The 72,089-nt window shown below is 33.4% G+C and overlaps 1 protein-coding gene and 3 long non-coding RNA genes across 4 annotated transcripts; 3 read left to right on the top strand and 1 right to left on the bottom strand.

Annotated features, from left to right (window-relative positions):
* The first annotated feature begins 38,993 nt into the window (after positions 1–38,993).
* On the top strand, positions 38,994–60,237 carry LOC120187454. Its single transcript, XR_005522290.1, has 3 exons — positions 38,994–39,004; positions 50,900–50,902; positions 60,079–60,237. It is a non-coding gene; the product is annotated as an uncharacterized LOC120187454 (long non-coding RNA).
* A 55-nt stretch (positions 60,238–60,292) lies between these two features.
* Positions 60,293–60,960, top strand: LOC120187452. Its single transcript, XR_005522288.1, has 3 exons — positions 60,293–60,366; positions 60,536–60,708; positions 60,876–60,960. It is a non-coding gene; the product is annotated as an uncharacterized LOC120187452 (long non-coding RNA).
* Positions 60,961–61,054: 94 nt separating this feature from the next.
* LOC120187453 lies at positions 61,055–61,366 on the top strand. The gene is made up of 2 exons (XR_005522289.1): positions 61,055–61,113; positions 61,290–61,366. It is a non-coding gene; the product is annotated as an uncharacterized LOC120187453 (long non-coding RNA).
* A 753-nt stretch (positions 61,367–62,119) lies between these two features.
* Positions 62,120–62,988, bottom strand: LOC120187673. The gene is made up of 3 exons (XM_039191335.1): positions 62,916–62,988; positions 62,418–62,861; positions 62,120–62,305 (listed from the first exon to the last, which is right to left on the bottom strand). The coding sequence occupies exons 1-3, from the start codon at positions 62,986–62,988 to the stop codon at positions 62,289–62,291; spliced, it is 534 nt and encodes a 177-aa protein (XP_039047266.1). The 3' UTR covers positions 62,120–62,288.
* Positions 62,989–72,089: the final 9,101 nt, after the last annotated feature.

Genomic DNA, 72,089 nt, shown 5'->3' with positions numbered 1-72,089 from the left:
TCACAAATTTTAACTTAGGACATGTTTGAAGTGTCCTGAGTGGTGATGATGATGGTGCAGCTCCCTAGCTGAATTGAAGTCATCTTGCAGCTCAAATCTGCAGCTCAATCCATATATGAGCTCACGGATCTCCGAAAAACTTTTCACAAATGGTTCAATATGCTCTCCTAAATGTCACCATGTAAGTTTCCTTACTACTGCATGCTTCATTTAGCTCCAATATAGCTCCCAAGTTATGGTCGAATGTGCCTACACACATAACATAAGGAAATAAACTAAGTGTATAAACATATATAATGTGTATAATATAAGGATGTGGACTATAGGTTATTTAATATTCAATATGTAACATATTAAACAACCTATTATTTAATGCTTCTTTCTCATTAAAATATTTAAAAGCTTGAATACACTTATGAGAAAGTACTTCCCTGAATTAATTATCCCTTGCACAAGTGATAGGTCCTTTAGGCATGACTTCAGGATCCATTTGTGTAGTTGTAATAACATCATTTAATGAATGAATATCAATCAATGATGCAAACCATAGAATGAATGCACATGTTATGATAATTCAAGTATAACATGCAAATTTATACTCATAATAATATATAGTACATAAATAAGTAAATATAAGATAAAGTAAGGTAGAACTCCCTTAGATTGAACTTGATGCATCTTCAATAATATCAGTATGTCGTGAAGAAAGTTGGTGCTAGACAGAATTACATTAATTTACCTTGTTTTCTTTGCACATATAGGTACATGGATATAGGACACACATTAGCGCAGCTTGTAGGAGTATTTGATGTTCACATGCAACTCACAGTCAGCTCACAAAGGTTATGTCAGCTCATAGAGACTTATGGAAAGCTCAATTTTGCTGGAGGAGCTAGTATGTAACTAAACCTAGCTGGATGAACCAATTGAAGTTATGTTTCTATAAGTGATGCCAAGTGCAACTCAACATAGGTAAAAGAGATGTTAGGAACATTATGAAGTCACGACTAGTAAGCTTGTAACACATCAGTTCTTACATGCCACTAAAAGATAGAATTAAGCTAAGACGTGTCTAGTTGTTTCCTACATTCAACCAATGCACGAGACCACACCACACATATTCCATGTGCAAGCCTTGTGACCAGCCAAGCCGTGTGCCTAGCATGTGCTTCCTTTGGGCGCGAAATGAACAACCACTTCTCTATTTAACCAAGATATGAGCACCTGCTGTGTGTGTGCCTCCTTTAGGCGACAAATATGAATGGTTACATAACCCTTCGGCCAAGCATCCCATACTTTTCAAATCGGTGCCAAGATGAAAGGACTTGAAGACTATTCGACCAAGCATTATACCTTGTCCATTTCAATCAAATCATTAGCTCTTTCTAGAATTTAAGTTATGTCATTTTAAAGATACACAAGGGCTGGCCGAAACACTTTTTATCCATTCATCCATGCCCCTTTAAAGCCTAAAAATAGGCTTCCATATTTCAATTGTAAGATACAAGTTTCATATAATTTATCAAGTGAGGTTTCTCTCCTTTTCTCAAGTCCTTGGTGACTGTTATCGACTTATCAAGTATATATATACTTGTGGCATCAACCCCTTCCATTGATACTTGTGGTTCCTATATCTATTATAGATAGAGGGTCTATGTCCTTTTCTACCATCCCTTAGAGAGGTTTGTAAGGCTGGGTCTTTGCTAATTATAGCATTGGTTCTTCATTGGTCTTTCTAAGATATTATCTTTACCATCCTTTCTTCCATAAGCCTACACCATAGCCAAATACTTTAACTATCTTCTGCAACTCTAAATCATTATGAAATCATACCATTTTACCCTTACATCAACTACCAAGCCACTTTGTTTGAGCCATTCACTTATTACAGGTTGTGTTTCTTCTTTCCTATTTCCACAAATAATTAAGGTACGAGTACCTTACATCAAATGATATTCAGAGCTTTAGTGGAAGAAAAAACGTGCAACAACAACAATAACAACAGGTCAAAATACAAAAAGAAGTTCAAGTGAAGAAAGTTCAAAAATCAGCAAAGAAATTGCAAGCACTCAAGAAGAAAACAAAAGAAAACAAAAAAAAAAATTGCAAATAAAAAGAAGTTGAAAGCACAAACAACAAGTTATCATTACCAAGCAAGTCAAGTAAGCATTTATAATTGATTGTGGTGATAGAAAGGTTGTATAGTGACTTTGCTATATGTAACCCTTTTTTATTTTTTTTTCTTATTTCTAAATCACCTTATTATGTTATATTTGCTTTTCCATACCTACTAACCATTTGTAGCCGACACACAACAAGTAAGAATTACTTGATATAGTTTTGAATAAAGTATACTTAGAACTCGAGACGAAGAGAATGAGAGGAAAAGGCTTGAGCGTGGGAGACTAGAAGAGGACAAGTAAAAGCCTTGAAGGCCTAGAGCTTAAACATGAGCTGATTGAGTGTAATTCAAGTTTTCTTGGAGTGAACTAGTGAGGCTTTATGAGAGAAATATTTGGTAAGGTCTTTTACACATTTATTTTTATTTATTTTCTCTAATCATGTCTCGGAGTCCAGGACAATCATCTGTAAGAGAAGCCCCAAAACTACAAACTCAAGCAATTATGCATGAGATGGAAAGATTGTTAAAATTGGAATTGGAGCCCTTACATGACATAATTGATCAAGTTGAAGCATCCTTGGGAAACAGAAAGACAACACGCCGTAGACTTGAAGAAGAACTTGAAGAGAAATAATAGGATGAGGTAGATCAAGTCTCTCAAGGATCCAAAAGAGAATATCATAGGAATAAAGGGGGAAGGTATAAAAATGATAAGTTCAACAATAACAAGGTAACAATTCATCCATTTCAAGGACGAACTGATCCAGAACACTAATATGAGAAGAGAAATACAATAGAGATATAGAAAGGCACAACTCGCAGACCGTATTTCAAATTAAACCATTGTAAATTGAACATGGTCTATAACCATGCATGTCAAACACCGAGCAAAATAAACATATCATATATATATATATATACGTTCTTATGCCTTTGTTAAACAAAATTTAGTATGAGCCTTTAATTTGTACGGTTGATGAGGGGTCAAGGGGATTTTGAGATTTTAAATCCCGAAGATTTTTTGCATCGGAACAACCGTTGTTCCACTTCCAAATGTGATCTGCTATCGCACTCCCACGGATTTCGTAAATCGTTGCAGTTATCGATTCGAACAATTATATCATGTATATTTGCAAAAAAACGATAAAACTAAAACATGAATCACATACATATCACATCAACCAGGAATTTAACCTGAATTCAGATCATACAAGTGGCTCTGATACCACTGTTGGGACCGTCAACGCACCCCATGGCGCAGCGGAAACAAAACTCGACGGTCTCACCAATGATCCAAGTACATAAAATCAAAATCAGGAGGAATGGATGTGAATACATACATTGAGTTCCATGAAAAACAGCAAGGACAACAACGAGAAATGGTGATCACGAACTATTCGAATCGAAAGCTTCTACAAAAACACATCTCGGCCTTTACTTAGTTCACCCGATTGAGAGCAAAGTTTTCTTTTTCCCAAAGTATGTTTTGAGAAAATGGCTGAAGTGAAAAATGTCTGCTAGACCTTGCCTCTTTTTAAATATATCAATTACCCTAACATCTTAGGGTTTTTAAAGTTATTTTGAATTAATAAATAAAATATTATTTAATTAATTCAAATTAAATATACATTAAAGACTTATAATCTAAATTACAATCTTTAATGTTTATTTAAAAACTTATTTAATTATTCTGAATTATATATATCAATTAAAAGAGTTGTAATCTAAATTACATTCTTTTAATGCTTACTTACTATATTCAGGATAATTAAAATCATATATATATCAAATATAAATATCTTAACTATAGATATATTTTAGTAACATACAATAAATTGTACATCTTTGCTCATTTCAATCCTAGGGTGTGACCTTGTAGGTTCTTGTAACGTTAGTAGTAATTATTATAACAATTCTAATATTACATACAATGAGTGACATCTAGCAATATATCATTGTTACCTAAGTTACATGAAATTATGATTCGACATATCATCTTCGTGATTAACTCTTTTATGTATTACATCATTTTTGTCCTTTATGTCTATAATAGGCACAAATCTTAGAATAGTCACACTTGTATAGCCCATCTATTTTTTCTTGATATCTAGAGTAAACTATAATTAACGAATAATTTGTGATATCACATATCAACTTATTTAAGCATGGCCATGCATTTCTAGTCTCACTCAATCAAGTGGCCTGTGATATATTTCCTATCATGTACGAAGGACAAATCCTATCTTAACCATATATACCCCACTATATATATCGAGATATATTCAATAACAGTCTTTATAGTGCAAGCATTTATGGAGCATGTTTAACACTATCAAAACATACAACAATATATGTTGGGATGATATTGATCTCAAGTCTAAGGATCATACATATAGTCATCACCATGAGCAATGTTATGCTCGTTACATAATAATCCAAGACATATTCTCATGATGGGTGTTCTCTAACAATATAATCATGTATCAATTCAGACATCTCTATGTCAATGACAACTCCTTGTCATCAATCAATAACATGTTAGTCTTAATCGTATTATTTTTGTCCATGCCCATAATAATACTTGACTATGGATCTTTTAATAATGTTATTATATGGACTTTATTATCTTTTTGTTTATGTTAAACACAAACATATAACTGAAAATAATATTGGCAATGCCTTTATTCAATAAAATCGGTAAATAAATGTATTACTAAAATTATCATATGATTGGTCTTTGGGCATACTCTAACAATCTCCCACTAGCACTAAGTCCAATCACTCACATATCTAATATCGAGTGACTCAGTGTGACGATCATGCCTCTGTTGTGTAAGAGGCTTCGTCAAGGGATCAGTAATGTTTTATTCCGTGCGTACTCTGCATATTTCCATATCTCCTCGATTTATGATCTCTTGAATGAGATGAAAGCGCCTAAGAATATGTTTGGATTGTTGATGATATATGGGTTCCTTTGCTTGTGCAATGGCTCCATTGTTGTCACAATAGAGCTTTACAGCATCTGATATGCTGCGAACAACCCCTAATTCCAATATGAACTTCTTGATCCAAACAACCTCTTTTGCTACTTTACTGGTCGCAATGTATTCAACCTCTGTTGTAGAATCAGCTACTGCGTCTTGCTTTAAACTTTTCCAGCTCACATCACCTCCATTAAGATAAAACACAAAACCCGATTACGATCGTGAGTCATCCTTGTCAGCTTGGAAGCTGACATCAGTATAACCTTTTATACTAAGCTCTCCCTCCCCTCCATAGATAAGAACTTAACCTTTGTTCTTCTTAAATACTTAAGAATATTTTTAACCGTAACCCAGTGATTTTCACCAGGGTTTGCTTGATACCAACTCGTCATGCTTAAAGTATACGATACATCTGGTCGAGTACATATCATGGCATACATGATAGAACCAATAGTTGAAGCATATGGAATCTTATTGATCCATTATCTTTCTTGTGGAGTTGAAGGACACATTTCCTTCGAAAGAGAAAAGCCATGTCTCATAAGAAAAAAATCCTTTCTTGATTTATTCAATACTGAACCTTTTCAACACTTTGTCTATATATGTACTTTGATTCAGACCTAGAAGTCGTCTTGATCTATCTCTATAGATTTTAACTCCTACGATATACGCTGCCTCACCCAAATCTTTCATAGAAAAACAACTACTAAACTACTTCTTAACAGACTGTAAAGTAGGTATATCATTTCCTATGATGAGTATGTTAACTACATACAAGATTAGGAAAGAAATAATGCTCCCACTAGCCTTGTTATAAACACAAGGTTCATCTTCATTTCTGATTAAACCAAACTCTTTGATTGCATCATTGAAATGAAGATTCCAGCTTCGAGAAGCTTGCTATAGTCCATAAATAGACCTCTGTAGCTTACAAACCTTTCCAACATTTCCTGGAATGACAAAACCTTTTGGTTTTGTCATATACACATCGTCTTCAAGTTTTCCATTAAGGAAAGAGATTTTGACGTCCATTTGCCAAATTTCATAATCATGGAATGTACCTATTGCAAGCAAGATCTGGATGGACTTAAACATAACTACAGGGGAGAATATTTCATCATAGTTTACACCATGAACTTATCGAAAACCTTTAGCAACTAATCGCCCCTTGTATGTTTGTACATTACCATCCATGTAAATTTTTTTCTTGAAAACCCATTTACACCGTAAAGGTTTGACCCCTTCAGGTGGTTTAACCAAAGTCCACACTTGGTTTACTGACATAAAATCCATCTCAGATCTCATGGCTTCAAGTTGTTTCTCATAGTCTGGGCTAAACATTGCCTCTTGATAAGTCCTAGGCTCATATTGATCCAGAACAAGAACATCTCCATGTGCAGTAACGAGAACTCTAAATCTCTTAGGTGAATGGCAATTTCTTGTGGATCTGCGCAGTGGTTATGTTTCTAAATCTGTTAATTGTTCTTTAACAACTTGTGAAACATGCTCAACTTTAGGTTCATTGATATGTTGTTCTTAAACTTCTCTAAGTTCAATATTTATACCCTTCCCTTTCTTTGAGAGAATTCTATTTCAAGAAAAACTCTTGTTCAAGCAACAAGCACTTTGTTCTCATTAGGGTTGAAGAAATAATATCCATTAGTTTCTTTAGGATATCCAAAAAATATACACTTATGAGATTTAGGTTCGAGCTTTATAGATATCTGATGTTTTACATAAGCTTTACAACCCTAAATCCTCATAAAATACATACTAGGACGTTTCCCAGTTCATATCTCATATGGTGTCTATTAAACCAATTTAGATGGAACACGATTTAGTGGTGTGAAAGCGGGTGTTTCAAGTGCATGTCCCTAAAAAGAAGTCAGAATATCACTATGACTCATCATCGATCGAACCATGTCTAACAGTGTTTGATTCATTCTTTCAGAAACTCCATTCCACTGTGGTATACCAGGTGGTGTAAGTGTTGAGACAATCCCACATTCTTTCAGGAGTTCATCAAACTCTACCCCTAAGTATTCTCCACCTTGATCTGATTGAAGTTCCTTAATACTCTTGCCTAGTTGATTTTGTACTTCATTTTTAAATTCCTTGAACCTTTCAATGGCTTCAAATTTATGGCGCGTAGGATAAATATACCCATACAGACTGAAGTAAAAAGTGAAAGTAATGAAGTAATGGAATCTACCTCTGGCTTATGTATTCATCGGTCCACATACATCACTATGTATTAATCCCAATAAATCACTTGCTCGCTCATCTTTACTATTAAAATGAGCTTTAGTCATTTTTCCCAACAAGCAAGATTCACATACATCATATTGTTCGAAAACAAATGAATCTAAGAATCCATCTTTATGGAGTTTTGATATGCGTTTCTCACTTATATGGCCTAAAAAATAATGCCAAAGATAAGTTTGATTCGAGTCATTTGTTTTTGATCTCTTAGTATTTATGTTATAAATGGTGTTTTCTTGATCCAAAATATAGAGACCATTAACCAATTATGTCGAACCATAAAAAACACTATCGAGATAAAAAGAAAAGAATTATTCTTAATAATAATCTCAAAACCAATCTTGTCCAAACAAGAAACAGAAATAATGTTCTTAGTCAAACTAGGCACAAAATAGCAATCCTCTAAATTTAAATCAAGTCCACTAGGCAAAGATAAAACAAATGTCCCTATAGCTAATGCAACAACTCTTGGCCCATTTCCCACTCGTAGGTCTATATCTCCTTTAGCCATATTCCTTCTCTTTTGCAGTCCCTGTACAAAAGTACAAATATGAGAACCACAACCGATATCTAATACCCAAGAAGTAGATGTTAACAAATTTACATCAATAACATAAATACATGAAACAAATGTTTCTTTTGTTTTTGCCTTCTTTACCTCTTCAAGGTAAATAGAGCAGTTTCTCTTCCAGTGTCTGGTCTTATCGTAATGAAAACATTTTTCTTCCTTGCTAACTCCCCCTTTGGGTTTGAATGCAATTTTGCCTTTTGGTTTGACCTTACCATTATCCTTATACTTTTCCATTACCTTTTTCTTTCCCTTTCCTTTGTCCTTGTGGACCATCAGAATAGGCTTAGGTCCAACCTTTTTTCATGTTACTTTCAGCAGTTCGTAACATGCCAAGTAATTGTGGAAAAGTCTTGTTAATTTCATTCATATTGAAATTAAGGAAAAATTGGCTAAAGCTATATGGCAACGATTGTAGGATAACATCCGTAGCCAATTCATCTTTGAGAGGAAATCACAACTCTTCCAACATTTAGATGTAGCCCATCATCTTGATGACATGAGCTCCTACAAGAGTTCCCTTTGCCATTTTGCATTGAAATAGATCTTTAGAGGTCTCATATCTCTCTTTACGTGCTTGCTCTTCATATATTTCTTTGAGATTTTGAATCATCTCATATGCAACCATGTCCTGATGTTGCTTCTGAAGCTTAAAAGTCATGGTGGCAAGCATTAGACATCCAATATCTAACATATCATCCATATGTTTCTTGAATTTAGCTTTGTTATCCCTTGAAGTATTAGTTGTTGGTTCATCAAGAACATGTACCTCAATCACATATTCCTTCCTTTCCTGTTTGAGAACAATTCTTAAATTACGAAACCAATCAAGGAAGTTTATGCCATTAAGTTTATCATTTTCAAGGAGTGATCGCGGTGATAAAGTGTTGTTTGCCATTAAATCTACAACAATGGAAATATTAAAGTAAGTAAATTTACTGAATTAAAATTTATAAATAGGACTTTATTTACAAATTACTCCTATTATTTTATTCAAAATTAAAAACCCTCTATGTTTTAATTTCGTAAAAATTCAACAAAAATTTTTCTAGTGAGTGAGGATCCATAATACATCAATTTCCTAAATTAGCTTTGTCTTTTCTTTTAGGATAGTTATTATTTAGGTAAATAACACTTTACTAGTTACATCTCATGTAACTCCTCATTTTGGTGAACAAATTTTGTTCAAGACATATCATGACTTATCCAAATATTTAACCTCTAGGTTTCTAATCCTATTAGAATAACCTAGCTAAGTTATTACCAATATCTCAATCGGTGAATATCACTTGCTTATTCTTCCCGTTTAACAAAGATAGATTTATGTTCCAATGCTTTGGAAAAGCCCACATAATATGAATCAAAGCCTTAACGAGGGTAAATATTGGACGGTTAAGTTAACTTAGATTATAAAGAGGGATTTACGTAATTATCTCATCATTGTTCATTTTAATATTAAGCCCTTATTGATCTCATCAATATTAATTCTTATTTTATCATTTTATGCATTGCATACATAGCAAATATAGCAATAAATAAGATGGAATGGTTATAGCCCAAAATAATGACTAAGATGGCCCATCCCAAGCCAATGGGAGAACCAAAAACCCTAAAGCCTAAGACTTCTCTCTAGGTATCTTCTCGCCATTCTTATCCTCCTTATGAATATTCATAGGTTTTCAATTTTAAAAGAAACTCGATTTACATACGAGGGACTAAGATGAGAAGAGAAATACAATAGAGATATAGAAAGGCACGGCTCGCATACCGTATTTCAAATTAAACCATTGTAAATTGAACAAGGGCTATAACCATGCATGTCAAACACCGTGCAAAACAAACATATCATATATATATACACGTTATTATGCCTTTTTTAAAAAAATATTAATATAGGCCTTGAATTTGTACTGCTGATAAGGGGTCAAGGGGCTTTTGGGATTTTCAATCCCGAAGATTTTCTACATCGGAACAACCATTGTTCCACTTCCAAACACGATCTGCTATCACACTCCAACGGATCATCATGTCAACGATTGATATATGAATTTCATAAAATACTTGTAGCAACAAATCGATTGAGAAACATATTAACAAATTAACATATTAATCATTGCGGTTATCGATTCGAATAATGATATCATGCATATTTGCCAAAACTGATAAAACTAGAACATGCATCTCATACATATCGCATCAACCAAGAATGTAACCCAAATTCGAATCATACAAGTTACTCTGATACCACTGTTGGGACCGTCGGTACATCCCACGGCACAGCGGATAAAAACTCAAAGGTCGCACCAACGATCCAAGTACGTAAAATCAAAATTGGGATAAAGGGATGCAAATACTTATAGAGGATTCCTTGAAAACCAGCAAGGACAACAACGAGAACTGGTGATCACAAATTGTTCGAATCAAAAGCCTCTACAAAAACACGTCTCAGCCTCTACTTAGTTCACCCGATTGTGAGCAAAGTTTTCTTTTTCCCAAAATCTGTTTTGAGCAAACATCTGAAGTGAAAAATGACTACTAGACCTAGCCTCCTTTTAAATATATCAATTACCCTAACATCTTAGGGTTTTTAAAGTTATTTTGAATTAATAAATAAAATATTTTTTAATTAATTCAAATTAAATATACATTAAAGATTTATAATCTAAATTACAATCTTTAATGTTTATTTAAAAACTTATTTAGTTATTCCAAATTATATATATCAATTAAAAGAGTTGTAATCTAAATTACATTCTTTTAATGCTTACTTACAATATTCGGGATAATTAAAATCATGTGTATATAAAATATACATATCTTAACTATAGATATATTTTAGTAACTTACAAAAAATTGTACATATTTGCTCATTTTAATCTTACGGTCTGACCCTGTAGGTTCTTGTAACTTTATTAGTAATTATTAGAACAATTCTAATATTGCATACAATGAGTGACATCTAGCAATATATCATTTTTACCTAAGTTACAAGAAATTATGATTCGATATATCATCTTCGTGATTAACTCTTTTATGTACTTTGGCCATGCCTCTCCATTTCCTATAAATAGAAAAGCATATTTCATTTGCAAGAAGAGATTTTTTATTAATATAAGTGAGATTATCCTCTTTCTTAAGTCTTGGTGACTTTTATCAACTTATCAAGTATTTTTATACTTGTGGTGTTAATCCCCTTCCCCTTGATACTTATGGTTCCTAGTTCTTATAACTAGTAGGTCAAAGTCCTTTATACCACCCATTAAAGAAGCAATATAAAGTATGCGTCTTTGCTCTCTATAGCATTGGTTCTTCTTTGACTCTACTTTAAGATACTACCTCACAACCATCCCTTTGTTTCATCAACCATAAACCATAGCCATATCAACCATCTTCCACTTCCATCACTCATTATTTATACTACCCATACGTTTACCACCCTTAACCATCTGTTTTGACACATTCACTTATGCATGTTGTTTTTCTTCCTTCCTAGATCCACAATCAATCGACAATGTTCAAGTTCCTTACATCAGGGCTCTCGATAGGACACTTATGTATATATTTTCCATAAATCCATCATCACCATCATCATTTTTTATTTATCTTGTCTTAATCTTATTTCTTACCTTGTTTCCAGACCTAAAAGAAACCGTAAGAACCCTACTTGTAATCGCCACCTTCCCCTATTCAATCCCTATTGTTCTTCACCGAGTCTAGACCTTTCTATTTTTGATTCTTCAACAAGAGCAACGTTCATTAACCCGCCACAGCTTTCTTATCGTAATTTTTCCTTAAATCAAATGTCCTTCAAAGGGTATAAGATGTATAATGAACAAATTCATCTAATTGTGAGTAAATACCTCTTGAAAGTATTATTTTGGAAGAGTTTTATAGAAAATACCTTTCTTTGGAACATTGTTTGCCTACAGGTACCTTTTTATAGAAACCTTCTTCAAGAATTACCTATCCCAAAGGTAATGCTTCATCTTTTGAATCCTAAAAAATGAAAAACACGATGGTTGAATTGAAAATTTACATACCTCTTGTAACACTCATTGATGTTGTTTCGAAACATCATCATACTTTGATAATGGCTGTGTTGTTTTCTCTAAAGATTGTGTAGTATCCTCCAAGGTTGGTGTTTCTTCAAAACAATGCATCTCTACAATTGGAAAGAAGTTATGACTTGTGAATATATTAATCTTGATTGATTCATCACTAATAGCCATTTGTTTCTTCCTTGATGATTTAACACTTTTCCTCATGTGAAGTTAGTCGTTATGGATTTGATGTGCTATCAACAGTTTTAATGTGATCTTCATCCTATTATGTTTGAATGAATATTGATTATTGTAGCAGTCATGGACATTTCTCCATTCATTTGGCCAAGGTCTCTCAAGTACTTCATCTTTATAATTTTCTATTGAGAAATGAACAAGTACTTGTTTGTGACATTTAATTCCTCGCCTTCATTAAGCCATTGTAACTTGTAGGAATTTGGATGTTTTAAAGTCATCAGTTCCAACTTATCCACAATGATCGTTCTTGCAACATTTGTAAATCTTCCACCATCAATAATCTTTAAACAAAGTTTATCATTTACTTTGCACCAGGTATAGAAGATGTTTTCTTGATGTTGCTCTTCTTTAGACATTTACATATTTAGTGTCCTCTTGATTACTAGAAGTTCTCCATGGTTAGCTCCTATTTCTTCATAATTGTCTTCAATGTCTTCTACAATTTCATCATCAACATTTTTATCTTTTTGATAATAAGTTATCTCGCCACTGTCCAAGAGTAGCATGGTATTCATGTTAGGGTATTGGTTGGAAACATGTCCACTGTCTAATTATTTGAAGCATTTGATGTCTATGACCGTTTAAAACTTGAAGCTTGTTTGTTCTTATCACCCATGTTGGTTGGTATGGTATTGAGCTTGATTTAATCAATTTCTTTGCTAATAAAGGCATTGGCTTCCTAGAAGGGTTGTTTTTATTCCACCTTGATGTTAAAGGATTTAGAAGTTTATTTTCTATTCTTCTACTCAATTGGCTCTTAATTTTGATTGCAACTAGTACCATTTCATCAATTTCAACATAATATTACAATTCAACTATGTTGGCAATGTCTAAATTCAAACCTGAAAGGAATCTTTCCATTGTATCCTCCCGATCTTCATCAATGATAGGACAGATCATTACAATCTACATTTACTTATGGTAATCTTCAACGCTCTGGTTACCATGTTTAATATTTTGGAACTTGTGAAATAAATCACGTTGGTAATGAATAGGTACAAACCTTTTGCGAAGTATTGCTTTCATCTCAACCCAATTGTTGATTGGGCATTAACCATTCCTTTTTCTTGAATTCAACAATTGATCCCACCAAATTAGTGCATAATCAACAAATTCTATGGCAGCCATCGTTACTGTTTTATGCTCTGTGTAGTTGTGGCATCAAAAAATATGTTTTATTTTGGCATCCCAATCTAAATATGCTTATGGATCCATTTTACCTTGAAATAGAGGTATAGTAACACGGATTTTGTTGAGGTTATCATTATATAAGTGATAAATTCCTTGGCTCATTTGAGAAATTTGTGACACTTTGTCTTCTTCATCATATTATTCTGGATCTTCATCATGCTTATACCGATTGTGCTCCTTGGAATGGTATTTCCTCATTACTCTTCAATTCTATTTATTATTTCATGAATTATCACAAGTTCGAGCCTAAAGAGTCTGAGCATTTGTCTCATGGTCTCTTGGGCATGAATATTCGTAACATCCCATTGACATTCATAATTAGAGTATCTAGACATGGTTAGTGAAAATAAATATTGAAATGAGATTATAGGAACTTACCAAATGATTCACCCATAAAGCCTTACAAATCCGCTGCAAAGAAATTGGAATGTCACACAATCATTTGTGTTTAGACTTTAGGACGTGAAATGGCTTATGTGTGTCATTTGCTATTCTCACTACTCTCCATGCCTTTTTCAACTCAATCCTCTTTATGCAACATATTTAAAAGACTTCCTAAAGAAATTTCAAGTATATTAACTTAGTATGTGTTACTGCAATGTATGGTTGGGTATAAAAAGCAAAATATAATGTAATGCATAGTTTAGAAATAGAAAGCAAAAAGAAAGAAAGAGTTACCTATTGGTCAAGTGCTTACAACTACACCAAATCACCTCAATCAAGTCTTCAATCAACCTTGACTTTAATGATAGTGATGAAGAAGAAAGTTTTGTAATCTTTCAATTTAATGTACCTTTGTTTTAGCTTTTCTTTGAACGTCCTTTTTGTTTTTCTTTTGATTTTTGAGTTAGCACTTCATTTTTATTATCTTTGTGCAAAGACTTCACTTGTTGATGTTGTTGTTTCTTTCACCTTTTTCTCTGATTACCATATGATGTAGGTTGAGGCATGCTTCAATGGACTCTAAAATAATGACAACTTGATTGTAGGATCTAGGAACTAAACAATCACCTACAGCAAATGAATAACTTCAAATAGAATGGTTAAGGTAAGTAAATATAAGGTTTTAAGGTATGCTTGGATTAATATAGTGAATGCGAAAGATGGTTAAGTATTTAGGCCAAGGAAATGGCTATAAAAGAATTAATAAGTTTATGAATTGTATCTTTAATAGAACAAGGAAGAACCAATGTTATGAAAGAGCAGAGAACCAACCATACAAATTTATTCAATGGGTGGCAGAAAAAGACTTAGACCTACTATCTATAGAAGATGTAGGAACCATAAGTACCTAGAAAAAGTAGAAGGGTTTGAGGCCATAAGTGTTACCACTTGATAAGTCGATAAAGTCTTTAGAAAGACTAAGTAAAAAGAGAATAATTATCTCAAATATATTTGATGAACAAGTCTTGTTTTTGCAATGAAATAGGAAAGCCTATTTATAATGGATGAAAGGATACTAGAACGAAAGGTACAAATGTATTCGACTATGTTTAGTTCCTTTCTATAATGTTCTAATTTAATTACAATATACATGAATGAATGAAAGTAATGGTTCGACCAAGGATAAAGGGAGATGTTTGGTTGGATAGTGCTTGCAACCTTTCATCTTGGCACCAATCCTTGGGTGGTTACATTGCTTGGCCTAATATGTAGAGATCCTTTTGCTTTAGCGCCTAAATGGATACACATGCAAACCACATGGCTAGTATTGCATATGGCATGGATATAGGGTCTCTATATAGCATAAGGTATAGTCTCAGCCATGTGATGATGTATTGTAGTCCTTGGGCAGCCTAAATGTGAGCTAGCTTGAAGGTAAGCTAGGTGAGTGTCTTGTTAGCTAACTAGGTGATCTATAGCTTGATGAAATCAAGCTAACTAGCTATGGTCTTCTAAGCTCCTCAGCTACTCTCCTAACTACATCCAGCTACATTTAGTCCACTCTAGCAACTTTAGTCCATATGGCTTCCTCAGTTGAGTTTAGCTCCATGGTAGCTCCTCCAGCTAAAGTGAGCTTCCATTTGATCTCCAAGAGCTTCCATAGATTTGTGACCTTATTGTGAGCCGCCATGCTTTGTCAAATCCTCCACCAAACTACTATAGGATGTACCTCCCTTGATGTACCTATATAAGTAAACAAACTAAGGTATAATGAAGGAAATAAGCTGGAATGAATAAAAAAGCATGATGTCGTGAGTGCATATGCACTTGTGAACTATGAATGCATGGAATGAGCTAAGTATATGATGATTGAATATTAACGAGCTAATATATAAGCCTTAGGAGATGAATTAATATGCAATGAGCTAAGGAAATTAAGATTAATATACTGCCATATTATAAATGCAAAGGATTTAAGTCAAATAAATGCAAAAGTAATGTAAAAGAATAATAAACTAAGTAAACATGTGATATATTGATGTGATCCAATTCAGCATCATGTTTACAATGGCTATTCCAACCTTTCAAGGGAAGAAACTTTCTAACTTTATATATAAAGATGTTTATTTCATATGTTATAATATAGTTATTTTCATATATATATATATATATATATACATATATATTATATCTATAGTTATTATGATAATAACTTATTCATTAATATGTGAGATATAAGTTATTATTATATACTATAGTACACATTTCTATTTTATACACATCATATAAGTTTATATACATAGATTATTTCTTTATGTTATGTGTAGGTACATTCGGCCATAACTTGGGAGCTATATTGAAGCTAAATGGAGCATGCAACAGCAAGGAAACTTACATGGGGACGTTTAGGAGAGCATAAGGAACCATTTGTGAAAAGTTTTCCAGAGACCCATGAGCTCATAGCTGGATTGAGCTGAAGTTTTGAGCTACAAAATGAACTCATTTCAGCTGGGGAGCCATACTATCATCACAGCCACTTAAGACACTTCAAATATGTCATAAGTGAAAATTTGTGAAATCGTACCTTTTCGCGAATGGTTGACACCTCAAGAGGTACCTTTTCATAAGGAGCTTCCATAATGTTCATCATGCTACAATTCACATATGGCCAACTCACCTCCAGCTCATTCACACCACAACTAGCTTAAACATGAAAGGTTATCTTTCCAAACATTGTGACCTTTCATGAATGATACTGCCCATGAAGATGCCCTTTAACTTAGGAGCACGTTGGTAAAGAGAACACACCCATTGGAGGCCTAAATCATCAAGGGGCATGAGATAGAGCTCCATGCCTATTCAGCCACAACACATGTCTTTCACATGAGAGATTTGGCACCAAACATGAGGAGGCACATCATCATTCGGCCAGGGAGAGGAAATTGGCACCAAGATGAACAAGCATGCACATTCGGCCAAAGGAGATGTCTCCCCACCCTCTGTCGAACCATCAAGCTCCTTCATGAAGGGTTAGTCAAACCAACACCAAGCCAATGGGTTTCTCTTTTCATTTTGAATCATTATGTACTTTCATAGAGACATGTACTTAGCCGAAACTTTATATAACCATTCAGCCAAGCACTCTCATTTCCTATAAATAGAGAGGCTTCCCATCATTTGTAACCATCTCATCTCATATATTAAACAAACTCTTGTGAGTTAATTTCTCTTCAAAGTTCTTTTTGAACTTTATCGATTAAATAAGTATAATTCATATACTTGTGGCGACATTTCTTCCATTTTTATTCCTAAATTCCTAGATTGATATCTAGTTGGTTGAAGACACTTCTACCACCCCTCAATAAAGTTTGTGAAGATCGGGATTATGCTTCCTAGCATTGTTTCCTATTTGGCGTGCTTGAGATACAACATCACCACCATCATCATCATCCATCAAGACCATCAACATCTTTATAATTTCGTAGCCATCTCTATTCCTTTTCTTTCATTTGATTTCTTATCTTATTATTACATCATTAATCATATTTCTTTATTATCTTTGTTATAGCCCAAACTTATAATTGAAGGACATCATTACTTGTCAATCCTAGATCGGGACACAATAAGGCTATCTACTCACTTCCATCAAAACGTGTAGATTCATATTACATCATATATCATTATGCAGCTAAGTAATATAGTTTTCATATGAATGGATATGAATGCTTAAGGAATAGATTACGTATAACATGTCTACATATATGATATATGTATCAAAGTATTCATGTAAATAAATAATGAAATAAAATGAAAGAAGAATAAGGACTCCTTTTGAAGCAAGGCTTGGACATTTGGATTAGTGATCTTTGAGACTAGCCATGCATGTGTCACTAGCAGAACCATTACCATTACTTTTTATCATCCTATCATTGTAATTTTTCATTTCAAGCTTTGTATTAATCCAAATAAGTGCCTACCCGAATCATCACTTCCCTAGTATCTTCATTTTAGATAAATTTCCAATTCTTTGGCATTTGTATGGAACATCTCTTTGAATTATCAAATATACATGTGAGGTTTTCCTCTTTCTTAAGTTCTATTAAACTTTTATTGATTTATTAAGTTCATCAACCACCTTCTTCATTGATACTTTAGGGTACTTTAATTCAAGATATCAAAGTTGTCAAAGTCTTACATTACCACCTCTTGTTCAATTTTGAATGATTGGTGTTAGGCTTTAATCTAACCTAGTCTCTTTCTTTAATTATCCAAAATACCTTGAACTTATCCATCTTCATTCTTAAGCTCATGACCTCACCCAAATACTTTCGCAACCATTATCTCTTACATTCACCAAACTCAACCCACCATTTCACCTTAACATTAACTATCAAGCCCTCTATTTGATCCCATCTTCTTACATGTCCTTACTCATTCACTAGATCCACAATCAAAGGTATCTACCCTACATCAACTAGCATGCATTATGACTACATAACAAATGACTTCATCATTGTACTTGCCTACCGTGATAGGGACAAGTATTTGTCGATTGATAGTGAGTTCATTTATATCATTCAACCATTGCAATTTATATGGGGCTAAATGGTTTTGTGTCTTCAATCCTAGATTATCAACCATGAAAGAACTAGTAACATTAGTACAACTGATACATGCATTATAAGGCTCACATCAAAGGAAGAAGTAATAACTCTTCCAAAAGATCCACTCGACCAAGCCTTTTTGAATTAAGGACAAGTATTTGTCGATTGATACATGCATTACATGCAGAATTATTATGAATTTTTGAATGAGATCCTGATCTTATTTGGTCAACATGTCTTCTAGAGATACAACCATCTATCTATTATATTTTCAATAGTTCTTGAATCGCATCAATCTAATATCGTGAACTCAAAGTACATTCATTTTAGTGAAGACAACGCATGTAGAAATTCGAATACGAGATTAATACGTGATTTTTGTAAATATTACGAATTTTCAATATTTATATTGATTATTTGTAATACAATTTAATATAGGATGATGCGCTATCTTTTAGGATTAGATTTATTATTTTATTAGGAATTAAGGATGAGATAAAACATTATTTTTAGTTATTATTATTTAATTAGGAATTAGAGTTGAGACATGTTTAGTTTGTTATTATTTTATTCATGAGTTATTTTGGACCTTTATAACTCAACCCCTATATAAAGGAGGCTTCATTCAACTTTGTAAATTATATTTCTTTGATTAATAATAGAATGAGAGTTCATTTTTGCAAGTGCTAATTGTCTTATGCCTTCGAAGCTTCTTCTCATGGAGTTCTTTCAAGTTCTTGTAAGGGAGATTAATCTTCACACTCCAATTTGCCTTTTCATTGTGACTAGGAGGATTGGTTAGAGCCATATTATCGTGTTTTCCTTTTCATTGGGACTAGGAGAGCTCGGTATGAAATTATCCATCAATTTTCCATATATACATTGATACATGCATAATCATGCGCAAAATTCTCCATAAGTTGATTATTCCATAGACGGTTTTAATTATTGTTTCTAAGGGAGTTCTTCCTCACCCTATCGTATATTATATCATTTATACATTCTATTATATCATAAGCATGCATTCACATGTTAGTTATCATAATATTATTTCCATCCTATGCTTAGTTGATCATGTTTTTTCATATCATTCAAATATATTATGATTACATATCATTTCTTAGGATATTATTATTACATGTTTCCATTTATCATTTATTATAAATACCATGTTATATGATATTCATGCATATATCATATTCATATATTTATGATTGATACACAATGTTTTGTTAAGTATGTTAGAATAGTCTTCCATTCATTTAAGCATGATTAATTACATTCATGAAATGGCAGCAGGCATAATTATTCATTTGTTAGCTCATGTGCTTTTATTTTAGCTCCTAGGTCTTATACATTACTTATATCATTATGTACTTAGCTCATGACATGCATTCATAGCTCATATCACTCAAACACCTCATGACAACATGCATTTTACCTTAAATGAGCTCACACTTAGTTTATTTGTTTGTTTATTCCTATAGGTGAAACACAAAGCAAGGCATATTATGGTAACTTGGTTAGCTAAAAGGACAAGTATAGCAACTCACACTAGCCCATGAACGTTATGGTAGCTCATTTAATCAGTTAAGGAGCTTCAACTTAGCTAGAAGAACTAGCATGTAGCTGAACTTAGTTGAAGATGAGATTTTGACCAACTTGCTAACAAGTGGACTAAAGGTAGATGGAAGTAGCTGGGAGAGTATCTGAGGAGTTGAGAAGACCAAAGTTAACTATCTTAAGTTAATCAAGCTATAGCTCACCTAGTTAGCTACCAAGACACTCTCCTAGCTTACCTTGAAGCTAGTTCATCTCTAGGCTGCCCATGGACTTCAAGACATCATCTTATGGTTGCAATCTCACCAAAGCATTACAAGAAGACCCATGTGTATTCAAGTAGGCATCCATGTGAATCATTCAAGCATGTGCAATCCATGTGACGTGAAATAGATGCCAAAACACAAAGGGATTCTTCCTATTCGACCAAATATATACTCCTATTCATTTTTGGGACTAAGTAACTTCCAAATAAATTCAAAATACCCTTAGGGCCAAACCAACACCTTACCATTCGGCCAAAAAACATGTAATTTCATTATAATCATGTATTTTCAAAGTGATTTCAACCTTAGCCGAACCATCATGTATCTATTCGGCATAAACCCTTTGAAAACTATAAATAGGTTAGTCCTATTCATTTGTAAACATGCCTTTAATTTTAATATAAGTGAGATTATTCTCTTTTCTCAAGTCCTTGTGACTTTTTTGAGTTATCAAGTAATTTAATTACTTGTGGCGTCAACCATTCTTTCTTGATACTTGTGGTTCCTATATCTCTATAGATAGTGGGTCCTAGTCTTTTGTTATCACCTCTTATAAAGATTTGTAAGACTGGGTCATTGCTCATTGTAGCATTGGTTATTCCTTGGTCTTTCTAAGATACTATCCTCACCGACCATCCTTTGTTTCATCACCCATACCATAGCCATATCAACATACTTCCGCTACCATTTCTCATAACATAAACAACCCTCCATTTCACCATTACATTAACCTTCAAGCCATCTATTTGAGCCATTCACTTATAAAGGTTGTTTTGCTTCCTTCTTATATCCAGATTCAATTTAAGGTAGGAGTACCTTACATCAAGCGATATTCAGAGCTTTGGTGGAAGAAGCAACGTACAACAACAACAAACAAATACAAAAAGAAGTGCAAGTGAAAGAATAAAAATTCAGTAAAGAAATTTCATGCACTCAAAAGAAGAAAACAAAAAGAAAATAAGAAAATAAAATTGCAAAGGAAAGTTGAAAGCACACAACAACAAGTTCATTACCAAAGTAAGCATCTAAAATTGGTTGAGGTGATTGAAAGGTTATGAAATGACTTTGTGTAAATAACCATTTATTCTCTTATTTCTTATTTCTAAGCCACCCTTTTCATTATATTTTGCTTTCCATTCCTACTAACCCTTTTACACCTGACATACAACAAGTAAACTTTACTTGGTATAGTTTTGAGTAAAGTTACTTAGAAATCGAGATAAAGAGATTAAGAGGAAAAAGTCTTGAGAGTGGGAGACTAGAAGAGGACTAGCAAAAGCCTTGAAGTCCTAGAGTGCAAACACGAGTGGATTGAGTGACATTCAAATTTCCTTGGTGTGAACTCGTGAGGCTTTGTGAGAGCATTATTTAGTAAGGTCCTAAACACATTTTCTTTTCTTCTTTTACTAACATGTCTCTTCCGTCCAACATCTTTTTAGTTAAGGACTTTGAACATTCAAAGTTAAGAAGATGAACAAAGAGATAATATCTTCCATACAAAATGTAGCTAGCACTCACATGGTGGAAAAATTGGGCCTGAAGACTTCCAAACATCCTCATCATTACAAACTTCAGTGGATCAATGATGTGGGGGAACCAAGGGTAACCACACAAGTTTTTGTTCCTTTCTCAGTTGGAAGATACAAGGATAAAGTTCTCTGTGATGTGATGCCCATGAGTACAAGCCACATTATATTAGGACAACCATGGCAATTTGTCAAGAAGGCTACTCAAGATGGATTATCCAATGAGTATTCCTTTCAACATCAAGGAAGGAAAATCATATTGATGCCTATGCTTCCAAGTCAAGTCCATGAATGTCAAGTGACTCTTAAGTCACTCGTAGAAGAATGGGAGAAAATGAAGGCCATAAAAGAAGATTTGAAGAATAAAATTTTGAGGAGACAAGAACAATTGGAAATGAATCTGTTGAAGTTGAAAAATATATTTTGCAAGTAGTGGACCAAATTGAAAGTGGCAAATTTGAAAAGGGTGAGTGTAGAGAAGAGAAGCAGAGTGAAGGATAAATTTTACCTAACAAATCATCTTCTACTATTTTTTCCTTGCCTGATATTCAAAGAGACATATCTTTTCAAGCTGAAGATTCGAGAAACATGTATTTTGAAGAACCAATAGGTGTGACCTTTGGTAATCCACAAGACATGTCCTTTGACGTTCCAATAGTTATGCCACTTGAAGTTTAAAAATATGTGCTACTTGAAGTGCCACGAGTTGTGATCATTGATGCTACAAGTACAATGCAACTATTAAAGAGAATTCAACAACCAATGAAGTTTTCCATCATCAAGTAACCAACTCCCATTAAACATCCACCCTAATTTGCTATTTTCATTCATCTTGTTTATTCATTTTCTAGCTTTGGTTTATTTTACAGCAAAAGAATTAATATCTATGGAGTTATTTTCACTTGTGTTGAACTATTCAAAGAGATGAATCAAGCATTTTCCATAAACTTGAAAGTCATCATTTGGAAAGGTACATAGTTTAAAGAAGTAATCCAAAAGGCAATTCCTATTCCAAAAGGACATCACGTTTCCAAAGAAGGATCACAATGAACTTGTGCCTTTTCAATCAAATGTGTTGTTTCAAGCAAAAAGCTAAGATTAATCACCCACAAAGAAAATGATTCCTTTGAAGAGTTAGTGATTCATCAACGGGAAAATGATGGTTCAAAGGAAAACTTCCAAGGATTATGTTCTATCACCAAGGGTGATAAATTTCCAAACATACAAGGTGATTCAAAAGGACACAATAGAGGTTTTCAAGAGACGTATTCTTATACAAAGAGAGAAGCTGAACAAATGTTTTTGAACGTTCTACATGGAGTATATTCATTCATTCCTCCATAAAAGAAGCAATTAATGGCGAAGAGCTTCGATTTGAGGAAAAATCGCCTTAGAGAAGAGGGGGATGATACATGCATGATCAACGCAAAAATTCTCTATAAGTTGATTATTCCATGGACGTTTTTCATTGTTGTTTCTAAGGGATTTATTCCTTACCCTATCTTATATTATATCATTTATACATTCTATTCTATTATAAGCATGAATTCACATGTTAGTTATCATATTATTATTTCCATTCTATGCTTAGGTTATCATGTGTTTCATATCATTCAAATATATGCTATTATTACATATCATTTCTTATGATATTATTATTACATGTTTCCATTTATCATTTATTATAAATACCATGTTATATGATATTCATACATACAACATATTCATATCTTTATGATTGATACACAATGTTATGTTACGTATGTTAGAATAGTCTTGCATTTATTTAAGCATGATTAATTACATTCATGAAATGGCAGTATGTTTAATTATTCATTTGTTAGCTCATGTTCTTTCATTTTAACTCCTAGGTATTATATAATACTAATATCATTATGTACTTAGCTCATGACATGCATTCATAGCTCATATCACTCAAACACCTCATGACAACATGTATTTTACCTTAAATGAGCTCACACTTGCTTATTTTATTTGTTTGTTGATTCATATATGTGAAACACAAAGCAAGAAATATTATGGTAGCTTGGTTATCTAAAAGGACAAGCATAACAACTCACACTAGGTCATGAATGTTATGGAAACTCAATTCATCACTTAAGGAGCTTCAACTTAGCAGAGGAACTAGCATGTAGCTAAATTTAGATTGAGGACAGATTTGGACCAACTTGCTAAAAAATGGACTAAAGGTAGCTCGAAGTAGCTGGGAGAGTAGCTGAGGAATTGAGAAGACCAAAGCTAACTAGCTTGAGTTCATCAAGCTATAGCTCACCTAGTTAGCTACCAAGACACTCACCTAGCTTACCTTGAAGCTAGTTCATCTCTAGGCTGCCCATGGACTTCAAGACATTATCTTATGGTTGAAATCTCACCAAAGCATTGCAAGAAAACTCATGTACATTCAAATAGGCTTCCATGTGCATCCTTCAAGCTTGTGCACTCCTTGTTACAAATGCTAAAACACAAAGGGATGCTTCCTATTGGGCCAAAGACTTATTCTTCTTCATTTTTGGCACCAAGTAACTTCCAAATGCATTCAAAATACCCTTAGGGATGAACCAGCACCTTACCATTCGGCGAAAAAGCATGTACTTTCATTAAAATCATGTATTTTCATTAAAAATCATGTATTTTGAAAGAGATTTCAACCTTAGCCGAACCATAATGTATCAATTCGGCCTAAACCCTTTGAAAACTATAAATAGGCTAGTCCTATTCATTTGTAAACACACCTTTGATTTTAATATAAGTGAGATTATTCTCTTTTCTCAAGTCCTTATGACTTTTTCGACTTATCAAGTAATTTAATTACTTGTGGCGTTAACCCTTCTTCTTTGATACTTGTGGTTCCTATCTCTCTATAGATAGTGGGTTCATGTCCTTTGTTACCACCCCTTAGAAAGATTTATAAGGTTGGGTATTTGCTCATTGTAGCACTGGTTCTTCCTTGGTCTTTCTAAGATACTATCCTCACCAACCGTCCTTTATTTCATCACCCATACCATAGCCATATCAACATACTTCCGCTACCATTTCTTATAACATAAATATCCATCCATTTCACTATTACATCAACCACAAAGCCATCTATTTAAGACATTCACTTATGTAGGTGGTTTTGCTTCCTTCCTAGATCCACAATCAATTTAAGGTAGGAGTAGCTTACATCATCCATCGACACCATCAATCATATTTACCGTTCACCTTTATAAGGGAGATTTGTTGATTTATTGGTAATCTTACTTTATTTTCAATTTCTTTATCTTTTGTTTATCATGTTTTAATCTTGTTTCCTACCTTGTTTCCATCACCTAAAAGAAAACCTAAGAACCCTACTTGCTGCCGCCACCTTCCCCTATTCATTCCCTGTTGTTCTTCATTGAGTATAGAACTTTCTAGGTTTGATTCTTCAACAAGATAAACATTCATTAACCTGCCACCGCTTCCCTATCAATTGGTATTAGATTTGGGCCGATTATTGGAAAGAAGCAAGCAATATTTCTTGTTTTTGCACACAAAACCGTCAAGGTACCCCAACGGAGCTAGTTCACATATGATTCATCATTTCATGTTCTTTTTATTTAATTTTAATTTAGATTCAAATCTTTATTGTAAGTTTGATGTTTTTTCAGCAAAAAAATAAAAAAAAGCCAAAAAAACAAAAAGCCAAAATTTCAAAAAAAATGTAAAAGAAAGAATTTACGAATTATTTTCTCCTAATCTCATATTAATCCTAATAGTAATCTCCAGAATAAAATTCACCCCAATCAGAGTTCATTAGAGCCTTCAAATACATCATACAAGTTTCATCGGCAGATTCGACCAAGAATCTTGTCAAATTTCTTGAAACTTTTACAGGAGGCATTTCGTGGTAAAAGTTCCAGATCGAAACTTCATATATTGAAGATCATTCACACAAAAAATTAGAATTTTTGGATATGAAGAACACCTTCGAACAAAGTGACCAAGATAAATAGATTGTTTGAGGACTCGCCGTTGAACAAAGTCTACTGGATACTACTGATGGTATTTGGTTCTGAAATTTTACAAGTGGTTTCTTGACGTATCGAAAGACATTTGAGATATTTTTTAAATTTTTTTTACACCGGTAACTCCCTCAAAAAAGTTTCTCAAGTTGATCCAGCGTTTTCTAGGTTTCTGGGTTGGTTTTTTTTCTTTGACTCGTAGTTTATTTAGGTTCTTTTGTTTTTCCTTTTTATTGTTCTTTTTCATTATCTAACACATTATATTTCTTGTGTTAGTAGGGCTAAAGAGTTTGCATACATATTCCTTCTTTGCATTCTCATTCTCTTGGAGTCTAACCCTTGTTTGGCCTCTTAGAGCTTTTAAGTTGTTCTTATCGCCTTTTCTAGTAATCAAACTCCGTTACGAACTGTGGAAGACTACTTGGTAAAGTGAGTTTTAAAGAGTACAATATCGACTTACTTGGCTCTCGTTGTGTTATTTTCTTGGAGTGACTTGTGAGGTTTCTTTCTTTGTTGACTTTTATTTCTTTTATTTTTTATTTTACTTTAAAATTTTCTTTTGAGTGTTATGATTTCAGGATGGGTGATAATAACAACAAGACACTTATGGCTATCTTAGCCACACTAGCTCGACTCATGACTCAAGTTGAAAGATTTGATGAAACTGTGAGAGAACAATGAGAACCACAACCGGATCTACCAAACTAGAATCCAAGACAAAACAATGCTGAACTTTTTGTACCCAGGTGAGAACAACCACGTTTCCAAGAACCCAAACTTTTTGAAAAACCAAAGTTCACGATCCTGTCTTTCAAAGGAGACAATGATCTAGACAGGTACTTCGATTGGAAGGAAAAGTTGATCTCTTATTCTCATAGCATGACTACCCCCAAACTAAACAAGTTCCCCTCATCACCATTCAATTCGAAGGATATGCTCAAACTTGGTGGATGCAAACAAGGAAAAAGATCGAGAACTTCCAAATTCAAGCAATCACTTCTTGGGTCGACGTCAAACAAACCATGAGGAAGCAATTCCTACAGACACATTATACGCGAGAAGTTAAACTAGGACTACGCCGACTTCAACAAGGTAGAAGTTCAGTTGAAGACTACTACAAAGAGATGTAGTCCATACTCAATAGGGCTAACATAACCGAAAAAGAAGAGGTCACCATGTCAAGATTCGTCGTCAGCTTAAACTTAAACATCGTTGATATTCTTGATCTCCATGGGTATAAAAACCTTGAAGATACGCTAAATAAATAAATGACAATCAAAGCATAAATCCAAAGGAGAATCCGATTCAGAGAACATTACCAAGGTACTTCATCCTCTTACCAAGGCAATCCTTCAAATCCTTCCTCATCTTTACTCCAACTTCTCTAAAACGGCCAAGAAATAATAAACCTGATAAGGAGAAAGAACGACCAGCAAAGAATGGCACACTTCCAGCCCCTAAAGATCAAATGATAATTTGTGAGGAGGTAGGGAAAGGGAAAAAGGAAAAAGGAAAAAGCTGACAAATAGGCAAAAGCAAAAGAGGTCACTATTTACAAAAGCCAAAAGAATAATGACCCATGGGAGGTGAGTAAACATAAATGTGAGAAGAAAAATGACTCAAAATCTATGTGTGAGCACAAAAGAATTGAGAGACAACCTTCTTTACAAGTAATCTTGCATCTTTGTTCGCTTTAGGGAATCAATTGTTTCGATTTTTAACATTAACAAGGATTTGCCTAGTGAGTTTTCATCTCTTTTATAAGATTTTCGAGAAGTGTTAGGTGATCTACCTAACGAATTACCAGTGAAAAGAGGATAACAACACCAAACCAATCTAATTCAAGGTTCCATCATACCTCATCAAACATAAAATCTTGAAGACACCATAGAGTTAGATTTGTTACAAAAATGCTACATCCATGAAAGCCTTAGTCGTGATTCCATCTTAATGATGAAACATGACTTCAACAACTCCACATGATTTATAGTTCATGCATAGGGAATCCATGTAAATGAAGAGTAAGTAAAAGTAACACGAGACTGACCCACACCATCTTCCATCGCCAAGAGTTGTCGGATAATGCTAGGTGACCCTCCTAATGGGTTGTCACATGAAAGCCCTAATCACTATGCCATATCATTGAAGAGTCACGATTTAGAGAGTCCAAAGGTACATATTTTATTACTCATTTTAATGATATTGTAACGTACTTCTTCTTCTTTTAATAAGGTAAGACTATTGAAGATATCATTTATACCAAACACAACTCCTTTAAGTGCGTAACAGACCGAGGTAAGCAAAACATAATAGACGATGCTTTACCACGAAGGTATAATTTTAAGCATATTACTATTCCGAGAATTGAACATATCAAAGATGTATATCACGATAACTAGGATATTTCTAATATTTCTATCCATACTTTTAATAGTGCTTTTAATTAGATTTATCTTGTAAATGAGTTTCCTTGCCAACTAAATAGGTTCTACAGTCTACAAGTCTCCTCCCGAGGATTCTTAATTCATGAACCACACTTAGGAACTGAAGGGATTACTTTAACAAACCAATTAACATGGTTTTTAAACACTCATTCTTGCCACACACGAATAAAACCATGGAGAAATTATTTGAAGCAATCATACAAAAAGCCAGCAGTGGTCGGAGCCATGTTAAATTTCAATCTTAACATCATATTACAAGAATTGTATGCAAAATAGGACTCCAAGACTACAATAAATCAGTTCCTACAAAGAATAAATGTAGACTAAAACGTATAAAGACAAATAACATTGATCCTGGTAAATGTTTCACAATTTTTTTCTTTCAATACATCTAATTCTCTTTCTTTTGGTTTTCATATTTAAGGATGAATCCTTTTGAGGAATGGGGGAATGATACATTCACCAGGGTTCATAATACATGCTTATTTGGACTAATGTTTCTACTCGAACCTATTAGAAGAACAAATTCTCGAAGATTCAAAGCATATCTATTTGGTAAGCATAATGTGAATAAATTATTAAAATATTATAATATTGCTGCCTTTAATATTTCAGATTCGAGGTCGAATCTTTTTGATGAGAGGTAGGATGATACATGCATCACAAGGCTCATATCAATGGAAGAAGTAATAACTCTTCCAAATGATCCACTCGACCAAGCCTTGGAAAAGAAGACTAGAACAGCAGCAGACTTGCGACAACTTTTTGAATGGGATCCTGATCTTATTTGGTCAACATGTCTTCTGGAGATACAATGTCTATCTCTTATCTTTCCAACGATTCAAATTGCATCAATATGATATCGGGAACTCAAGATACGTTCATTTTAGTGAAGACATCACATGCAGAAATTCCTATATGAGATTAATACGTGATTTTTGTAAATATTACGAATTTTCAATATTTATATTGATTTTTTGTAATATAATTTAATATAGGATGATGCATTATCTTTTAAAATTAGATTTATTATTTTATTATGAATTAGAGTTGAGACATGTTTAGTTTGTTATTATTTTATTCATTAGTTATTTAGGACCTTTAGAACTCAACCCCTATATAAAGGAGGCTTCATTCAACTTTGTAAATCAGATTTCTTTGATTAATAATACAATGAGAGTTTGTTTTTACAAGTGTTGATTGCCTTGTGCCTTCAAAGCTTCTTCTCCTGAAGTTCTTCCAAGTTCTTGTGAGGGAGGTTAATCTTCACACTCTAATTTGCCTTTTCATAGCGACTAGGAGGGTTGGTTAGAGCCATATTATCATGTTTGACTTTTTATTGCGACTAGGAGGGCTTGATAGGATATTATCCATCAATTTTCCACTTATCCATCCACACCATCAATAATCTTTTATTGATCACCTTTATAAGGGAGATCTTTTGATTTCTTTGTTATCTTACTTTTTTTCAAATTTTGTATCTTTTATTTATCTTGTTTTAATCTTGTTTCTTTTCTTATTTCTAGCAGCTAAAAGAAACCCTGAGAACCCTACTTGCTACCACCACCTTCCCCTATACATTCCCCACTGTTCTTCATCGAGTCTAGAGCTTTCTAAGTTTGATTCTTCAATAAGAGAAACGTTCATTAACCGACCACCGCTTCCCTATCAACAATTACCATTTTCAATGATCATGAAACATATATTCCCTTCCACGTTACATCTAGTATGAAAGATATTTTCCCATTGTTGCTCCTCTTTTATCATCTGGGTGTTCAGAAGCTTTTTGATTACAAAGAGTTCTCCTTCAACAATATTCTGAATATTTTCTTCTTCCTCTTTAACTATTTATTCTTTTCCTCCATCTTCTTATTTGGATGCAACATCTCCATTATTAAATAGAAGCATGGTGTGGTGGTTAGGATATTGATTTACAACATGACATCTCCATAAACACTTGAAACATTTAATGTCTCAGGATCTCTCTGCGCCAGATTATTGCTTTTCTTTTCCTCTTCCATTTACCATAGTTTGCTTTAATTTGGGGTCTCTATATTTTCCTTGTTTTGTAAAGGAGTTTACTTCTTGTATGCATTCCTGCCATGGTTCAATCAATTAGGATTAAAAGTGACACCTCAAAGTGAACTTGTCCTTTTGAGTTACCTTTCTATCTTTATGGTCATATGGACCATTTCATCCAATTGAGAAAGGAACTATCACCTGTTTTTTAACGTTGAGTTCCCCTCGTTCATTGAGCCATTGTAGCTTATAAGGACTCGAGCCCTTCATTATTTTAAAGCCAAGTTTTTCCTCCACAATTATGTTGGCCACATTAGTAAAACTGTAATGTAATCCTATCTAGCTCCAAATTTCTCCATGATTTGATCACACCATGGAGGTTATTCAAATCTGGTTCTAAGGGAGTTTTTCCTTACTTTATCTTATATTTACTTATTTATGCACTATATATTATTATAAGCATACATTTGCATATTAGACTATACCTGAATTATCATAACAAGTGCATTCTTTCATTATATGGTTTGCATCATTGATTGATATTCAAGCATATAATCTATAGTTATAATAATAATATTCATTCATTATCATATGATGTATGAGTTATTATTATAACCAATAGACCACAACTTTATATTATAAGTTATTTACTTTAAATACTTATCTTATATTATGCTTTCTTTTGTAGGTACATATTCAGCCACATGATGCGAGCTGACTTAAAGCTAGCATTGGAGTCCAAGAGCTATGGAAACTTGACTAAGATAACTATGGGATAGCTCAAGTACATTTTGGAACAAAGTTTCCAGTTGACCCCTGAGCTCAAAGCTAACTTGAGCTGGGCTTTTGAGTTAGCTAGAGACCTCATTTTAGCTGGGGAGTTGCACCATCATCATCACTACATAGAATACTACAAATATGGTCTAGATTAACTTTTGTGGATTCGTACTTTTTCGTGAAGAGTTGTCATTCCAAGAAGTGCCTTTTCACAAGGAGTTGTCCTATGACTCATCATGTAATTTATCTATGGCCAGCTCATCTTAAGCTCAACCACATGGAAAGTAGCTCAAATGATGAAAGGTTACCTTCCACAAATGTGACCTTTCATGACAAGTTGCTGGCCATTGAAGACCATGACACCTAGATGCACGTTAGAAGCTAAGTCATGCCTAGTTGCTACCTATCTTCATTCCATGGACTTCAAGACATTATCCTATGGTTGCAACCTCACCAAAGCCTTGCAAGAAGACCCATGTACATTCAAGTAGGCTGCCATGTGCATCATTCAAGCATGTGCACTCCATGTGACATCAAATTGGCGCAAAAGCACCAAGGGATGCTTCCTATTCGGCCAAAGACTCTTTCTTCTTCATTTTGGCGCCCAAATAACTTCCAAATGCGTTCAAACATCCTTAGGACCGAACCAACACATAAACATTCGGCCAAGAGCATTTATCTTCATTAAAATTATGTATTTTCATTAAAAATCATGTGTTTTCAAAGGGGTTTCAACCTTAGTCGAACCATCATGTGTCCTTTCAGCCTAAACCCTTTGAAAACTATAAATAGGCTATTGTATTTCCATTGTAAACTCAACCTTTTGATAAATTAAAACTCTTGTGATATTATTTTCTCTTAAAGTTCTTTTTAGAACTATATCGATTAAGCAAGCTTAATTCTTAAGTTTGTGGCGTCATTCCTTCCCCTTGATACTTCTGGTTCCTAGTTCTTATAACTAGTGTGTCAAAGTCCTTACTACCATCCCTTATAAAACTTATAAGAAACTAATCTTTGCTCCTTTATAGCATTGGTTCCTTCTTAGGTTTATAAGATACTATCTTTCACCACCATCTTCCATCACCATTTTCACGCCTATATCATCACCATTTTCATGACTATATCATCACCATCTTCCATCACCATTGCATGCCTATATCATCACCATCTTCTATCACCATTTCACGCCTATATCATCACCATTCCCTTACCATCTATTCACTAATAAATCATCCTTCTTTTATCAACAAGGCATACATCCATTTCACCATTGGAGGCCGAATTCATCAACACTTGAAGGATATTTATTCAACACTTTTTCAACCTACATTGATATCAATTCTTTCCATTTCATTCCTTATCAATTTCCATTTCTTTCAATCCTTATTTTCACTTAATCATTTCTTCTTTTCAGTTGTGCAGATTACTTTCAATTCAAAGTGTAGCATTTGGTGTCTCTCCTAGATCGGGAAATAACAAGGTTATCAACTTCTCCATTATTAAAGAAGCCATAATAGACTTACATCAAACTCCCACTATCTATGATAACAAAACATACCTTTTCATTCACATGGCATCGAGTATGAAATATGTTTTCTAGTTGTGCATTGTCCTCCGTTACTTGAGTGTTCAAACTTCTTTTTACCACCAGAGCTTCTCCTACAACGAGATCTGCAATGGTCATTTCTTTATTGACTTCTGTTGGTACTTCTTCTTGAGATTCAGTTTCGATGTCATCATTTCCAAGTAAGAGCATGGTGTTCCAGTTAGGACATTATATATATGTGTGGCCCCTCCCAAGAAATTTAAAGCACCTACTGTCTCTCAAACGTTCAGTGGTTTGTTTTTCTCGGTTAAGGTCTTTACTTACTTGTTGAGTCTTTGAAGATTCAGCCTGTTCGTTGATAGGAGAATGAGTAGACTTTTTATGTTGTTTGGACTCCATTTTGATGGTGTGGGTGAAACATTGCGAAATATATACCTCCTCTTTAGTTTCCTTTCTATCGTCATTGCCATTTGCACCATCTCATCTAAGGTGTTGGCAATTTCTGGATTAAGTCTGGTAAGGAATCTTGCCATGGTTACTTCACGATCCTCCTTAATGTTGACTTGGATCATTTATTGTAGTCCTTCACACTCCTCTGGCCTTGCTTGAGATTTTGTAATTTCAGAAACAAGTCTCGGTGATAATGAATAGGAATAAATCGTTTCCGTATTATACCTTTCATTTCATTCCAAGTTGAGACCGGTCTTTCTCCATTCCTCCTTTTGTTAAGGGTAAGTTGATCACACCATATTAAAGCATTATCTATGAACTCCATGGCTGCTAATCTCACTTTATTTATCTCGGAATAGTTTTGGCAACTAAAAATATGTTCCACCTTGCTTTCCCATTCTAGATAGGCTTCAGGATCAATCTTTCCTTGGAACTGAGGAATTTTAATCTTGATGTTACTTAAGTTGTCATCAACAATAGCACGTCTAGGTCCTTGGAACGCTGCTTGTTTTCCATCCTCAATATTATCTTGAACATCTTCTCCTGGGAGTGGTTGTTTTTGTCTCCTAGGAACCCCAATATTTCAGGCTGATGGTAGATCATGACGTTGTTCTACCTTTTCATGAAGAGCATCGAACTCTTCACGAAAGATTTGCATCATTTCGCCAATGAGTGATTCCATTTGTAATTTTGGTTGTCCTGCATTTTCTCTACAACTTTGAGACATGGTTAGTGAAATAAAAATAAATTAAAAACTTATCAGTACACTCACAAAAGCCTCACTTGGTCTCTCCAAAGAAAAATCTCAATCCTCTCACACTCGTGTTTGCACTTGGGGATATGTTCTTGGGTTTTTCTGATCTTACCCTCTCTGTTTCCTTTTTCCTATCAATTCTCTCTTCTGGGTCCTTTAGAGAACTAACTCAAGATTGAACAAGTTTCTTTGTTTATTCATAGGCTAAAAGAAATGGTTTTGGTATAGAAATGGATATGGTAAAGATAAGATAGAATAAGTAAGAAGAGATAAGGTAATGAATACAAAATGATGAAAGAAAAGGTAATGAAGATAACTTACAACCCAAGATATAACACTTACTATCTCCTTCACAAGAAACAACAATGACAACTCCTTCAAGTTTGATGTTGGCCATATTGTAATGTGATTCCTTTTTATTGTAATTGAAACTTTTCTTCAATTTTTCCTTGATGGAATTTTGTTTTAAATTCCTTCTTTCTTTATTTTTCTTTTTGTAAACCAAATTTAATGTATGAGTTCTTTTCTTTTTGTTTTTCTTCTTTCTTTTTGTTTTTGTTCCAGCACTTTGAATGTCAATCTAACTAAGCTCTGAATACCTCTTAATATAAGGCTATCCAAGCTTCTTCAATGATGGAGAAGTTGATAGCCTTGTTGTTTGCCGATATATGAGAGACATCAAATGCTACAATTGAATTAATAAGTAATTTGCACAAATAATTGAAAGAAATAATTAAAATGGAATAAGAAATTAAAAGAAATAAATGAATTGATAATGAAATAAAAGAATAGAGATATTATCAAACGTAGGCTGTGGAAGTGATGTAGAATTATCCTTCAAATGGAAGATGATTCGGCCTCCAATGGTGATGATGGATATTGACCTTGATGATAAATGAAGGATGATTCAATGGTGATGAAATGTAATGGAATAGTGATGGTATTGGCATGAAGATGATGGAAAATGGATGGCTGAAAGTAGAATCTTAAACAAGTTAAAGAGGAAGAAAAACTATAGAAAGTTTAACCCCATTCTTTATAAACTGAAATAAGAGATGGCAGGATAGGACTTGAACCCTCTAGTTATGAAAACTAGGAACTCAAAGTATCAAGGGAAATGATTGACGCCATAAACTTAGAAAGTTTGCTTAATCGATAAAGTTCTTGAAGAACTTGCAAGAGAGAATTCTCACAAATACTTTATATTAATCAAAGGGTTGATTTTACAAAAGAATAAGCCTTTCTATTTATTGGATTAAGAAGGGTTGGCCGAATAATTACATGCCTATTCGACTAGATACAAAACTTTAGATAAAAATGCATGATGTATGGATGAATGAAGATGTCCCTTGGCCTTGGTTTTGGTTCGGCTAACCCTTCCTGTAGGAGCATGACCATTCAGTTTGAATTGAAGACTCATCTCCCTTGGCCGAATAGATATACATCCCTTCACTTTGGCGCCAAGCCTTGGGCATGTGCTAGGCGTGTGCTAAGGGTATGGCCAAATGGTGTTGAGGGTTGCCTCATGTCTTTTTGCAAATTAAGCTTTATTTGGCTACAACAAGCTCACCAACGTGCACCTATATGACATGGCATCCAATGGGCAGCAACTTGTCATGAAAGGTTACATTGTGTGTGAGGTATCCTTTCATCAATTGAGCTACTTTCCATGTGTATGAGCTGAAGATGAGCTAACCATAGATAAATTACATGTACGTGAGTCTTCGAACAACTCCTTGTGAAAGGGCACCTCTTGGAATGGCAACTATTCGTGAAAAGGCACGGTTCCACAAAAATTGAACTAGGTCATATTTGAAGTACTCTTTGTGCTGGTTATGATAGTGTAACTCTCCAGCTGAAATGAGATTTCTGGCTACCTCAAAAGTACATCTCAAGTCAGCTATGAGCTTAGAGGGTAGCTGACAACTTTGTCCCAAAATGTTCTTGAGCTGTCCCGGAGTTGTCCTAGTCATGTTTCCATAACTCTTGGACTCCAATGCTAGCTTTAAGTTGGCTCCCCTCATGTGGCCACCTATGTACCTACAAAAGAAAGTATAATATAAGTTAAGTATTAAAAGTAATAAACATAACAAGATGTGGTTTATAATAGTAACTTAATACATCACATAATATTATAATCATAACTATAAATGTAATGTATGTAAAATATTATCATAACTATTGTATAAAGAAAAAATAAGTTAGAGAAAATCCCCCTTTGATTATTATGAAAGGTTGAAGATGCAAGGACATTCATGATGTTGATTTGGATCACATCACTCAATGATAATGTACATGAATGAATCTTCTCCTAATAATGACATTCATGTCTTGCCCATTGTTTATAGGTCTTTATCCATTTCTTCTTCTTGTGGAAGTTGATTGATCCCGCCAAACAATGGTGTAATCAATGAACTCTATTATTGCCAATCTCACTTTCTTTTTATCCAAGTAGTTGTGACATTCAAACACATGATATACTTTGCCTTCGCAATCCAAATGTGCTTTTGGATACTTTTTTCCTTGAAACGTTGGGACGGAAACTCAAATGATGTTCAAATTGTCATCAAAGAACTTTTTTCCTTCATTTCCTCTTTGAACATTCCTCCTTGATACTTGAGAGATTACCTCAGCCGCCTCATATTTATACTCTTAATGTTCTTCATGCCTTGGTTGTCTCCTTGGATTTGTTCGTATGGATTTTTTCTTTCGAACCAATCTTTTATGGAGGGTTATTAGTTCTAATCTCATCATCCTCAACATTTTCTAAATATGTGCTTGGTTTTTCAATTTTGGAACATCTTCATATGGATTTTTACTTAAAGCTTGAGACATGGTTAGAAAATAAGGAATGAAATGTAAATAAAGATCTTACCAGTATATTCTCAAAAAGAATCTAGAAAATCACTAAGTAAAGAAGAATTGCACTCAGTTCTAGTGTTTGCACTCAAGACTTCGATGGCTTTTACTGTTCTTTTCTAATCCCTCCCACTCAATGCCTTTGTATGGTATTCCTCTTGTGCAAAAGTCCTATAATAAACTTTACTCAAAACATTCTCAAGTCTTGGTAGGTGCTAGCTTCGGCAACAAAGGGTTTAGGGTAAAAGATAAATAAAAAGTAATGAATAAGGTGGCTATAAATAAGAAAGAAAATAATAAAAAGTGTCTTAAAAGAAAACACTTCACAAATCACTTCACCACAATTGACTTAAAAATTTAACCCCTATAGGTATGTACTTATCGCAAACCATAAGGATTTGATGATGATGGTGGTGAGATGATGGAGGAGGAAGATGATAAGTTATGGAAATGAAAGATAGATGGATATGTCCTACTGAACCCTTCTAGTCACAATGAAAACGAAAACTTGGCAATATGACTCTAACCAGCCCTCATAATCATAGTGAGAAGGCAAACCGGAGTGTGAATATCTCTCTCTCAAGAACTTGGATGCACTTAGGTCAACTCTTGCAAAAACGTACTCACGTTGTATTATTATTAAAATAAAATATGATGTAAAACAATGAAGGGGGAGACTCCTTTATATAGGTGAGGAGGAAATCTTGTAAGATCCTAAGTATGTAATTAAATAATAATAAAACATGTCTTAATAGCACTAGAATGGGTTGCATGAACGTTGGCCGTTGATACAATACTTGAACAAATTATTGTGAAAACAAATCAAGGTTTTTTAATACATGATAAAATGTTTAGCTTGACGAACGGACCATATGAGTCTTATAGAAGATGAAGGGGTGGCAATGCCTTATAGAACAAGAATGGGTTAGCCATGTATGTTAGGGTAGAAATGATGGACTTTCCTAAGGCTTTTTCATTACAAACAATCACGATCTTTGGGCCTGATCCTGATAAAATAAATAAAATAACTAAAATCTACTTAGGAAAAGTGATATATTCTTTATATTCTAGCAATGGATACTTTATACAAATGTTTTAATAATTTAAGGGGTTTAAAATTAATTTCAGGGTTATCTTTATTAATCTTGCAATTTGGTCATGGGTTATCTTCAACTTGGATTATGGTATCCCAAGTTGTATTATTATGAAGGATGGATGAGTTTCCCTCCTTAAATTATTCTGTCTCTATGTGGACCTGGATTCCTTTACTGATGAAAGCCTGTACTGCAGTTTGAAGCTTTTCTTTTATGATTTTGTCTTGGTTTCTTATAATTGGGCCAGATGGAATAGTTAGCCCATCCTATTTGGCAAAGTGGCGTGCGGTGCATGTATTATCTCTCCCATCCTTAGAAGGATTCATCAACGAATATGAAACTTTAAAGGGAGATAAGTCAAAAACATTAAAAGATGCACTCACGTCATAGTCACCTAGAAGATCAATACGGTATGCCTTGTCATTGATGGGTTCAAGGACTTGGAAAGGTCCACCGCCTCGTGAGTCAAGTTTATATTTCTACTGCTTTGGAAATCTCTTTCTGTATGTGCACCCAATCCAAATCGCATGGTTCAAGTTTGAAAAATTGTTTTCCTTTATTGACTTTATGTTCCATGTCTTCGTATGTTTTCTCCATCCTTTGCTTGGCCTTGGCGTGAAGGTCTTTTACAAAGGTTGTTTTTTTTTGTTTTCCATCCATGCTAGTAATTTGTTCTAGAGGTAAAGGAACAAGATCTAGAGTAGCAAGTAGATTAAATCCATAAACAATCTCGAATGGAGAATAACCTGTAGTGAAATGGATTGATCTGTTGTAAGAAAATTCAAGAAAAGGTAAACAATCTTCCCAATCATATATGATCTTACGTACCAGAGTTCTAAGTAAGGAACCTAGAATTCGATTAATTACCTTTGTCTTTCCATCAGTTTTTTGATAATAAGTTATCGGATAAAGAAGTTTAATACTGTTTTTACCCCACAATACCTTCTAGAAGTGGCTTATGAACTTTGTAACATAATCAGACACAATTGTATGAGGAATTCCATGAAGTCGAACAACTTTCTTAAAGAAAAGGTCGATGATATATGTTGCATCATCGGTTTTGTGACATGGAATAAAATGCGCCATCTTGGAAAACCTGTGAACAATAAAAAATATATTATCTCATCCTCTCTTGGTATGAGGAAAGCCTAGGATTAAATCTATAGATAAATCTATCCAAGAAGGGAAGAAATCAACAAGGGAGTATATAAGCCATTACGATTTACCTTTGATTTGGCTTACTTGTATATGATACATTAAAAATATACCTTTTCTACGATTTTCTACATGTGTGGCCAAAAAAATTGTTCCATTACCATGTTGAGAGTTTTGTTAACTCTGAAGTATCCCATTAGTCCTCTTGCAAGTGCCTCATGGATTAAGAGTTCTTGTAAAGAACCTTGCGAAATGCAAAACCTGTTTAATATAAAAAGGAATCTATCTACAAGATCAAACTTGTTAAAAAGACCTTTTGAACAATGGTTGTAAATATCAGAAAAGTCTGAATTAGAATAGTAAAGTTCTTCAATGTGTACAAATCTCATAATAGTAGCATGCATTTGAGTATTAAGGGTGCACATTCAGGATATTACATCGGTTACTATGTTATCTTTCTCTTGTTTATTGTGAATCACATAAGGGAAAGATTCTATAAATTCAACCCATCCAATATGTCCTTTTCTTAACTTAACTTGACTGTTTAACCACTTAAGTAATTCAAGATCTGTATGTATGACAAACTCTTTAGGAAGAATATAATTTTTCCATATTTCGAGTGCACGAACAACTGCTAGGAGTTCCTTGTCACAGGTAGAGTAGTTGAGTTGTGCTCCTTTCAATTTTTCACTAAAGTAAGTGTTGTTTCTCTTGCGTAAGTATTATGCCTATGCCTATACATGAAGCATCACATTCTAGCTCAAAAGTGTTAGAAAAATTAGGAAGACAAAGAATGAGAGCATAGCAGAACTTACATTTTAGGAGATAGAAGGCTTGTTGTTGACGTTCCCATTCGAAATCAATTGATTTCTCGATTATCTCTTTGAGAGGTACGAAAATGGTGGAGAAGTCTCTAATGATAGAAGACGGTGTGGGTCATTCCTGGATTGCTCTCACTTTTTATTCATCGACATGAATACCCTGTGCACTTAAGATAAAGCCTAGAAAGATAAGCTTGTCACTACAAAACACAGACTTGTCCAGATTGTTTTGATTTACTATTAGGAAATAGATCAATTGGTTGCAATTTGGATTCCTATGAAAAACTTAGATGTGATATGTTAAGGAGGATAAAGATCGGGTTTGATTCTCAGTGAGACGCTATAAATCTAGTTGGGCTTTTCCATAACTTAAAGTTATCTTGGAGCTAATGGAAATGAATGTGGTTAGTCCTGCAAGGATTACATTTCAAATATTGACTTGGAAATATCATTTAACTGAAGAAAAAAAAGTTAGCTGCAAAGGTTGAACATTGTTGACTGTAATTCATGTGCATTAAGAGAGAAAATCTATTTCAATGGTCGATCAAAATTGAGGATAAATAAAGTGATATAAGGAACTTGTACCTTATCAATTGATTGTGGATCTAAGAAGGAAGCAAAACAACCTGCATAAGTGAATGGTTCAAAAGAGATGGTTAAGGGTGGTAAACGTATAGGTGAATAGGTAGGTTATTTAATAAATGAGAGATGGAAGCAGAAGATAATTGATATGGCTATGGGTTTGGTTAATGAAACAATGGGATGGTTGTGAGGATAGTATCTTAAAGAAGACTCAAAGAAGAACCAATGTTATAGAGAGCAAAGACCCAGACTTTATATTGCTTCTTTAAGGGGTGGTATAAAGGACTTTGACCCACTAGTTATAAGAACTAGGAACCAGAAGTATTAAGGGGAAAGGGGTTGACGCCACAAGTATTAAAATACTTGATCAGTCGATAAAAGTCACCAGGACTTAAGAAAGAGAATAATCTCACTTATATTAATCAAAAAAGTCGTCTTACAAATGAAATATGCTTTCCTATTTATAGGAAATGAAGACGCATGGCCGAATGGTTACAAGGGGATTCAACCAGCCTTGTGCCTTCCTATAGAGACATAATTTAATTATAAAATAGAGATTATGGTTCAGTTTAAATGAAGGGTAATAACCCTTGGCCAAATAGCTCTTGTGTCCCTTCATCTTGGCACCTAAATGATATCACACACAAGGCACATGGGGGCTGGTAATACAGCACGCACATGGGTGTTATAGGGAACATTGTAGTGTAGCCTTGTGCATGGAATGATGGTTGCTCGTGTACTCCAAGTTGGGCGTGCATGTGTCTCTTTCCAAGCTAGCTTGAGTGTGGAGCTAGCTAGCAAGCATGGGCTGATTGTGAACAAGCTTCCTAGTCGAGTACTTGTGAGCTCCATAACAACATGTTCAGCTATATTCAGCTACCATTGATATCACTTCTGGCAACTCAACTCTAAATAGTCCAACTAGCTGAGTTTAGCTAGCCTTAAGCTCCTCCAGCTGAATCGAGCTTTCCTTAGTGTTTCATGAGCTTCCATGTACTTTGTTAGCTGTTTGTGAGATTCATATGTCGTCCAAATCATTCACCAAGCTACCTCAACGTGCATCACACTCCAATGTACCTATATATACAAGGAAACAAAGTAAGTCCATGATATTGAGCTGTTATGAGCTAAATCCCTTGCTGCCATGTATGATTATGGTGATGTGAGCTATATTTGAAGGTCATGAGCTAATTATATCATCTCAAAATATGTGTAAGATAATGCATGAAGCTTAAGAGCTAATATGAATCTATATGAACTAATAAAATTATTTATAATGATGATGCCTTGATGTATATATGATAATCATGCATAATATGATTATAAGACTGTCCTAACATTCTTAAATATCAATGTGCATGATGCGTACATACTAAGCATTTATTAACTACAAAACAAGAATTTTTATCATAAAATGTATTATAAAAACATATAGTATATAACTAATATAAAGTAAATTCAATATAAAGATGTTCAAAAGTACTCCCTTTGTAGGTGAAAACGTGCTTGCATCGTTCCCCTTCTTTAGGGTGATATGTCCTCAAATTAAATTCATTCTGTCATTGCAAAGCTTTACGTCTTCTTGATAAAAGATTGCATCATTTGAACGTTTGTGTTCTTCCATTAGGTACCCTTTTATAAGATTTCCCATTAAGCCTTTCTTTGGAATATGATTTACCAATAGGTACCTTTTGGGAGTGATCATCATTAAAGGATATCCCTTTTGGAAGTGACCCTTCACGTGTTTGGTTCTGAAAAGTGAGGAGATAATAAGTTTTAAATGAAGAGTTACTTACCTTTTGGTGATTAAGTCCCTTGGTGAAGAGTTATGACTTTAAATTCCATTCATCGCCACTTTTTGTACGAGATCCTTCATTTTTCAGCAATGAATCATCATGTTGCTTCATGAAGAAATTGGATTTCATGTTTTGTCCTTCTTCACTTTTCATTGGTTGTTTGTCCTTACGCCATGCTTGTACACTCTTTCGCATATGTAATTGATCATGTTGTACCTCTTTTGGCATCAAAGGCATCAAGGTTACCTTGCGTCCATCATGCTTGAAAGTGTATTGATTGTGATAACAATCATGAATGGCCCTTTATTCATACTGCCATAGTCTTCTAAGTAATATGTGGCTAGCATGCATAGGGACAATGTCACAAAGCACCTTGTTCTTGTACCTACCAACTGGAAAAGGAATTAGAACTTGTTTGGTAACATTTTAACTCACCTCCTTCATTGAGCCATTGGAGTTTATATGGAGTGGGATACTTTGATGTTGCCAATCCATGTTTTTCAACCATAAGAGTGCTGGCTATGTTTGTGCAACTTCCTCCATCGATGATCATTGTGCAAACCTTGTCCTTGATATGGCATCTTGTATGGAAGATATTGTTTCTTTGAATATCTTATTGGGATGTTTGTGATTGTAGGAACCTTTTTGAAACAAGCACCTCACCATGGTATGCATTTTCTTCTATTTTTTCGTCTTCTATTATTTTAGGTTCCTCGCCAAAAATAGGCTCATCACAGTCCGATACAATATCTCCATTGTCAATACCATCATGGCATTTCGGTTGGGACATTGACTAGCAACATGTCCTTTCCCAAAACATTTGAAGCATTTGATGTCTCTGGATCTCTCGAAAGTACCGATTTGCTTTTCTTTGCCCTTACTAGATTCACCCACTTGTTTAGTTTTGGGAACTTCTATATGATCCTTTGCTTGTGCTGGAATTGGTTTCCTGAAGGTAATAGGCTCTTTCTTCCATTTGGTGGCCGAACTTGGATTGTTCCTATTGTAGGATTTCCTTTTGAGTTGTCTTTCAATTTTCATGGCCACATGTACCATCTATTCAATCTCTACATAATGCTGAAGTTCAACAAGGTTAGCAATATCAGAATTTAGGCTAGATAAAAACTTTGCCATGGTTGCTTCTCTGTCTTCATCAACATTGGCTCGGATCATGGCTATCTCCATTTCTTTGAAATAATCTTCAACGCTCTTGCTTTATTGTTTCAGATTTTGTAAGTTATGGAAAAGATCTCGGTGATAGTGAGTAGGCACGAACCTTTTCCTCATAATGGCCTTCATTTATTCCCACGAATTGATGGGGCGTTCACCATTTCATCTTCTTGAACTCACCAATTGGTCCCACTAAACTAAGGCATAGTCCACGAATTCCATAGCAGCAAGCCTGACCTTCTTTTGCTCTGTATAATTTTGGCATTCAAAAATGTGTTCGATCTTGATTACCCAATCAAGATAGGCTTCAGGATCAATCCGTCCTTGAAATGGAGGAATGGTCACTTTGATGTTGCTGAAGTTATCATTCTGATTTCAATGAGCATCTCTTCGTGCTAATGATGTTACTTCAGCCTCCTCTTCTTCAAATATTTCTTCTATTCTAGGGTGATTTACTCTTCAGTTGCCTAAGATGTTTCAAATTGATCCATACGATCATGTAAAGGCTCAAATTTTAATTTCAGCAATCTGGCCATTTCATGCATGATTGCTTGAGTTTGCAAATTAGGGGCTTCTCTTTCAGGGGTTCGTTCTGGAATTCGAGACATAGTTAGTGCAATAAGAAAAGAATAAAATGTGTAAAAGATCTTACCAGAATATACTCTCACAAAGCCTCACGAGTCACTCCAAAGAAAACTTGAATGTCACTCAATCTGCTCGTGTTTGCACTCTAGGACTTTAATGGCTTTTACTTGTCCTCTTCTGATCTCACACACGCTCCAGCCTTTTTCCTCTCGATTCTCTTGTCCCAAGTTCTAGAGGACTTTACTCAAGACCGTATCAAGTAAATTTTTACTTGTTTGGCGTCAGCTGCAAATTGGTTAGTAGGAATGGAAAATAAATATAATAAAATGGTGGCTTATAAAATAGAAATAAGAGAATAAAAGGGTTACTTATACAAGTCACTTCATAACCTTCTATCACCACAATTAGTTTTAAAAGGCTTGCTTTAATGGCTTGGTGATGAGAATTATTGATGAGTGGTTCAACTTTCTTTCTTTTTCTTTACTATTCTTCTTTTTTTTAGTGCTGGAATTTTCTTCTTTTGGAGTGCTTTAATTTTTTTCCTAATTTTTCTTGATTTCTTTGACTTTGCACTTCACTTGCACTTCTTTTTGTATTTTTCTTTTTGTTGTTGTACATTGCTTTCTTCCACCAAAGCTCTTTTTACCGCTTGATGTAAGGTACTTGTACGTTATCAATTAATTGTGGATCTAGGAAGGAAGCAAAACAACCTGCATAAGTAAATAGCTCAAAAGATATGGTTAAGGGTGGTAAACGTATAGGTGAATAGGTAGGCTGTTTAATAAATGAGAGATGGAAGTAGAAGATAATTGATATGGCTATGGGTTTGGTTAATGAAACAATGGGATGGTTGTGAGGATAGTATCTTAAAGAAGACTCAAAGAAGAACCAATACTATTGAGAGCAAAGACCCATACTTTATATTGTTTCTTTAAGGGGAACCAGAAGTATCAAGGGGAAACGGGTTGACGCTACAAGTATTAAAATACTTTATAAGTCAATAAAATTCACCAGGACTTAAGAAAGAGAATAATCTCGCTTATATTAATAAAAAAGGTCTGACAAATGAAATATGCTTTCCTATTTATAGGAAATGGAGAGGCGTGGTTGAATTGTTACAAGGGGATTTAGCTAGCCTTGTGCCTTCCTATAGAGACATAATTTAATTACAAAATAGAGATGATGGTTCAGTTTAAATGGAGGGTAATAACCCTTGGCCGAATAGATCTTGTGTCCCTTAATGTTGGTGCCAAATTGGATGGGAGATGATGCTTGGCCGGATAGGAAGAGGGCTCTTCATCTTGGCACCTAAATGATATCATACGCAAGGTACATGGGGGCTGGTCATACGACACGCACATTGGTGTTCTAGGGAACCTTGTGGTGCAGCCTTGTGCAAGGAATGATGGTTGGTCATGTGCTCCAACTTGGGCGTGCATGTGTCTCCTTCCAAGCTAGCTTGAGTATGGAGAAAGCTTCCTAGCCGAGTCCTTATGAGCTCCTTAACAACATGTTTAGCTACATTCACCTACCATTGATATCACTTCTGGCAACTCAGCTGCAAATAGTCCAACTAGCTGAGTTTAGCTAGCCTTAAGCTCCTCCAGCTGAATCATGCTTTTTTTAGTGTTTCATGAGCTGCCATGTACTTTGTGAGCTATTTGTGAGCTACATATGTCATCCGAATCATTCACCAAGCTACCTCAACATGCATCACACTCCAATATACTTATATGTACAGGGAAACAAGGTAAGTCCATGACATTGAGCTGTTATGAGCTAAATACCTTGCTGCCATGTATGATTATGGTGATGTGAGCTATGTTCAAAGGTCATGAGCTAATTATATCATCTCAAAATATGTGTAAGATAATACATGAAGCTTAAGAGCTAATATGAATGCATATGAACTAATGAAATGATTTATAATGATTCTATCTTGATGTATATATGATAATCATGCCTAATATGATTATAAGACTATCCTAACATGCTTAAATATCAATGTGCATGATGTGTTCATACTAAGCATTTAATAACTACATAACAAGAATTCTTATCATAAAATGTATTATAAAAGCATATAATATATAACTAATATAAAGTAAATTCAATATAAAGATGTTCAAGAGTACTCCCTTTGTAGGTGAAAACGTGCTTGCATCATAAAGTCTCAACTAAATTTAGGTAACCAATTATTCATGGGTAAATTTAGGAATTCATGTTTTCAACATGCAATCTTATTATTTGTTACTTATATCAATTGGATCGCTCAATTTTTGTTAGCAGTTCATCAATCATTTCGACTAGGTCCTTGTTTAATTCAACTAATTCAAATTCTAATTCTACTTGGTGGTTATCCAAGGCAATTCAATTGGGTCCTTTTTCCAATTCAATTACTTTAAAATTTCAATTCAATTAGATCTTTATTTTATTCCTTTAATTGAAATCCTCTTCCCCTTAAAAAAGAATCCGTCCTCGAATTCTTACATTGATTAAACAGGTGAGGATAATGCTTTTTCATTGTATCCTCGGGTTCCCCAGTCTTTTATTTAATCTTATGATTTGTCCACAAGACTTTCACCAAATGATCGGTGATATTTTGAAGTTGCTTGACTTCTCTTTTAAGGTTTTGAATTGGTTATTCTTCATAGGATATATCTAGGGATTAATTCAACTTCTTCCGGTTCAAGAATGTGAGTTGGATCTAATCGGTACTTCTGAAGCATTGAGACATGGAAAACATTATGAATCTTGTCTAATTTTTAGGGAGTGATAGTTGATATTGTTCACTCTAGGGAATCACTTGTTTCAATTCCTAACATTAATAAGGATTTTCCTAGTGTGTTTTCATATCTTTTACAGGATTTTTGAGAAGTGTTAGGTGATCCACCTGACAGATTACCACCGGAAAGGGGAAAACAACACCTAACCAATCTAATTCAAGGTTCCATCATACCTCGTCAAACATACAATCTCGAATAACCAAAGAGTTATTTATTAAAATGCTACATCTACGAGACCCTTATTCGTGACGCCATCTTAATGACAAAACATGATTTGAACAATACCACAGGCTTTATAGTTCATTCACAGAGAATCCAAGTAAATGATGAAAAAGTGAAAGCATCACGAGACTAACCCACACCTTCTTTCATCACCAAGAGTTATCAAATGGTGCTAGGTACCCTCCTAACAGGTTACCGCCTGAACTACCTATCAATATGCCATATAAATAAAGAGTCACAATTTATAGGAGTCCAAAGACAGAGGTAAGCAAAACAGAGCAGACGATGCACTACCACGAAGGTTTTGAAATCCATAAATCTCTTCCCAAGACTATTTAATTCATGAACCATACTTTGGAGACTAATGGATTACTTTAACAAACCAGTTGACATGGTTTTTCAACACTCATTCTCCCCACACATGAGTCAAACCATGGAGAGGATATCTAAAGCAATCATAAAGAAAGCCAACAATAGCCAGCGCCATGTTGAATATCAACCTAAACATCTGATTACAATACTTTTATGCAAAAGAGGATTTCAAGACTACAAGAAATCAATTTATACAAAGAATAAACCTCGACTAAAATTCATAAAGACAAATCACATTGATCCTGGTAAATGTTTCACAAGTTTTCCTTTCAACACACCTAATTATCTTTTTCTTGGATTTTCAGATTCGAGGACGAATCCTTTTGAGGACTAAGGGAATGATACATACACTAGAGTCCATAATGATAATACATGCTTCTTTGGACTAATGTTTCTACTTGAACCTATTAGAAGAACAAAATCTCAAATATTCAAAGATTATCTATTCGATAAGCATAATGTGAATGAATCATTAAATGATTATAATGTTTCTCCCTTTAATGTTTTAGATTCGAGGTTGAATATTTTTGAATAAAGGGAGTATGATAAATTCATCACAAAGCTCACATCAAAGGAAGAAGTAATAACTATTCCAAATGATCAAGCCTTGGAAATAAAGACCAGATTAGCAGCAGATTTACGATGACTTTTTGAATGGGATAATGATCTTATTTAGTCAATATGTCTTCGGGATATAATACTACATGTCTCTTAGCTTTTCAACGGCTCTTGAATCACATCAATCCAATAACGGGAACTCAAGATACGTCAATTTTAGTGAAAAAGCACATGCAGAAATTCTTATACGAGATTAATACGTGATTTTATAAATATTACAATTTTTCAATTTTTTTATTGATTATTTGTAATATAATTTAATATAGGATTATACATTATCTTTTAATATTATATTTATTATTTTATTATGAATTAAGGTTGAGTTAAAACATTTATTTTATTAGGAATTAGAGTTAAGACATGTTTAGTTTGTTATTATTTTCTTCATTAGTTATTTAGGTCCTTTAGAACTCATCCCTATATAAAGGAGGCTTCATTCAACTTTTTAAGACATATTGCTTTGATTAACAATACAACGAGAGTTCATTTTACCAAGTGTTGATTGCTTTGTTCCTTCGAAGCTTTTTCTCCTAGAGTTCTTTCAAGTTCTTGTGAGGGAGATTAATCTTCACACTCCAATTTGTCTTTTCAACGTAACTAGGAGGGTTGGTTAGAGTCATATTATCGTGTTTTCCTTTTCATTGCGACTAGGAGGGCTCGATAGAACATTATCCATCTATTTTCACAAATCCTTCCTCACCATAATCACCTTTGTCATCCACCTTTACAAGGGAGATATTTTGATTTCTTAATTATCATACTTTATTTTTAAGTTCTTCATCTTTTGTTTATATTGTTCTAATATTATTCTTTACATTGTTTCCAGCACCTAAAAGAAACCCTAAGAACCCTACTTGTTACCGCCACCTTCCCCTATTCATTCCCCATTGTTCTTCATCGAGTCTAGAGCTTTCTAGGTTTGAGTATTCAACAAGAGTAACGTTCATTAACCCTCCACTGCTTCCCTATCAATATACATCATCTAAGGTCAGAATACATCAATTTTGTGAAAAGTCAATTTTTCTCAAATCGTTCTTTTTCACGTATAGGTGCCTTTATGGGTCATGCCTTTTAACGAGGAGCTGGCAAATGAATTAATACATCAAGGAGAATCAATGGCCATATCATTATCATATCACTCACCTTGTAACATACCATTTCAAAAGAGATGCCATCCAAACATCATGACCTTTCGTGAAAGGTGCTACCATGGAAGGTCACCATTGATGTGACATGTGCATTAAAGTTATTTCAACCAAAAGATGCTTAAATCACGAAGAGGCACGAGGAACACCAAGGAGGCTATTCGGCCAAAGAATGAAGAGTCACCAAGATAGGCGACAATGTGAGCAAACATGTCATTAAACTCCAAGAGTAGGCTACAACATGAACCAACACCTAAGTAACCATTAAATGCATTGTAAAGTCACCTACCCTTACTGAAGCAACATCTAATTATTCGGCCAAACCCCTTGTTAGCCTATAAATAGGCGTTTTCATTTCATTTGTAACACAAAACTTACTTTAATACATTGCTTTGTGAGATTGTTCTCTCTTGCAAGTTCTTTAAGAACTTTATCGATTAAGTAAACTTTTCTAAGTTTGTGATGTCAATCCCATTCATTGATACTTAGAATTCCTAGTTCTCATAAGTAGAGGGCTCAAATCCGACCATACCATCCCTTAAGTAAGTTTATAGAGAACGGGGATAAGTTTTCTATAGCTTTTCTTCATCTTCTTTAGCTTATTTAAGATACTACCTTCATTATTCCATCTTCAATCTCCTTCTCATCTTCACCTTCACCATTTCCATTAATAATTCATTACCATTAAAGCATTACTCAATCATTATCAAAGGCAGATGTCCATCATCACCATTGGAGGCTAAGTTAATCAATAATTAAAGGATAATTCTTTATCAACTTCACTACTTCTGCAACCACATTGATAACCTTTTATTTCCATTCATCTTTTCATTATCATTTCATTTGTTTCCTAATTTCATAACTCCATTATAATTATATCTTCTTTATCTTTGTGCAAATTGCTTATAATTCAAGTATAGCATTTGGTGTCTCTCCTAGATCAGGAAACAACAAGGTTGTCATCTTCTCCATCATTGAATAAGCATGGATAGGCTTACATCATGTGGTAATCAAAGCTTCATTGGTTTGACATTCAAGTGCCAAAGTGCTGCAACAAAAAAAGAAGTAAAACAAAAAAAAAGAAATAGACTCCTACATCAAATAAGGAGTACAAAAAGAAAAGCAAAAAAAATAAGGAATTCAAATCAATTTCCATCAAAAGAAAAGTTGTAATCCACGTTCAAAAGGAAGCACACTACAATCTTCCAACATCAACAACTTGAAGGAGGCATCCTTGTTGTTTTTTGTGAAGGAAGATAGTAAGTGTTGCATCTTACGTTATAAGTCATCTTCAACTTTCTCTCTAAGTCAATCATCATCTTTTTTTCATTACTACTTATTAATCACCTTTTTCTTTCTTTACTTATTTCATCTTTACCATTCCATATTAACCATCTTGTAGTTGACGCACCAAACAAAAGAAACTTGCTCGATCTTGAGTTAGTTCTCTACCCAAGAAGAGATAATTGAGAGGAAAAAGGAAACAAAGAGGGTGAGAATATAAGGGGGGACTAAAAAAGCCAAGAAAAATATCCCCGAGTGCAAACACGAGCTTGAGTGGAGTGAAATCTAAATTTTCTTTCGAGTGACCAAGTGAGCCTTTGTGAGCACGCGTGAAGTTTTCAATTTATTTTATTTATTTCACTAAACATGTCACACGAGTTGCTTGATTTTCCTATAGTTTCAAGACAAGTACTTGTTATTAAAAAGGCTTTAAGCACTTAAACCATAGAGGATGATCAAAGAGAAAACATCTTCCGTACATGTTGTCATGTAAATAAGAAAGTTTGTTTCATGATCATCGATGGAGGAAGTTGTACAAACGTTGCTAGTACTCTTATGGTGGAGAAACTTGGCTTGAAGACATCTAAACATCTGAATCCTTATAAACTTCAATGGCTAAATTATGGAGGAGAAGTGAAAGTCACAAAGCAAGTTGTCATTCTGTTTTCCATTAGTAAATACCGAGACGAAGTTCTCTGTGATGTTGTACCAATGGATGTCAGATATATACTCTTGGGAAGACCATGGGAATTCGATAAACGAGTGATCCATGATAGGTTTACAAACCGATATTCTTTCATCCATAATGACAAAAAGATCATCTTGACTCCATTATCTCCTAGCCAAGTGAATGAACATAAAACTCATATGAAAAGGAGCACTGAAGCAATGAAGGAGTAATGAAGGTGAACATTTTGAAGATAGTTAGAATGAAGGAAATAATTTTGAAATTGAACAAAACGTTGAAATTAAAAATGGTGAGAATCAAAGAGTGGATGAAGAATACATTGGAGTTGAAGATGAGAGAGTTGAAAGGGATGGATTTGGAAATAAAGAGGCGAGCGAATAACATATTTTAACTAAACTTACTCTTTCATCTGTTATTCCTGTTGTTTTGTAAGATAATTCAAGAGATGTATCTTTTTGAGGAGATGATTCAAGAATCATGACTTTTGGAGGACTAAAAGATGTGACCTTAGAAGAACCAATAAGCGAGACTTTTTGTGATCCTCACGACATGTCTCTTGATGTTTCGAAGGTTATACCATTTGAAGTTCCAAAAGAAGCGTCACTTGAAGTGCCAGAGTTGTGTTCGTTGACATTCCAAGTGCACTGCCAATCCTTAAAAGAACTCAGTAGCCAACTCCCATTAAACATCCACCTTGGTTTGATATTTTCATTCATTTTTTTTATAATTTATCATTTTCTAACTGTGATTTAATTTGCAAGAATTAAATTCGTATGCATGGTATTATCCCACCAAATGTTGATGGCAAGATCCTTTGGCATAGTGAGATTGAGTGGTTCATTAAACTCATGCATTTCAAGAGATTTCAAAGGTTAATACTCTTAACAAACTAGTATGATGATTCAAGGAGTGGAGCTGAAGAGTTATATACCATTTTTAAAGAACATGATATGTTGGGTCAAGGAGTGATACAAGAAACAAGATCAATCACCAAAAGACACATTGATACACCAAAGGACGTGGCCTTACCCAAGGATTGAATTGTTAAACTAAGAGATGTGTTGATTCCAAACAACATAACTATTGATGTTCGTAGAGACATGAACAATGAGAGTCTTTTCATCAAGGGAAACCAAGTAAGTGAACCATTCTCATCTTTTAAGGCTAAGTACGAGAAATTACCAAAGGAGGTGTCTTTTGAGGAAGGTTCTTAAGGAAATGTATCTATTAGCATGCAATCATATCTATCCAATGAAAGGCCTAGTACTAAAGAATTTTCTGAAAGAAACCCTCCAAAAGATGTTCAAGAAGACATAAGCTCTTGGGAAGAAGTTTGTGAGTTTGGAAAGTAATGATTGAAGACAAATCGCTTCAAAGAATGAGGGATGATGTGATATGGACCAGCCTACTTCTTTTCTTCTTTGCGTCCTCACCATGGTGGCTTGAGGGAGTCGTCTCTATCCCTTTTATTTGTCTTTTCCTTATTTTACAACTCACAAAGCTACATCATATTACATATATATTAATCTATTCTTTAAACATTATACTATATGTTATAATATATATAACCTATCGTATAGCATATAATATTTACATACATCATTAAATAAAGTACACAAAATATATGTTATATGCACCACATCTTTAAATTATATGATTAAGTACTTAAGTTATATTTTAATATAAGCTTTTTATGTCTTTTGTAGGAACCAACATATACAACAACTTGAGAGAAGAATTTGAGCTTAACTAAGGAGAAGGATCTAGGAAAACTTACATATGATTACTCAAGAGAGCATGACGAACAAATGGTGAAAAGTTGTCTGTTCCCAACTGTTACCAAGTGAGATCATAGCTAGATTGAGCTAAATATTTGAGCTAGAAGAAGACTTCAATTCATATTGGAACCTGAATAGACATAATCTATGGCCAAACGACATTAATTTTGTGAAAATTCATTTTTCTTAAATCTTGCCTTTTCGTGAATTGGTGCCGTTTCAGTTCATGCCTTTTCAGGAGGTGATGTAAAATGAATCAACAAATCAAGGAGCATCAACAACCAGGTAATCATCAACTCAATCACCTTGCAATATACCATTTCATGAAGAGGTTCCATCCAAGCATCACGACCTTTCGTGAAAGGTGTTGCCATTGAAGGTAACCATTTAAGGGAGGCGTGCATTGGTGAAGTTATTTCGGCCAAACGATGCTTAAATCATGAAGAGGCACGAGGAACACCAAGGAGGATATTTGACCAAAGCATGAAGCTCAACAACATGGGCGACAATGTGAACAAACATGTCATTAAACACCAAAAGTGGGTTGCAACATGAACCAACACCTAAGTAACCATTCAATGCATTGTAATGCTTTGTAAAGTTAGCTAGCATCGTTGAAACATCATCTAATTATTCGGCTAAACCCCTTGCTAGCCTATAAATAGGCTTTTACATTTCATTTGTATCACACAACTTACTTTAATACATTGTTTTGTAAGATTATTCTCTCTTGCAAGCTCTTTAAAACTTTATCGATTAAACAAACTTTTCTAAGTTTTTGTCGTCAATTCCTTTCATTGATAATTAGAATTCCTAGTTCTCATAACTAGAGGGTTCAAATCCAGTCGTACCATCCCTTAAGTAAGTTTATAGAGGAAGGGGATAAGCTTTCTATAGCTTTTCTTATTCTTTGGCTTATTTAAGATACTACCTTCATTATTACATCTTCCATCACCTTCTCATATTCACCTTCACCATTTCCATTCAAAATTCATTACCATTAAATCATCCTTCAATCATCATCAAAGGCAGCCATTCATCATCACCATTGGAGGCTAAGTTCATCAACAGTTAAAGGATAATTCTTCATAAACTTCACTACTTCCGCAACCACTTTGATAACCTTTTATTTCCTTTCATCTTTTCATTATCATTTTCTTTCATTCCTAATTTCATAACTCCATTATAATTATATCTTCTTTATCTTTGTGCATATTGCTTATAATTCAAGTGTGGCATTTGGTGTCTCTCCTAGATCGAGAAACAAGGTTGTCATATTCTCGATCATTGAAGAAGTGTGGATAGCCTTACATCAGAAGGATTAGCCACCTTTTATGAAAAATGTTGGGCTATTTTTCTAGAACACTTATTAAAATCCTGAGAAAAGAGGGTTAAACATATATATACTATTGTATATACTATTTGTAGACACATCAAGGACTTCAATGGATGAAGGGGTTAGTTGCGTGTTATGAGTTCACCCTAATCTTAGAAATTTTAAGATTCGTTCACTTATCTAATATATGAATTACTCATCATCACTAGTGCTCAAGCAGCTAATCTCGTTATTTCTATTCTCGTGTTTTAACTTCAATGCTCTTTTTTTACGAAAGAATTCTTTTGCATTAGTGGGGGAATGTTGGTAATCCTCAAATTTAAAAGCATTTTTAATATTGATTTGTTTTCTCTTTATCCAAAATTGAATTAGATATTTACCGAATATTATTTTTGTTTAGTTAGAGCTTTATTACAACATTAATGGTCATCTATTTGCAGATATTATAGCTACTTAACTATAGTCTCTACAATAGTTTAATTATAATTTAATTGCAATTGAATTCTTTTGTTTTTTGCTAGTAATATTAGCCTATATATATCAATGATTTTAAGATATTAGGAGTGAAGAAAATCACTTTTATCTTACGTTCTTCAAAAGCTTTTCTTTTCCCTTTAAAAACTTTATTACATCTGAGTTTAGAGATAAGAGTTTTTACTCTATTTTGGATGATTTGGTAGAAGAGTTTTTACTCTATTTAGGATGATTTGGTGATGTCTTAGCAGGTTTCCTGAGGTTTCCATTAGGTATTTAAAGAGGTAAAAGTTGTGCATCAACTTTTAACAATGAGTTGATTAGAGTTTGGGGTCGATTTCATGCTTGGATCAGTATTGAGGTGAATGGCTTTCCATTCTTGGATGATGGAAGTCATCAATGTTAAATGAGGGATTATGTGATGGTAATAGATTACACTAAGATCATATGGTAAGTAAGTTTTTTGATGAGTGAATTGAATATGCATATGGGATGAGTGGAACTACTTACTTATCTGTGGATGAGTGAAGTATTTGTTGTCCAAATAAGGTTGATCGTGACAACCAATGTGATATGTATTTTGAATTTTGATTTGGAAATGTATGTGTAAAAATTATGTATCTCGTGTAAACTAATCTTGGTGAACATTAATTAATCGATAATTTTTCTTAATGGAACCTTTGGATATGAAAGACATGCATTGGAAAGAAAAATCTATGTTTTAAATATATGTGTGTGAAAGAGATTACAAGTGATAAGGTTGGTCCGTTGAGCCTAGCTCTGAAAAGCCTAAGTGGTAAGGTTGGAGCATTGAGCATAGCTCTGAGTATTATGGTTTTGGACCTAAGTGAGTTCTAAAATAAAATTGAGATGTATGAAGGATGTTGATCCAATGAGTGAGTTGTGTTTTGAACAAAGGCCAATGATCTTAAATTGGAAATAATTGTGTGATGTGTGTGTAGCTTGCCATGACGGAAATAATGTATGAGTGGAAGTGATTACAGTAGTGAATATAATGAAGTTATGCATTTTTAGAATCTAGAATTTGTGAGTATTTATGATATAATGTATGAACATCATGGCATGACATTATGGTATGATTATTAAGGTAAAACATGTGAGTTTTGCTTGTCATTTAGGATGGTTTTCCTTTATCCTTGGTGTGCACATCACTTAGGAATGCTTAGTCATTTACTAGGCTTCTAGTTAGCTCTCATTAACATTTTACAGATAATTAGTTGATGTTTTAGGAGCAAAGAGTGAGCATCCGGTGGTGATCAATTAAAGCTCAATTTTCATAAAGCGTATGTGAGCTTACATTGAGTTTTGAGGCAATGTGGGAACATATGTTGGGGTTAGGTTGAGTATTGAGATATTAGATATGAATCGAACAAATAATATCACTTTTTAATACTTTGGATCCTTGAATAAACATTAGATGTTGATCTTTGATGTTATTATATATGAGTTCTTATTGTTCATGTTACCTAAAATGATCATATGTTTCTATATGTTGTGAGTAAGTGTTTGGTGTGGTTAGAGAAGTCGTAATAAGTGTATGTAATATGCTAGACTCATAAGGATAATTAAATGTCATATAATGCTCAATATGACTAGAAGACTTGTGTGAAAGTTGACCTTTTATTCAATATTTGACTTTAGATGCCTGATTCATGTATGAGATGTTATACGGTCTTGTGAAGCATGCTACATATGTGTTTTGACGTTTTCTAAGTGGTTCAAGTATGTTCACAGACCTTAAGATCGATTGCATGATGATTTAGTAGCTTGTTCTTGCATCCTCGTATAAAATTCTTCACTATTCCATGAAAAGGATCGATGTCTTTGTGCAATGGATCGATCCCTTCCAAAAAGGATTGATTCCTTCCAAAATAGATCGATATCTTGCTACTATTTTTTTTGCAAGGATCGATCCCTTGTGAAGAAGATTGATTCCTTCTCTGTTTTCTCTTTTAAAAATGATAAATTTTGATTCATTAAAAGGTTCTAAGTTTCCCTAAATCTTAATTTGACCCTAAGATGTTTTTGTAAGTCCAAAATGGTCCAAAAAATATGTTACTTTAATTAATACTTGGGCTTAAATTAGAATTGGATAGAACTTGCTTTGTCACCCTTTAATATATTGAATAAAATAATGAGAGTGTCAATTGAATGATTGTTGTTCATATGCCACTTTTGAATTGTTTACATTTTGGTTCTTAGTTGAGCATATTCAGTTAGGTCCCAAAATGATGTCCTATTAACCTGAAAATTTGCATGTTACTAATTAAATAATTGATAGTGAACATTGATACGTTTAATATATGCTTTAAACATTACATTGATGATGACGTAATAAATTATTGTTTTACCCCTATGTTGCAAATTAGCATTTACCTTGCAATGCATGATTTTATGGTTGTTACGAGTATGCTTTCTTGATAATCCATTATTGTGCGTTGTATGTTGTATGTTTATATTATTTGGTTCCCCATAGTACGCATGATTAAGGTTTTATTTGTCTGATTCTCTTCAAAATCTAATGTGCACTAAAAATACACGAGTCATGCTACGTGGTCGGGTATAAGGTGTTACAATAGTCCTTAATTGGGAAAATGTTCATAAAATACCACGTTTGTGGTGTGTAATGGTCGAAAAGGAAAAAGCGATCGATGGTGGGTTTTCAGAAGAAGGGAATAAGTGCCGAGCAACTAGGATTTCGAGAGAAAGGACATGGTTTTGAAAGAAAGGGAAAACTCCTAGTTCGGTCCTTACAAAATTTCAGTTTTCACAAATTTTACCCTTGAACTTGCTATTTAACCATATTTACTCCATAATTTTAAAAGAAAAAAATATCTTCGCTCGAATTGGATTAACTTAATTTTTAACATGTGTCATCATCTTATTGGAGGATTAAATATATTAAATCATTAAATTATTTCAAACTAAAGTGAGGACTAAATTGATATGTTATTCTAATATGAAATATTTATTTAATTCTTCTAAACTAAGACCAAATTTATTTAATATATAACTTTTAGGGACTACAACTATTATTGTATCAAATTATATAATCATCTCCTTTAAGTTAATGATCAAAATTAACGTCGAGGTGCCAAAATAGAATCAAAACGTAATGTTAGATATGATTTTGTTAAATAAATAGTTGAGATACCAAAACAAAAAATACATGAAAAGATGGAGTACCAAATATGTAATTTACCCTAAAAATAATATATCACTACAATATTAAACATTTTAATTTATTGATCATTATCTATATCTAATAATTTTAAAATAAAAATACTTTATTTGTATTCAGGTTCAACTAAAACTTGTCATATGTATATGTGTATATAATAAATGAAAACCCTATCTAGAAATTATATGTTATTTTCTCGCTCATATTATCTTCTCGATAAAAATTCAATAATCCAAAACGCAGTGTTAAGAAGTACCCGAGGAGACATACGGCAAACAAGGGCTGGATTTCAATCGAATGAAAGTCTACAACTTGGTTTTGGCGTTGTACAATGCATCCATGGCCATTTGTTTTTAAAATTTTAAAAACTATAAATAATATTTTTAATCTATAAATAATATTTTTAATAAACGTGACATAAATATTTAATGAATTCACATACGATTTTTTTTAGCCTTTAAATAAAATGCCATTTTATCTAAAGAGTATAATGTATACTAAGAAGATTAAGTATGCTATTTTATGCTTTATATTTAATATTTATGATTTTCTTTTTTAATAATATTTTTTTAACGTTTGAATATGTTTTATCTCCCTAATATCATTTGAGATTTATTTATTAGCTTTGTGAAGTATAAAAGATGAAAAAATTATTAATCAAATTATTATAATTCATATCCAGTTATTTAATATTTTTATCATTATTCATTTTCATACTTTATACTACGTAAAACCTAAAACTAAAATGTGTTACCAGAAGACCAATACTTGTTAATATTTATATTAAAATTATGTTAAAAATTACTGCTATGCGTCAAGAAAATAATGTATCTCATTATTTTTTAAAACATAAAAAATATTTTATTATTAAAAAATTAGTTATTTAAGAATAAAATTAATATAAACATAAAACTGATATTTTTTAATATTAGTTAGTTTAGGGAGATGAAATATTAGATATTTGAATAATATTCAAAATTTAAATCATACAGTTGTGAATTAGAAAACTATGTTAAAAGAATTGTTTGATAATATTTTGATCAATTTAAAGAAATAACATAAAGAAAATATCCTTTTGTTTTCTAAAACTCTTACATCATCTTAATCCTGATAGAAGTTTCGTCATCCCAATTTCATTAAAAACCCAAGGAAAAGAACGCAGAAACAATGACATCCCCTTTTTGGATTTATAAATAGGGTCGGATGGTTTGCCATAAAACATCTCTACATCACTGCAAAGTCTTCACGTGCTCTCAGCTTTCTCTCTCACTCTCCTTTGCTTTCCTTAGCTTAGCTTCTTCTCCTTACATCTGTTGCAATCTCCATTATTTTTTATCTTTTTGGTTTGTTTGCATTGTTTTCTTAGGAAAAAAAGAGAGAAAATCTTATCCCCTGGCCTGACATTGCCAGGCACCTCTTCTTTCGTTTGGTCTCTTTCTTTGAGGGTCGTTTCTTGCTTTAAGAGATATACGTATATGTCTAAGAGTAGTTTTGTTCGTTGGTTGACAGAAAAAGATTTTTTTTATTAACCCAAAAAAAGAAAAAGAAAGTTTAACATTTTTCTGGCATGGAAAACAAAAGGCAAGTGAGTGGTTCTTCTTCATCATTGTTGACGAAAACGGGTAAAGAAAACAAAAGAACACGAGAATTTTACGAGGTTCGGCAATGTGCTTACGTCCTCGGTGCCTAGGCGGCGCTAGAAGTTTTTATTCAATTATATTTTAGGTCTAGGTTACATCTCTATTTATAATAGAAAACCCTGGTACATAATTACAAAATCAACCCTGTACCGTACCGCGGGGGCTGCGCCCCCACACCCCCAACCCACATAATTCGTAACCCCACAACGAGACTTTTTATGAGCCATACATAACAATCATCATCTTTGGATCATCTCTTTGGTCCAAAGAACTCTCCTTCATCATCATCATCTTCATCATCTTTGGATCATCTCTTTGGTCCAAAGAACTCTCCTTCATCATCATCTTCAACTGGGCAATTTTCCTAATTTTCCGTCCGCCATCAGTGGTAAAAAACTTGTTTATAAACCCATTTTGCTCTTCATTTCCTATCCATAAATAATTCAACTTTGTTGGTTCTGACGAAACAAAATGAAATTCCCTTTTACGCTTTAGTCAAAAATTTTCTTGCAAATGTGTGAAAACACGACGCTGGGAGATAATATTTTGATTGAAAGTCATTAAGTAGTTGATATATATAGGAGAAAGTTTGTTTAACACTACACTATTTAGAGTATGTATGTATATATATATATATATATATATATATATATATATACATGGACTTTTATATATTTCAAGTGAACGATTCTTTAAAAGTTGCAAAGAGGTGCTTGGCTATATTCACTTCGTGGATAAATGCTAGCCAGTGGAGTTACTGGTCCATTTTTCTTGGAATATTTAAAATTTGCAGTGTTTTGTTAATGAAAATGAAGGAATATGGGATAAAAGTTTATATGTATATTGCAATACTAGCAAGTTTTAGTGCATGGTTAATGATCACATTCTACATTCTGTTTCTGATTTAAGGTGCAAGGGAGGGACTCCACTCACTCTGGAGTTTGGGGGCCTTGGAATAATCAGGGTTTAGCCTATCATGGCAGATTTGGAAGTCCAGGTTTCTCATCCCTTCTCACATAATTTTTTCTTTAAGGATTATGCCTTTCCTGTTGCCTTTTTCTGCTCTAATGAAATTCTATAATAAGTTTTAATAACAATAATTAGGCTAGATTCTGAAGCAAGTAATGGCGTGAGAGAATATAAAATGAATCTTGCATATGTCTCAGATCATACTACTGATTACAGCAAGGGACAAAGCAGTGGCACAAGGAATAAAGACAAAAATTGTTCCATTTATCACAATGAAACTGTGGAACTTTCCTATCTCGGCTCATCTATCTACTATGGAGGCCAAGAAAATTATTCTCCAAGGAACAAAACCACCCAGTCTCCCCCATATGTGAGCATAACTTACACTATAGAATATTACTATGTTTAAAACTATTATAAAGATATGATCTTTCAAAAATTCTCTTGGTTTCAGCACTCATGTAAGAAACATACCCTGCTTTATCTGCATACTAAGTTACCAGGGATTTCTCATCTTCTTACAATCTGTATTCACAGTTCAAATTGGATGGGGGACATGATGATCGTAATGGAAACGATTCTAGTGATTCTGCTTCAAGAGGAAATTGGTGGAAGGGTATGAAAAAGCTTTAGATTTTTTGGTGATAATAAACAATTGTTCTCAGTCCATAAAAATGAAACTATTGCAGTGTCTTTAATCATTCTTCTTTGTTTTTGCACGCTTACTTTATTACTAACATCTTAATCCAAAATTTCAATCCAATACTCTTTTAAGGTAGATAGATATATGCAATATGAGTTTGATGGCTCTCCTTTATCATTTATATCATTACCACTTTGAAAATATGTTTATGGATTTATTTTGCATATCATACATACACTGCCTCTTTTCTTTACATATTTCCTTCGAATCTAAGTGATTGAAATTATGTTTATGGATTTGTTTTGCAGGAAAATGGGGTGGTTGCATAATCAATCTTATTATTACTACTATTGAAAATAAGCTGGTAGGTATATCCTGGCAGAACGGTAGAATATATGTATAGAGCTTAGGACTTTACGGAAGAATTTTGGGTTCTTTTAGTTTCAACTCTTCCACTTGAACAAGTATCCTCTTGTAAGCTGATATAAATTGAAGTTTTCTATAACCCCAAGATTTTTTAAAATAGTCATTTTGATCTCTATTTTTTGGACCATTTTGACTTCCAACAGTTTATTTTAAGGCAAAGTCCCCTAACATTTGATTAAATATTTACTTTGACTCTTATTTTTTTCTACAGCATTTTGATCCGCTAATATTTCATTTTAGGGTAAAACCCCCTTTTTTAGAGCAATAATCATGTGTTAACTAACACTTTTCATCCACCGAGGGACCTTTTTGTCTCAAATAAAACATTAGAACTAAAATGTTAAAGAAAATAAGGGTCAAAATAAAAAATTTGATAAAAATTGAGGGTTAATTTTTATATTATGACTTTATTTTATTGCAGAAAGGGAAAGATCACATACTTTAGCCCATTCTTCCTTTTTCTTCCAATGTTCGAATCATATCCGAGCATGAATATAAAAATATATGTTAAGATGAATATCCGTGTTCAAAACTTCCACCTGAATTCAAATATATGATTATCTAAATCTCACATATCCAATTATTTGTGGAATTTTAAGTTATTTAGTTGAATTAAACTCCATTTAAAGTCATTTGATTGGAAATTAGTTTCCATAGTATGGTATATGCATTGGGGAACCATGAAACTTTTAAGGGTTTTTAAGGATTGTGCAATAAGATAACTAAAAATAGGCTTTTATTTAGCATTCAAATAGCTGGATTGAACATTTCAATTCATCAGCTATATGAACTGGTTAATGGAAAGCACAAATTCCAGCAAGCACGGAACTACGAGTAAGCACACAAGCAACATCGGGAACCGTGACTTTTTGTCATCGTACTCATGGCAGAGTGTAAGCTGCAATACGCAAAAACCAGTTTTGAGTTACGCAAATTAAGGAAAACGAGACTCGAAACTTGGAGACTCTGTAAATGATGATATTGCAAAGAGAGAGAGAAAAAAAGAATGCCTCCACATTGGTAACCAACAGGACGATCAGCAATGTTGCAGCGTTTCGGAATGGTGATGGCGATTTCCGGCTTGATTCCCGAATTTTTAGCCGTGTTGGAAAGCATGACAGCGCATAGACATGGCGGGTTCTGGCCTATTTTTTTCACCTGTTGGCAGCAACTGCTGGAAACGGGAGCGTTAGTATCTTGTGCAGCCATTGCACATGGAGCTAACTTCCAGGCTTCCCTATCAGGTGATGATTTCCCACATTCACCTGCTCCTTCTGCCACATTAAGCTGGGAAATGCCTGAAATAGCAAGAAAAACCAGAAAGCAGTAAACGAGCTTCATGTTCTTAGATATTGGATATGCATAAAACACTTGCTGAGTTGGAAATTTATAGTGAAACCAAGCAAGTAAAAAGGATATATTTTTTTTGGGTGATACATGTGGAACCCCACAAACTGTAGTTGAGATAGCACTAGGTCACGAAATGTTTAGCTTATTGCAGCACCTACTACTCTCAAAACATGTATTTAAGAATAATCCGGTTATTTTAAGCCAGTGGCGGTTAGTGCTTGATAAAGCCATTATAATTCCACTACTTGCTTATCTCAAGAGGCATAAAAAATTATTTTCACGATAAGCTGACAGCATAGCATGCAATAAGTTCAAAATCCACCAACATATCAATTGTTGAGAAACATGAATTTCCTCATTATTAACATTACTGAAAACCTTTTAGAGTTGAAATACAAATATTTTGTAGTGATCTTGAGAGATGAGCTAGGGATTTCAGACGATGAATTAGGGGTTTAAGATGATGACCAGGGAAAGATGAAAAAATTTGAGAAAAAGAGAATTTAAGGAGATGAGCCCAAAAGCAAATCAACACGTTTCTGCCAAGGAAGACGGAAACAAGGAGTTGATCACGTACATAAATTATTGAGTGAATCGATCCAATAAAATAATCAAGAGAGGGTAAATTGGCAGCTACTAAATTTTTTGTGTGAAAACCTCCAGAAAATTAAAAATAATGACAAAATAATTTATAGTGGTTCAATTTTTTTGAATAAAGTTTACATTCATTATCTTAATTATTCATACTAAAAATTTTCATAAATGCACTAATTTGCATTGACATTTAAGGATAAGATGTAACCATACAAATTTCCTTAAGACTTTTATGTCAAAGTCTTGAGACATTCCCTCCAAATAAAATTGCAATTAACAAACTTAGAAAAACTTCACAAAGAATATATTTGCATAATTTAAGAACAAATAGAACACTGAAAAAAGAATTATAAACGAGTAAAACAAGTGTGAACAAATAGAATACTGAAAAAAGAATTATAAATGAATACAACAAGTGTTCTTCGATAACAAAATGGAACAAGAATCCAAATGATTTCTTTTAGGTTCAAATTAAATGCATTTCCAATCTTTATAATATCTTGTCTTTATATATGTCTTAGGTTCTTGTTTTTATATGCATTCAATCAATTTATTAAATCATTAAATTATTTCAAACTAAAGTGAGGACTAAATTGATATGTTATTCTAATATGAAATATTTATTTAATTCTTCTAAACTAAGACCAAATTTATTTAATATATAACTTTTAGGGACTACAACTATTATTGTATCAAATTATATAGTCATCTCCTTTAAGTTAATGATCAAAATTAACGTCGAGGTGCCAAAATAGAATCAAAACGTAATGTTATATATGATTTTGTTAAATAAATAGTTGAGATACCAAAACAAAAAATACATGAAAAGATGGAGTACCAAATATGTAGTTTACCCTAAAAATAATATATCACTACAATATTAAACATTTTAATTTATTGATCATTATCTATATCTAATAATTTTAAAATAAAAATACTTTATTCGTATTCAGGTTCAACTAAAACTTGTCACATGTATATGTGTATATAATAAATGAAAACCCTATCTAGAAATTATATGTTATTTTCTCGCTCATATTATCTTCTCGATAAAAATTCAATAATCCAAAACGCAGTGTTAAGAAGTACCGGAGGAGACATACGGCAAACAAGGGCTGGATTTCAATCGAATGAAAGTCTACAACTTGGTTTTGGCGTTGTACAATGCATCCATGGCCATTTGTTTTTAAAATTTTAAAAACTATAAATAATATTTTTAATCTATAAATAATATTTTTAATAAACGTGACATAAATATTTAATGAATTCACATACGATTTTTTTAGCCTTTAAATAAAATGCCATTTTATCTAAAGAGTATAATGTATACTAAGAAGATTAAGTATGCTATTTTATGCTTTATATTTAATATTTATGATTTTCTTTTTTAATAATATTTTTTTAACGTTTGAATATGTTTTATCTCCCTAATATCATTTGAGATTTATTTATTAGCTTTGTGAAGTATAAAAGATGAAAAAATTATTAATCAAATTATTATAATTCATATCCAGTTATTTAATGTTTTTATCATTATTCATTTTCATACTTTATACTACGTAAAACCTAAAACTAAAATGTGTTACCAGAAGACCAATACTTGTTAATATTTATATTAAAATTATGTTAAAAATTACTGCTATGCGTCAAGAAAATAATGTATCTCATTATTTTTTAAAACATAAAAAAATATTTTATTATTAAAAAATTAGTTATTTAAGAATAAAATTAATATAAACATAAAACTGATATTTTTTAATATTAGTTAGTTTAGGGAGATGAAATATTAGATATTTGAATAATATTCAAAATTTAAATCATACAGTTGTGAATTAGAAAACTATGTTAAAAGAATTGTTTGATAATATTTTGATCAATTTAAAGAAATAACATAAAGAAAATATCCTTTTGTTTTCTAAAACTCTTACATCATCTTAATCCTGATAGAAGTTTCGTCATCCCAATTTCATTAAAAACCCAAGGAAAAGAACGCAGAAACAATGACATCCCCTTTTTGGATTTATAAATAGGGTCGGATGGTTTGCCATATAAAACATCTCTACATCACTGCAAAGTCTTCACGTGCTCTCAGCTTTCTCTCTCACTCTCCTTTGCTTTCCTTAGCTTAGCTTCTTCTCCTTACATCTGTTGCAATCTCCATTATTTTTTATCTTTTTGGTTTGTTTGCATTGTTTTCTTAGGAAAAAAAGAGAGAAAATCTTATCCCCTGGCCTGACATTGCCAGGCACCTCTTCTTTCGTTTGGTCTCTTTCTTTGAGGGTCGTTTCTTGCTTTAAGAGATATACGTATATGTCTAAGAGTAGTTTTGTTCGTTGGTTGACAGAAAAAGATTTTTTTTTATTAACCCAAAAAAAGAAAAAGAAAGTTTAACATTTTTCTGGCATGGAAAACAAAAGGCAAGTGAGTGGTTCTTCTTCATCATTGTTGACGAAAACGGGTAAAGAAAACAAAAGAACACGAGAATTTTACGAGGTTCGGCAATGTGCTTACGTCCTCGGTGCCTAGGCGGCGCTAGAAGTTTTTATTCAATTATATTTTAGGTCTAGGTTACATCTCTATTTATAATAGAAAACCCTGGTACATAATTACAAAATCAACCCTGTACCGTACCGCGGGGGCTGCGCCCCCACACCCCCAACCCACATAATTCGTAACCCCACAACGAGACTTTTTATGAGCCATACATAACAATCATCATCTTTGGATCATCTCTTTGGTCCAAAGAACTCTCCTTCATCATCATCTTCAACTGGGCAATTTTCCGTCCGCCATCAGTGGTAAAAAACTTGTTTATAAACCCATTTTGCTCTTCATTTCCTATCCATAAATAATTCAACTTTGTTGGTTCTGACGAAACAAAATGAAATTCCCTTTTACGCTTTAGTCAAAAATTTTCTTGCAAATGTGTGAAAACATGACGCTGGGAGATAATATTTTGATTGAAAGTCATTAAGTAGTTGATAATATTTTCTTCAATGTCTTGTGACTTGATTGAAGTTGAAAAGACACTTCCTTGGCTCAAACTGATCCAAATCTTCATGCATAAAATTCCCGTAACAAAATTTCAGCCTGCATTGTCTTCAATAAATGGATCATATCTCAAGATCCCAATATTGAATTGAGGTGATTCAAAAGGAGATGGAAAGATAAGAGATAGAGGAATAATTCCCAATTGATTTATGGAATCAAAAACGTCTGTATCACATCCATAATTGGAAGACATACTAACTGATATTGTTGCATATGATGAAACCGTTCAACTTCTCTCATGCACCTAAAACAAAGGTGAACTTTATTCAATCTTTAATTGAAAACATTCATGAAACAATTAAGAGTTAGTTTATTAAATGAACTAGTTTGATTAATGGACTAGTTTAAATAATGAACTATCTTTATTAAATGAACTAGATGCATGAATGTAGTAGCTTACTAAATGATCTAAATGCATAAATAAAGTAATCACCTAAATGAACTAGATGATTTAAATGAAATGCATGCTTAAATGAACAACACACTTATTAAATGAAATGAATTTTATGCAAAATTTTAAATTCTCATGCAAATTCATGCAAGTAAAAGATAAAATCCTCCCTTAAACACGGTTGTTCCTTCTTCAGCTCCCAGCCTTGAGTATGATGGTAGATGTTCTTTTTTTGGATTGAAAAAGGCTTTCAGAAATCTAAACAAGGATTGGAATTACCATATTAAACTTAAATAATCTTACTGAAGATTTTTTAATGTAAACAAGTTACCTCGATCAAACGGTCTTAGGGAGAATGTAGAAAATGATGTAAGGAGTATAGCTGGGATCACATGATTCCCTCCCTCTTTAAGGTGATTCGTCATCAAATCTAAAATATCGATAAAAGAATAGAATTCATTGGAAAATAAGAAAGAATCTTTAACATTAGTAGAATAATTCAATTTCATTCCTTGCCCTTGAGAAAAATTCATCTCCAAATTGCAAACATCGTTGTAGAAATTGTCTTAATTATTAAGAAAAAAAAGTCTTATCCATAGATGGAGAAGTCTTTTTGAATTCCTCGTAGTGGCTTACCAACTTCTAAAGTCTCACGTGTGATGCATACTGTTTTGGATTTATTGGAATTTGAAAAGTGTCTTTCAGTGGGAAATGTTATATTCTTTATCTCTTTGTCTTCTTTGTCATCCTTTATCGAATCATTCTTGGTGTCAACTCTTTACATTCAAATCATCCCACTAAAAAATGAATCAATATTAGAAGTAGAGAAATTGATAACAAATGAAATGGGAATATCAAACCATGGAGGATGCTTGATGATCTTGATTAGTGGTTGTTGCTTGATGTCTTTGATGATGAAAAACTTCATTGGATCTTCTCTTAAAATATAATCTAGGCATGGTTGATGTTTGATTATCTCCAGGACTGGTTATGAGTTTGGAATGTCCTTTGAAATGTTATCATGATTATGCAATGATAAACCAAGACTATGAGGAAAAGAAAGGTTATTGTAAGATGAAATTTCCTTCTCATCTTATTTTTGACTTTCTTTCTTTTCTCTTCCAAGTTTTTCAACCACACTTTCAATCTTTTTAACTCCAATTTCATTTTCTTCACTCTCAATGTCTTTTTCAACTCATATTTCTTCTTTTTTCTATTTCTTTTTTGCAAACACTTTCTTTTAGTAGTTTTTCTTTTAATTGTGTTCCTTTGACAAAATTATCAAAACTCAAAGACAAGATAGACTTTCTAGATTGAAAGATACAAAATTCTTTGGTTCACTTCGTGTTGAACTTTTGACCTTGATTCTTGTTAGAAAATTGGGGTCCTCCTTATAAGATTTTTTGTTGTAATTGGGTGTAGAAATAGAAAAAATATCAATTGTCGTCTCTCCTTTTTAGTTGTGTTTTGATATTTCATGGATGCATTTGCGAAAAAAAAGGTCGTTCGATCATTCTATTTAATTTCTTTGAGATCGGGTCGAGATGCTTTTGAAACAAACTCTTTATCTCTCGTGTCTTGTCTTGGATTTGCAAGTTTACTGCACCACCATCATTTTAGTCATCACCTCCTAAAATATGAGAATTGCCTCTAGAAGTACGAGACACGACTAGTAATAAAAAATTGAAAAATAGACCTCACCAACACAAAACCTCACCAATAGACTCCAAAGAAAAAAAACTAATGTCACTCCACTCGTGTTTCACTTGGGATGGCTTTTACCCCTGATGTTCACTATTGCCTTTTACCACTCATGCTTTAATTTCAAGTCCTTTTGAGAACTTCCTCAAGGCTTACAAGTGTCTAGTGGACTTTGACTGAAACAATTATGGCTTGGTAGCAAGGTTAGTGAAAAAAACTAGCTACAAGGGAAAGAGATGGTTAGTAAATGTAACGAAATAGAATAATGGAATATAAAGATAAAGTAAATATTATTTTGTTTTTCTTTAAAAATGAAAAGAATCACTTTCTTCCTCTATAATAAAAGGAAATGGATAAAGACTACAAGACTATCTTGAAGCCGATAAAGTTCTACATGAGAACAGGAATCAAAACAACCTCTCAAAGATGTTTTATATATTCAAATGTGTCTACAAATGGTCCCAAAGGTGCCTATTTATATTATTTCTAAGCAACATATGAAAAGACTCAAAAGATAAAAACATTCTCATCAATTTGGCAATAAAATGAACTTGAATGCTTTGTCTTCTTATTTTCATGGTTGACTGAATATTCTAGATCATTTTGGGATAAATATAGATAATTTGAAGTTGAATTTATCCTTAATTTCTTCCAAGGGGTGGAAGAATCTTGCTATTCCATTCTGAAAATTGTCTTAATAAGTTAAATAAATCAGCCTTCATTGCATGCTCTCATGAAGAATATGAACAACCCTTGAACTTAGATGATAACAATTAGCTTTGAATACCTTGAATGTGTGAATTAAGAGTACTTCAATGGCTTGTCACTTGGCTAAAGTTGAAAAGACTCTCCCTTGGCTTAAACTCATCCAAATCATCCATGCATAAAATTCTTGTACCAAAATTCCTGCTTGCACTGTCTTCAATAAATCGACCATATCTCAAGCTCCCAATATCATATCGAGGTGATTTAAAAGGAGTTGGAAAGCTAAGAGATAGATGAATAATTCTAAATTTATTTTGGAACCAATCATGTCTGTATCATATATAGAATTGGAAGAAATTCTAACTGATATTCTTACATTTGATGAAACCGTTGAACTTCTCTCATGCACCTAGAGAAAAAGGTGAACTTTATTCAATCTTTAATTGAAAACATGCATGAAACAATTAATAGTTAGTTTAATAAATGAACTAGTTTGATGAATAGACTAGTTTAATTAATGAACTAACTTTATTAAATGAACTAGATACATGAATGAAGTAGCTTACTAAATGATCTAAATGCATAAATAAACTACTTCCCTAAATTAACTATATGTTTTTATATGCAATGCATACTTAAACGAACAACACACTTATTAAATGCAATGAATATTATGCAAACTTTTAAATTCTCATGCAATTTCATGCAAGTAAAAGACAAAATCCTCCCTTAAACTTGGTTGTTTCTTCTTTTGGATTGAAAAAGGCTTTCATAAATCTAAACTTGGCTTTAAATTCCCAGATTAAGCTCAAATAATCTTCTTGAAGATTCTAGAATGTAAACAACTTGCCTCAATCAAATGGTCTCAGGGAGATTGCAGAAAATGATGTAAGGCGCATAGTCGGGATCACATTATATAACATGCTTGGCAATTTAATGATTAACAATGTGATACCTATTCTCACATGCACCATTACGTTTGTCGAAAGTCCATACATACAACAAGCATAATAATCTCATCTAAGACCACTGGAACTTCCCAAAAGACAACTTATCTATGGATAAATAGACTCCATACCACTACTTTTATTTTGGATTTACATAGGTCCCAACTTCCATATTTCGGAGCAAGGCTAAGTACCAAGCTAACCTCGTATGACTTCTCGAAGCAAAGCTTAATGCACCAACCTTACCTTGTATCCCTTACACATATATTTATTAAAACCTAAAACACTCTTTCCTAGGCATGCCTTTATTATCCAAGGTCCTGTTAAGAACAATTTTCAATTAAGTTATGTTTACCATAAATAGTTACCATGTGATTCATAACATATACATATACTTATTCATTTCAAAAACTTAGTTTTCAAACTAAGGTGGTTGTTATGATCAACCAAATATAATAGTGAATTGCCTTCATTCATTATTGGAAAGCAAACTATCTCTACTCTTCCATAACTAAATTCATAATAGCTTGTAAACATAACTTATAAAATCATGTACGCATCACTAGGTAATATCATGCTTATGTATATTCATCATCATCGTAAAATGTTTACATTAAGGAATCAATACAAAAATAGAACATTAACTCACTCTTTGTTTCACTAAGATACTTACCGGTCTAGCCTTCAATTAACATTACCAATGCTCATTATAAATGAATGAGGAGGTACAATACAATTGACTTTTATGATTCAATTGATGATGATTCTATTCTTGTCCAATCAATGGTTGAGATATACCATAAGGGCATTGAGGTGACTTCACCTTACCCTAGAGGGTAAGTTAAAGTGTGTTATTGTTGTGCTCAAAGGTGATGACATCTGCTGATAGGAAACTATAGAGATGGCTCTACATCTATAGGTGCCTAGGTGAGATCAGGTCCTGAGCAAGTTTAGAGGTAAGTATATCGATGACGTATATATGGATGGTTTAAGGTTGTAGTTTTCTCAATTATTTCAAGTAAATCGCTCAGTGTACGAGTACGAGAAAGATTTCCTTTAATTGAGTCATTTTGTTCAAGAGTTGGTTGTGAATGAGTCCTTAAGGTGTTTGATATCCATGTATAGTTGGTAGCATACATATCCAAAGTATTTTCAGAGTTGACACGGTAGGCTATGGCCATGGAGAGGATACAAAGTAAGAGAAAGAGTTTGCTAGGGGAATCAGGTAGTCCAAGTATGAGGGCTTGTGCACTAATAAACCTATCATAGTCGGTGGCAGAGAGGACTAGAGGTTTACATGGCTAGAGAAGAGAGACATAAGCTTTTTTACTATAGTCGAGTCAGATGTCATACATAAGGTCTTCTAGAAGACCGTTAGCGGTGGTCTATGGCTAACTCTAGAGGCTCTAATAGAGTTTTGAGATAGTTAGAGTGCGAGCATTGTGGAAAAAGTCATCAAGATTGGTGCTTTAAATTTTTTAGGAAGTGTTATAGAGGTGGATCCTTGGAATACATGGTAAGGGATTGCCTTAGTTTGGATGGTGATGTTTCAGCTCGATCAAGGATGAAACACCCCATACTCAGTCCATGAGTCCGAGCAAGATAATTGATCATTCATTAGGTTACAGTCATGTTGGACGGATCAGGATCCACATTACGCACATTTTACAGAAGCAAACAAATTAAAATTCCTTAATATTCATCACACAGAACATTCAATGTAACTAACATGCAATTGAATCTCAATTAAACATGCAAACATTACATTTAAACATTTAAGGGTGTTTTGGTTATTTTAAATAATATACTAAATCAACAAGTCAAATCACCTAATTAAGGTTACCATATAAACATTGTCATAAGGAAGTGTCAAGAAAATTTTCATAGCAATCGGAAATTAGACAATCGCTCAATTGATCATATAAGATTAGGGACCTAAGCTT

This window comes from Hibiscus syriacus, unplaced genomic scaffold, assembly GCF_006381635.1.
Source record: "Hibiscus syriacus cultivar Baekdansim isolate YM2019G1 unplaced genomic scaffold, ASM638163v2 tig00113725_pilon, whole genome shotgun sequence".
NCBI lineage: Eukaryota > Viridiplantae > Streptophyta > Magnoliopsida > Malvales > Malvaceae > Hibiscus > Hibiscus syriacus.
Note: the sequence above shows the minus strand (reverse complement) of the source record. Positions and strands in the feature narration are given on the sequence as shown.

Coding starts and splice junctions, on each gene's coding strand:
- LOC120187673 (XM_039191335.1), bottom strand. CDS start 62,988: ATGGCTTTATCAAGCACTAACCGCCACTGGCTTAAAATAACCGGATTA. Junction 62,862..62,915: donor AAATACATGTTTTGAGAGTA/GTAGGTGCTGCA, acceptor TCTCAACTACAG/TTTGTGGGGTTCCACATGTA.